Genomic DNA, 71189 nt, shown 5'->3' on the forward strand with positions numbered 1-71189 from the left:
GTGATGTGTACGTTTTAGATTGACTCGGACACAGACTCCTCTAAAGATGACCGAGATGTGCAAAAGGAACCAAAGTAACGTCTCACTGATAAAGAGGAAACTTTTGTCCTCCTTCACAACAGATGAAGACCAGAATGTAGGTGTCTTTGCGGGGTCTAGAGACAACATCTTTACACGCACATGAAGAACCCAGTAGTGTCCACATTTCAAGTGATAGGTCCACCGTGGTTTTGAGCATGCACAAGAAGTAAGGTTGCATTGGTTTGTTGTCATGGGGATGGCATGGTAGTGACGTGGTCACGCCATGCCCAGGTTACAACCTCAACATGAGGTACCATCCAGCATGGTATGATCTCAGTTCATAGTTGGCCTGAGAGGGTCATGTCACGCTGGGGACCGTGGCATGGTAGGATCATAGGTAAGTGGAGTAGGACAACTTGGTATAGGTGTATCGACCCTGGTGAGGATGCAACAGAGCGTTGTTACGGCCCCTGCACTGACACAAACAAAGCCCCCATCCAACTGGCAAACACATGTTGCTGTGCTGGTGCAACTGGCAGATTAGCTGCTCGCGATGTCCCTGACTACACCCCTCTGCCTCATGGTTGGCCTGGCTGTGCAAAGGCTGTGATTGCACTAAGTGGCTGCACCTGTGGGTGCAGCATAAAAGCCCGCTTAGTTCAACACTAAGGCCCTGTCCACACGTAGCCGGGGATCTGCCAAAACGTAGATATTTTTCTACGTTTTGGCCTGTCATCCACATGAAAACGGAGTTTTTTCACACGAAAACGGGTCTTTTTAAAAACTCCGGCCAAAGTGAAGATCTGCGTTTTCTCCGTTTTGGGTGTCTGCGTGTGGACAGACAAAACCGGAGTTTTAAGGTCCGCAACGTCACTTTCCACGACAAAAAAATGCTGACATCACGTGTGCGACCTGTGTTTACACTAGCCGACAGCATGGATGGCCTCAGAGCTGCGCTTGCTTTATCAATTGTCCAAGCGCTTTCTGCTTGTTTGTTTTTGCAAGTGGAATTACTGCTCCTTGCGGAAGACCACAGACGAAGGACGAGGTTAAGAACGGGGGAAGTACTGCCGCATACAGGTCTGGCATGTCCTTAACAACGTATTTATCCGGGTACGTGTGGACAGAGTTTGTTTTTAAACGAGGTGGTGTGGATGCAAGTTTTTGGAGGGGCCGATATTCGTTTTTTAAAAAACCTGGCTACGTGTGGACTAGGCAGCGGCGGCTGGCCAGTAGAGGGCGATAGGGCGCCGCCCTCCCAGTTTCCCCAGTGTTTTTTTTTATTTTTATTAAAAAAATAAATAAATAAAATTAACAATAATCACATATTCTAAGTTAATCGTGTGTTTTGTAACAAAAATAAATCTTATATATTGGTCTCTGCCGAGCGGTGGAGGCTGTGTGTTGTGTTTCAATCGCCCAAACAGGACGAGACCCGCTTTCCAATTGCTGACAAGAAAATCAAAGGGTAGGAATGGGAATGTATCCAATCAGCGTCGACGTTGTTTCAGAACGTTTCAGAAGCATGATGGGCGATAGAGCTACCGCCAAGGCTTTCGTTGGTGTTCGGTAGAACTCGGAGAGTCTCGTGACGCAGATGTAATGGACGCCAGTGAGCCTACAACCAGGATACTGGATCTCAGCAGCCACTGAATTCAGTTCGGTCTCTTCTCCAGTATCCGTTCGAGAGGAGAACTATGGTGGAAAAACTTAATGTCAAAGAGCTTGGACCAGATCAGCCCGACGTAAAGATAAGCCAGCAGGAGGAGGAGAGAGGTAAACTGTACACACGAGGCTTCTGGGAAGGCTTGGCTAGCTGGATGCAATCATGCTAATGTGTTATTTTGCTTTCCGTGTTTGTTATTCAAAACGACTGTGACAGGTGAGGCATGGGTTGAGTCAGGAGTTACGGACATGAAACATTTTTCTGAGAAGGTGAAGAAACATGAGTTATCCCGGGCGCACATGGACAACACGGTGAAGCTAGCTATGCTAGGCAGAGCTAACATTGCCATGCAGCTAGAGATGAGTACAGGCTTGCAGTGAAGAAACACAATGAAGAAGTGGATCAGAACCGGCACATTTTGTCCAAGAGAGAGATGTCAACACAGTGTATGAGCACAAGGATGACCTCCTCAGATGTTTCCAGATGATCAGAGACTCGGATGACTTTGATCCAATCACTGAGAGAGAGGCAGGAGGCTTTGTGAGAATGCTGGAGGAAGAAGATTTCGGCTTTCTGCTGGCATTGTGTCACAAGATCATGCCACATGTGGACATGCTGTTCAACCAGCTGCAGAAGAGGAACGTTGACTCTGTCTCCATCACAGGGGTCATCCAGAGCTTCACCAACAGCATGCAAAAGATCAGGTACATACTTGTTTATTTAATAATTATTGTGATGAAATTCTCCAGTATGTTAGTTTCACAAACAGTAATGTGGATGTGGACCATTTATGGTCGTGTTATTTTATGTGCAATTTAATGCAGGTTTTTTCAACCTTGGTCCGCAAGGCAGTGTGCCAATAGTCAGACACACGTGGATTAATCCCTTTGTCCAATAATGTAAGACAGGAAATAAAAGAGCTGTGCTTAATTCAGGAAATAGTGAAGTTGTGCACAAAGCTCAGAAAGCACAAGTTTGTTTAAAAAAAAAAAATAGCACAGCCCCACCAAAAATATTTTTCACCAGCCGCCACTGGGACTAGGCCTAAGAGAAGGAGATTGTGGAAATCACCTTTGAGGAGCTCCTGCATGTGTGCCATTTGTTGAGGCCTTTTGAAGGCAGATTTTTATAAATGTACTTTTTAAATGCGTTTGGACCTCCTCCCTATGTCCCTCGAACCGGGTCGTAATGAGCCTTAGTTTGGCAAAATAAAAAAGGCAGGAAAAACCCACTCGGTGAGCAGTTAGACAGTAGATCCATTGCAATTAAGCCTCGGTTCAGGAGAGATTAGTGATGCCATTGTGACAAGTGGACATGGATATGGAGATCGGTGTGGAGATAAAGTCTGTGCCTGTTTTCTTTCGTGAAAACATCTAAACCAAAAATGAGTTGCTTACAAAAGATTTGAAACCTTGAAGAAGTTCATGTGGACCAGGGGTTCTCAGTCCTGGAGGTCCGGTGTCCAGCACGTTTTTGTTGTTCCTTTGCTCCAACACACTCAATTCAGTGGTTAAAACACCTTTTCAGCAGCTCAGCGGGCTCTGCAGGAGTCTTTTAATCACCTGCTGATTAAAACCAGGTGTGTGAAGCAGGGAAACAACTAAAACATGCTGTACACTCACCCTCCAGGACCAGGACTGAGAACCCCTGATCTAGAAGTTCACAGCCAAACCCAAACACTGAAGAGTGACAACATTTCCCCGGACGGTGGGGCTCTGCAAACTCTCACAGTGGTCGTCATCAGCTCTAAACTCCTGTCAGATCCTCTCTCTCTCTCTCTCTCTCTCACACACACACACACACACACACGCACACACACAAACCTACACCAGCTCTTTATGACAGCTACTGCCTTGCTACCATTGTCCGTGTCATTTTACACACAGAAAAAGCTTTCAGCATGTCAGCATGACGGGAAATGAATTACACCCAAAATGCATCGACCCATTAGGTTGCTCCATACCAAACCCCCGTTATTCTACCATAAGTAACATCGTAATCATTCATTCCTTCCAGATACGAACAACAAATACTCTGAAATATCTCTTTTAACCAGGCACAAGGTGGTTTGTATCTAATAAACATGTTGGTTTAAAATGTTTCACAAACTCAAGAAGAAGAAGAAGAAGAAGAAGAAGAAGAAATCATTTCTATAGCGCCTCTCAAGATAAAAATCACGAGGCGCTTCACAAAACAAAAAATTTAAAAAAATATAAAAAAGCATTTAGAAAATGTTTAAAAATATATTAAAATGAGCAAAAATAGACAATTGTGATTAAAACAATGTTAAGAAAGAGAGAGAGTGAACAGGAAGGAGGGAAATCAGTGGATCCTGAGGAAGGTGGAATAGGTGGGGAGAGCAGAATAAAGAGAGAGCGGTGAAGAAGGTCATACAAAAGCCAGCTTGAACAAGTGAGTCTTCAGCTGCTTTTTAAAGGAGACCACTGAGTCCACTGATCTCAGGCTCAGGGGGAGAGTTCCAGAGTCTGGGGGCCACAGCAGCAGATGATCTGTCACCTTTGGTCTTCAGCCTGGTGCTGCACAACCAGTAGGCTTTGATCACTGGACCTCAGGGACCTGCTGGGGGTGTAGGGACTGAGAAGATCACCAATGTAAGATGGTGCTTGTCCATGTAAATGGTAAACGGTAAACGGCCTGTATTTGATATAGCGCCTTCTAGAGTCCTGGAACCCCCCAAGGCGCTTTACAACACAATCAGTCATTCACCCATTCACACACACATTCACACGCTGGTGGGGATGAGCTACAATGTAGCCACAGCTGCCCTGGGGCGCACTGACAGAGGCCCTATAGACCAGAACCAGGATCTTGAAATGAACCCTGGAGTTGACTGGCAGCCAGTGAAGCGGGAGGAGAAGCGGGGTGATGTTGCACAGTTTTGACATTTGACCACATTTAACTAAAGCATATGATTTACTTTCATGAGATGTTTCCTATAACTTGAACTCTTTCAGTTTTTCCAACCAGCTGCAACTTTACACACTATCAACAGCTGTTCCCAGCTTCCCTTTCTGGAACGGGTCTTCCTCAATAATTTCCCGTGACTTTAAAGTTTCCAGTTAGGAAATATTCCCAGTTTTTTTTCCGTAATGTCATCTGAGGTTAGCGTGGCTGACATTCCCAGTGATCTAACGACTGGGACGAGCACTTGAAGGGAAAGACAACAAATAAAGTCTTAGTGGGAATTCCTTTCTACTCCAACATCCCTCCCAGGTGCCTGCTTAGCATTGGTAGGAATGGAAAACTTGCCCTTGGCTTTATTTGTGTGTGTATATGTGTGAGGTTGTTCGAGTGTGTGTAAATGAGAGTGTGTGTGTGTGTGTGAGCAGCTCGGACAGGATGAGGATCTTTTTGTTACGTTTCATTGTTTTTCAGCATGTGCATGTCGCCGCTGCTGATCCGAAGCTCAGGCTCACCTTTCCTTCCTCGGCTGCTGGAAGTTTAACTATTTTTCCAACAGGAGAACAAATTAACAACATGTTTTAATACCACCCCCACCCCCGTGTTTTTTGCACTGCCACAACGAGGGGCCAAATCTCTGCAGCATTTCCAGCCCTGTGAGCTAATTTGACAGCTCACGGGGGTGACGCTGATTCCACTTCGCAGAGACAGGTACCCTAGGGCTAGCCAGCTGGATCGCAGCGGATGCTTACAGATTTGGCTTTAGCTTCATGCTGGGTGTCATCTGTCTCTTTGGTCTGGCGCGGGATAATTTTTGTGTGTGTTCATGTGTGTGTGAGCGTGTGTGTGTGTGTCTGCCCTGACATCATGTGCCTGAGCAGTTTGTGCCTGGCAGGCCTTGTCTGTCCAGGTTGGCCATCAAACACAGCCAGCATGGCCCTAATCTGACGAGGCACTGCTCCAAACATGCCACAGCAGCTCGTGAAGTGTGTGTGTGTGTGTGTGTGTGTGTGTGTGTGTGTGTGTGTGTGTGTGTGTGTGTGTGTGTGACCTCAGGGCAGACCCCTTTTCCTACTCCTTGCCTTTCTCCTCTGTCCCACGTCCAATATCGACGTGCACGCACACACACACACACACACACACACTAACACACACACAAACTGAAGAGAAACTTCAGAAACCATCATGTGGCACTTGGTCAATTCCTCCCCTTAACGTCACACTCTTAACTTCTCTCCTACACAAGTTGCTCCATGTTAGCGGATGAGTTTGGGTCTAATTCCAGCACACGAACGTGTTCTGTGAACGCTGCCTATTCCAGTGCTTTCTCCATCATTTGGTTGTGTCCACGTTGCAGGGTGGTCTGTTTCAACAGGTCTAAAGCCTCCTCCAGACGTTTGCCTTCAGTGAGCATCAACACAAGGAAATCCCAGAAGAGAAGATGGTGATGGACCCTGTTGGGACAGAAGGCTTTACAGTTCCTGTTATTTTTTTCAGTCGAGACCCAGAACAGTATCAAGAGCCGGCAAATGCCAATCATAGCTGACACAAATTTTCCAGTGTCAACCTGCAGCTGGAAGCAGAACAAGGAGTTTTGCAGGATGAATTAGGCTTGTGCTACATGAAAGCTCTCATTGACTCTGAATACCATGTGAGCAGAGCCGTGTCCAGGACTTTTAAAATGGGGTGGCCCATGTGGGGCACTTGTTTATTCATGGGTGGCACCAGTGGTTATGCTTATTTATTTATTTACACAAATCGTTTATTTATTTACTTTCTAGTGAATTTTTGAGTTTCACATTACACAATCACCATTTTTTTTCCCTCTTCATCTTCTACTTTTGTGGTGGTTAGCAAGTCGCTTCTTGTTGCATGACTGCCACCAACTGGAGTTGAGTGGGACTCTAAATACTATGTATGTGAATATGAAAAAATATTAATATTATTACTACATGCCTGGGCTAGAAAACAAGGTGAAAGGTGCATGCAACCACATACTATTTTGGAATTTACAACCCGAGCCTTTTGTCGACAATGTAAAGACAATTTAAACTGGAACTTAGTGGGGTGGCACCTGGGGTGGCCCATGGACGTAATTTTCACTTTAGAAGTGGGGGAGACACGGGGGGGGGGGGGGGGGGGGGGGCTTTACAGTATGCTCTAATGGGAAACAGGCTTCAACACTAATGGTTGTTTTCCGCTTGGTCCTAGAGCTCAACCAGTGTCAATTTAATATAGCGTAATATTGTTTATGGATGGTAAAAAGTGCAGGGGTCAAAGCTAGACTTTGGAAAAAGTGGGGTGGACATGTCCCCCCTGTCCCCCCCAAAAATTACGTCCATGGGGTGGCCAATCAGATTCTAAGGGTGGCATGTGCTACCCCAGGCCACTCCCTGGACACGCCCCTGATGTGAGTCGTTCTATGGGGGGCCTCTGGCGCTCTTGTTTCAGGAGGTAGAAGTTAGCTGGAGAAGTGAGGAGCAGAGAGAGCGGCAGGATTTCTCGTCTTTCTCTTTTTTATTCATGGTATTCTGACATCTCACCTCTGATCTGAGCAACTCTCCCACTGCCTCCATTTATTCTGTAACGTTTGTGATGTATCTCCACAAATAACACAAACTGAAGGAGTTCTGCTATGTTGTGGAGCTGCTAACAGCTAGTTTCCACTAGTCAAGACACATTCTGCAATCTCTGGTCGTGAGTCAAGATGGATGAGTCCATGAACGCTAATTTTCAGTGTGGCTTTTTCTGACCCGAGTGTTTTAACTTCTATTTTCAATTGGTGGCTAATGCAGGAAATGCGGGTAGAAGACTATTTTGACGTCCAGCCTGCATGTGAATCTCAGAGTGGCTGATCATATTTCAAAAATAACAAGTTCATTTAATCTGCTCTTTAATTTCCAGGCAATAATTCAAGAAACACCACAGTGTGTGTGAGAAATAATGACTGAATGATCAATTTTATTCAGTCAGTTATCTTAAGACATTGTGTACAATAACATGTCATACAAATAGATACAAATACCATTTCTCACTAACATATACATTCATTTGTACTGTATATGGTGTCTATTTGGTATCTCATGACTGAATAGGTTTAGGCAGAAGCAATAGCTTATATAATTGCCTAACCTACTTACAAAACAATTTTTCAATTTCCCGCAATGAACCAACAACCCAAATAAAAATAAAACACAAATCCGTCCATCAACATCAAATTAATACTCTTCAAAAATATTTTTACTGATAAGTTTTTTTAAGAACTGAAAGAGAAGTTGCTAATTTTAATTCTATTTTAGCCTCATTCCAAAATTTTACTCCCATTACAGAGATGCATCTCCTTTTCATGCCCTTTTTGGCTTTTTGTAGAACAAACATGCATACACCTCTTAAATCCTATTTACTTTCTCTCTTTGCAAAAAAAATTTGTATATTTTCTGGCAGAGCCATTAATTTGACTCTAAACATAAATTGCATTATTTTATAATAATATAGATCTATAATAATAATATAGATATAATCTAAACTCTTGTTTCAGTTCTCGGTCCTTGTGCTGCCCTCTCTCCTCACCCTGAGCTCTAAAGCATCCTTCTTCCTGCAGGCAGAGGTGAAGCCGAGAGGTGGCACTCAGATGAGCTTCCTGTTAGGTTCTCAGAGAGAGAAATGAGAAATAGAAAATTGGGAAGAGAAGGACAAAAGCAGGTAGGTGAGCTGCTGGGCAGCGGGTCCTCTCTCCTGCCAACCTTCCTCCTTCCTCATCTTCCCTCCAGCCTAAAAGTCTTGGCATCCAATGAGTCTCACCCCCTCTTCCCCCTCTCCTATCACCACCCCCCACCTGTTCAGAACCACCGTACAGTCAGTGGCGCTCAGCGTGTTGTGAACACACAGCAGCGGCCCTGCGGCCCCTCTTCCTGGACCTCAGTGTCAGGAGCCAAGCTGGGAAGGAGAGAGAGAGAGCAAACATGAGAAGGAGGGAAAGAGAACGGAGAGCAGCTAAATGCAGAATAATTATACCCAGTGGGTGATACGTGCGCCGTTGTTACAGGGGCTGCGTGGTTGGGACTGGGAGAGAGATCGTCATCGGGTCGAGCTTTGCACGGCCAGTGGGCACGTTTGGCGAGCCACACTCACGGTAGTTCTGCTGCACCGCTGATGGTGTTAGTGCTGCAGGTGATCCCGGATGCTGCAGAGGATGGAGTCACGGGGTGAAACGCCGCAGCTTCTCACATAGACATTTAAATCAAGATTCAGGAGTGATAGCATGCTAAAAGTCTGCACCTCAAAGTCTTAATTAATAATAAAATAATTACATTTTTAATTTAAAATGCTAATATTTCTCTTGAAAGAACAGATACCTCAAGTTTAATAACATTTTCAAAAATTGCATCTTTCTAATTTACTTTAACTAAAATTAGTCAAACGAACTCTTCATATATAAAGTATATTTATATTTTAATCTATTTTAAATACTTAATAATGTTTGTGCTATTTTCAGTCTTAAAATAAGTTTCTACTATTTATGTGATTTTACAGAATTACAAAATACACCAGTGAACACAATGAATTAGTTAATTATGTTGATTTTTAATTTTTTCTAAATTATTAACAGTTTTATGAAAATTCTATTAAAATACAAATTAAATCAATAAATTATCTTCTTGCAGAAACTGAACAAAATGAAATTGAGTTTTTGTCATAAAATTTCAAATAAAGAGCAGAACAAAAATAAAACCGCAACTGGAAATTACAACGCCGCCATAATAAATGCTGACATTTATTGCAGCTTTTAAGGTATTAAGGTAGCGCGACTCGGGTTGCGAATGACCACAGTCACCAATTCTTGTCTCAGAATTGTGTGTACTGAAACTCTAATTTCCCTCTGGGATTAATAAAGTATCTTTGAATTTGAATTTTAAAAGACTAGCTTAGAAAACAGCTTTTCCTTTTTCTGACAGCACTGGAGAACATCCCAGAGAGCCTGTTTGCAGCGTGCATGGGTGTCAAATAATAAAACAGAATTCACTTAATAGACTCCAGTAAAACGTGATCTGCCATCGTGCATCGAGCTCGTGCAAACTGCAGCATGCCTGCACATATGCAGAGGGACAGATTGGTCCTTGTTGGGGTTGATGTTGGCTTGGCTTTTGGAATTCTTTAATGCTGCAACTTTCACCTTTAAATGAGTCATTTTAATCTCCATCTTCCTCTCATTTTAAAAAGAAATGTAACCTTTTTGTTGTGTTTAATATACAGTTTTTATTGCAGGTATTCATTCAAAATCCTAAATCAATACTTTCTCTGTTAATTTCTTAAAGAGCAAGTTCACCGAGAAACCATTTTTACTTGTTATTTTTGAAATACGATCGATCGCTCTGAGTTTAACATGCATGCTGGTTGTGAAAATACCAAATTTCCTGCATTTACTGCCAAAATAAAATAGACAAGGAAACATTCGGATTAGAAAAAGCAACACAGATCTATGTCATACGGAAAATTAGCATTCCTGGATTCACCCATCTTGGCTAGCGACGGGGAAGCCTGTGTTGATTTTTGCATCCAGGAAAGTGCAGAGCATACCTCAGCTGGCAGAGGCTTACAGTTAGCATTAGCAAATCCACCACACTGCAAAACACCTCCAGGCTTGTGTTATTTATGGAGATAAAACATCAACGTTGCAAAGTAAGCTGAGTCAGTGGTAGAGTCACGCTTCTGTTAGCCAATAAGAGGTGAGATGTCCTTATATCAGGAAGTAAGACTCCAGGTTGTTGTTGAGTTTTGCAGCCAGGAGAGCGCCTGAGATCGACTCACACGACATTCATTTAAATCATAAACCACAGCAGATGTGCTGAAAACATTTGCACTTTAAACTTTAAATAAGTTTTTTATAATGCTCATTGTTTCAGGACTGATACTGTGCATGCTGCAACTGCTCTGATGCATTTAGATTTATGCTTAAAATGTAATAAACAAAAAGACTATGTGTAGATATTTATTAGATCGTTGTAAAATGCTTTCATCTGTATAATAAACAACGTCTTTGGCATAAAAATGATAATCAGCTGTGTTTAACTAGCCTCTCGAGCAGTCTCAGAGCTGAGTTGAATGTTTTTAATTTCACCCTGAAGAGTCATGAATACTGCGATGGACTGGCTCTCTGTCCCGGGTGTACCCCGCCTGGTTGCCCCCGCGACCCTACGTGGACAGCAATGGATGGATGGATGGATGGATGAATGGATGGATGGATGGAGTCATGAATAAACAGAACAACAGGATTCCTGTCAGAGAGGCCCTTGCTGGTTCTGACATGTCTTCTTGTCAGAGATCTTCTCATGTTCTTCAAACCAACCTGAGGCGGCGACGAACAACTCGTTTTCGTCCCTCGGGTCTTGATCAATCACTTAATCTCTTTAATAGGCCCCAATCAAAACTAATGGTGCATGTAATAAGTGTTTAACTAAACAAATGTGGACAGTGGTGGTGGTGATGGGGGGACTCATAATGATTCCCTCCTAACTGAGCATGACAGTTCAGATGAATTTGGGGCTTTCAAGCTAACTTTTGACAACTAATATGCATCGGTGGCCCCAGACAACGCCTCTTCTCACGCCGACTGTATAAATTTGCTCTTGCCGAAAGTGCAATGTTAATAAATACATTTATGCCAATATATTTGCATGTCATAAAACGCAATAGTAGTGTTTGCTAAACCAGATTAACAACACTTTATTTCCTTATTCTCACCTCCTGACTTTGAAAGCTGGTGGATTTAGTGCCATCTTGTGGTGACATCATTTTAAAACAAAGAAACAAGAAAATTATCATAAAAATGTATCTGATAGGATGCTTACTGGTGTTCTCATGTGGTAAACTCCTACAGTAACTCTTTACTGTTTGCCACCGGACTCATCAACAGAGCTTCTTCTGTCTTTTGCCTTGGGACCTGGCCAGTGCAAACGCACATTGGAATTATTTGCCCCCTTTTATTTTAACTTGTTTTATTAAGAACTGTTTGCACCAAAATGCTAAAACAAATTTCCTGCACCTAATTCGCTTGAGGAAAACCAAAGGAATGATCTTGTACCCTTGTTATGCCAGGAATCATTTAGAGATTAGACGCTGAAATAGAGGATAGAGACATTAGAAGTGCGCAGGAAAAATATTATATGAAGTGTAGTTTCTTAATAAAACAATAAGCAGTTTCATTTACATTGAGCTCGCTGCATACCTTCTGATTCACAATACTCGCAGAGCTCCATCAAAGAGCAACACTGCCATCTAACGGTAATACAAAAAAATTCAAGCAAGGTGGGCTGTAACATCTGGGTGAGCAAATGTTTTACAGTTTTACAGTCAGTGGTAGTTTTTTTATAGTTTCATAACGAAGCTAACGTCTCAATCATCGACAAAATAGAATAAGTGGTCAAAAAAATCGCCTAATGCGAACAACCAATCACGAAAAGAACCGTGACATTGAATGATACCCCCTTTTTAAAACAATTTTGGTTGTGTCCACTGTCACATGACCGGAAGTTTTAATAAATGTTTACAAGTCGAGTCAGCTGACTTCCGTTCTCCTGATTTCATGGTCTCATATTTTGGTGCTGCTGTTGACTTTTTTTCTCTCTCTACTATAAAAAACACATACATGAATTACGTTACGTCGTCTTAATCAGTTGTCAACCTTTTTTTCTTAGCCTTGTTTTAGCACAGTCTGATTTAGAGCCGTTAACAGCTAGCATGTTTAGCTAACAAGCTTCGCCACAACGGTGTATTTACATTAGCAGTAGCAACATTCATCAGAGTGTAATCATGGACAAGATTGTCAAAGGTGAGTGACATATTTTTATAATCTTACATCCTTTCTGGTTTGGTTTTTATGAGCTGAATTGTGTGTCCTGTAGATGTGGGTGATATCCAGTCCCGAATGTTCGACCACAGACCTGTCATCGGTGCAGAAATCCGATATTTTATCAGAGAGTTTGAGGTATTTCTGCTCCACAAAGTCCGATTAAAGCATCCGGGATGTCATTTTAGGTGTCTGTTTAAAGGCTCGGATGTGCAGCTCTTGTTGAATAGGGATTTGTTGACATCGGAGGGCTAATCTGTGTCAGAATCCAGCAGGATTAACAGAATAATTAAATGCTACTCCTCTACAATATGGAGGACGCATCCTGCCAAATGAATCAGTCAATGATAAAATACATTTTAAAATAATAATGAAATATATAAATATAGCACGAAATAAAAATGGAAATAATTTTTTAAATAAAAATAAATGTTGAAATAAATGATTAATCCGTTTATTTCCTAAAATGTTTATTCATTTACGTTTGATTTTATGTTGTGATGTTTTTATTTATATATCTTCTCATTTATTCAGTCACTTTGTCATTTATATATTTATTTAGACAGGATGAGTCATCCGTACTGCAGCAGGTCTCTTTGGAGGATGTTATGTAGGAGCAAGGATTATATTTTATATTGTTTGACTGTCATCAGTAACCAAGTTTAAGAAGAATATGTGGGGGGGGGGGGGGGGGGGGGGAGACATATTTTACTGAATAAAACTTGTGTTGCATATTAAACATATTCACCTTCATGGCAACCAACGTTTAGTAAAATAAACTGATACATTTCAACCAAATCATTGGTATCTAGTTCTAAGGATCTACCAGACAGTCAAGGACCTCTTGTAATAATTTAGATAAAAAGTAATTATTTCCACCATACACAGTTTTACAAATCTCTACACATTTTATTTTCTCTGCTGAGGAAAAATAAAGTGTTTGCTCTGTCCTTGTTTAGGAGAAACGGAGCTTCAGGGAGAGCCGACTGCTGGAGAACCTTAATAAAACGGTGCAGGAGGCTAATGAGCAAATGTTGCCCGCAGATGTGGAAGAAACAAACCGTCAGCTGGCCGACATCATGAAACGATGTGAGTCACTTCATTCATATTCACAAAAAATGCTGTTTTCTGTCATTTTCTAGCTTTAAAATGAACTCCAGCTATGAGGGCGTGTATGCCCTAATAAGCCACAAGTTTTCTGTCGTACCAAACTATGTTGTTAGAAACGCACAAAATATTACTGTTTATTTATAAATCTATAATATTTAGTACATTTTTGGACATACGTAGGACGCCATGTTTTCCGCGCGCAATGCACTCTGGGGGCAATGACGTATATTGGTTGCACTTGGAAGAATAACTATTGACGCTAGTGTTTGTTTACGCGCTCACCGTATTAATAATGAAGTAAAATGCCGCATTGTGCTGCTTTTGGATGTAATTAGTCAGAGGGCAACAAGGGGAGTGATGTGAGTTTACAGCTTTCCCTCTGGCAAGAAGAGGAGAAAGCAGTGGGAAAAGGCCTGTGGATGGACACAACTTCCTAAAGACCCTCGCCTGTGTTCCCAACATTTTTCTCCTGATGCGTTTGAGGCTTATAGTCGACCACAACTACTTAAAGAGCTCACCAGAGCGGCTGGATGGAAACTAAATGCTTTAGGGACCATTTTCCCACACAAGGAGCCTAAACGCCCTCTGAGAGACAAGAGACGCTGGACGCTCTCCTGAGCCGACAACCCGCTCCTGCACCTGCCGCTTCTGAACGTGAAGGTGTCTTGGTTGATCTATGACGCACACGACAGCTCTGGATGCTAAAATTCTCCTAAATCATTTATAATTGAATATGTTCGATCACACAATAGCTTACCGTTAACCTCTGCTGACAAAAAGTGAGCACTCTCCCCCTCGGTTACCATGGAGACACATTTGTCGCACACGCACCACCGGTTTTGTCCTGCTCTCGCTTCATCCCGCCCTTCTTGCTCTTCATGTTAACGCTCGTTTTGTGAAACATGGTCAGTGATGTCATCATTAATGTTTCGGTCTGGTTCAAAGTGAAAAGGCTGAACAGATGACATGTTGGTGTCGCTGAACAGTCGCTACAGGGTCCCAAAGCCTGCCGGTGCAACCGAGGTACAACCATATGACGTCACTACCCAGAGTGCATTGCGACGCTAACGACAATGGCGACCTACGAGTTAAACTATTTTTACAAATGTTATTAAAATGAAGACATTAAGAAGGTTTTTAACACCATTTTAATGTAACTGACACTAACATTTATCTTTTAGGAACCACAGAGTTTTGTAACATGGGTTCCTTCTAAGAGGGTTTATTAAAATAGATTTGCAAGCCTTAAAACATTGACGACCAAAAGCCTGAAGTTCTCGTCTGATCCACAGTAGATGCAGCTAATCACATGGCAGAAAGAGTCCAGCAGAGGGAGCTAGAGACTCAACAGGTAAAAATAATAAAATACTCAAAAACCTGTTTTATTTTGTGACGTCCTTCCGTGTTCTCACATTTCCAAAGGTTTAAACGTTTTACCAGCTAGTTCTCGTCGTCCTCTCTTCCCCTCAGAGCGCCCAGCTGCAGGCAAACATGGAGAAACTAAAGGAGGACTGGGCCGAGTTTCTGAAGGAGCAGCAAGAATTAAAGGAGGAGGTGGATGAGGAGCACGCTAAGGCTGTTGGAGAACTCAGCACTCGATTTAGTGAAAAGAAGAAGGAGTTGGCTAAGCTTTCAATCAGCTGATCAGTTTAATGTTTGTAAAGCTGCAGGTGATCTCATGTTCTCCCTATGCAAACAATAAAAATAGTTCTGTCAGCATTTTTAATACAGAAAGACTGGGAAAAAAACTGGAACAAGCTTTTTAAGTTATCTATGTTTAAAGTACGTGTGCATGAAGGCCTTTGGTAATAAACTGAAATTAGGTTTAATAAAGCTCATCTGTGCACATGTGCTGTTTTAAGGGCTCGATACACGGGAGGCGACGTCGCCTCCATTCATTTTCATTGAGACATGCGCGACAAAGTGATAATCGCGGGTCTCCCTCCTACTAAGCGAAACGCGAAAAACGTGCGTGTGAAAATTTGCGCTCGTGCACGTGTCGTGCACAAACGACCCAGCGACGCGATCCCAGAAAGTTGAATTTTTTTTTTTATTGAACTTTTTCATTTATAAACAACATGGCATAAATTCCTTTGTTTTACATTACCCAGGATCAGGTGCAAAAAAACAAAAAAGAGACTTTGCATAGAAAGCAAGAATATTTGTGAAGGAAACAAACAAACAAAAAAATAAAAGAAATATTAAATTAACAAAAGAGACAAAGAGCTAGGGCTTTGTTTTCAAATCATACTTTTCAAAAAGATTAAGGAGTTTCATTGCATGTTTACTTTTCATAAATTTAAGGGCTTTGGAGAAAGAAAGGCACTCGTTATGAAATGCATAGAATCTAGGCTTCACATTTCCATATCTACATATGTGAATGTAAAATTTAGCTACAATGATCATGTTATTTACCAGAAAGTCCCATTTAGTGTTATCTAATATGGCTCCGTAAATGACATCGTTCTCAGAAAAGGGTTCAATACATATCTTTGTGTATAGCCAGTCATGGATATCAGTCCAGAGCTTCAGAGTAAATGCATTGAAAAAATAAATGAACAGAGGTTTCTATATCATCACAAAATACACACTTATTTGTTTCAAAACCACGTCTCTGTCGTAAGAATTCCCCAGATGGGTATATGTCATTTGAAACTCTATAATGGATTTCTTTGGCTTTTGGAGTTATAGGAAATTTGAGATATTTAGAACGTAATGAGTATATAATATCTATCCGGTTCATGGGTCATCACACGCCCATCTTCATCAGTTAAATGAATTAGGGACCAAACGCCTTAGTCCATCCAGTCCTTCTTATATAATGACTTATTTTTAATTGTAATATATCTATTGTTCCAAATCGGTGTGTTGTGTGGAGTGAAATTATGATTGTATAAAAGTTTCCAATATAGAAGGACTTGTTGATGGAACCGGGATAATTTGATCGGAAGTTTTTTAATATTGAAATCGCATTTTAACAAAAGGTCAATGCCTCCAAACCTTTTGAAGATTTCCCAGAAAGTTGAAATATTTTCTACTTTTCATCGCTGTCACTCAGACGAGGACCAATCAACGGAGGTTTCATTCACTGACCAATGAGCGGACAGGATGCTCCGTACACCTCCGAGCAAACATGGAGAAGTTTTTTTTTTGTACAAATTAACAAATACATCGCTTATCTTACAAATCAACAAGATATGAATAAGTATAGGTGGTAATAGTACATCAAATGACCTTCCATATAAAGTGACAGAAAAAAAAAGAAAACGAAGCAAAAACAGAAGTACGCACATTATACAGTCTAGCTACATCAGTTGAAAAGCAGCATCAAAAATTCAAGTAAGATGTGAGCTTTATTTAATTTACACTTATGAAGCCTTCAATAGAAGGACTTCATTTTTAAAACCAGCAAAAATCGGAGTAATTTTTAAGAAGCAACATTTATGAATGAAAAGTTTTGCAACTATAAATAAGTTGTTAATCCCAAATTCTATGTTCTTATTTTCTGTTTGTAGGCCAAATCTAATGACTTGAAAGGTTAGAGAAGAGCAGTCAATATTTTTAGAGGTTAACCAGTACTGAAAATCATCCCAAAAAGATCTGGAACTGTCACGTGAATAAAAAAGGTGCTCTGCAGTCTCAATATCAGTGTTGCAAAAGGTGCATTTGTCCGTATCCATATTGAATTTCTTGTGAAGGAAGTCCTTGGACGGGTATATGGCATTTAAAATTTTAAAGTGATTTTCTTTTGCTTTTGGTGGAATTGGAAAAGAAAGATACTTACTCAAAAACCTAGAATTATAATCTTTAAACAAATATTTTCTTTTTAATTGAGAAGGAAAACGTTGTTTGGTTAGAATTGTTTCCTTTAAATTGACGATCATCAATAATTAAGGACGGTTCACGAATTATAGAGGAAGAACAGGTTAAACTGGCTTTAGCCATCTGAATCATTGCAGGGGGAATGGCTTTCACAACTTTAATGAATTTACTTTGAGTACATGATACGCCATAATTATCTATGAATTTATTATACGATAATACATTGCCATCATTGTCTACCAGGTGTAAAACGGTCCAAAGTCCATGATCCATCCAATCCTCATAAAAAATGGATTTTCTTTTTATCAATATACATCTGTTGTTCCAAATTGAATTTGTATGTGGAGGAAAATTATGCTTGTAAATAATTTTCCAGTACTGGAGAACCTGTTTGTGAAAATTAGATAATTTAATAGGTAATTTGGAAATTTCAAAGTCACACTTTCAGAGAAATTCAATGCCACCAAGCTTCTCGAAAATTATTTTAGGGAAATAAAACCAATTACTGTTTGAGTTATTTTCTCTTTGTAAGCAGCTGATTAGGATCTTTTTAGATTTCTGGGTAACATGCTCAAAATTTAGATTGTCTCTATTATTTGTATCCTTTGAGATTATAATACCCAAATATTTAATTTCAGTTTTAATAGCTATGTTAAGAGAGACACTGAGTTCACAATCATGAATATTTCATCATTCACATTTTCTGATATTCATTTACAAACCAGAGGCCTTTGTAAATAGTGACATTTCATTTAGTGCGAGAGGAACCTGTGACGTGTTCTTTAAAAATTGTGTAGTATCATCTGCTAATTGACTTATGATCAATGGGGCTCCCATCAAGTTCAGTGGTTGAATATTTAGATTGTGTTTCATGAAAATAGCTAAAAGTTCCGTTACAATAATGAAAAGTAACGGAGAAGCTGGACACCCCTGACGGAGAAGTTATTTTATTTATATATCAGAAGTAAGATTTCACATAACTCTAGCAGCACCTTGTGAAACATCATATCTACCGCTTTTTAAACTCTGAACCGCTTAAATAGCCTTAATTCCCTCCAACCTGACACAGCCAAACAAAACAACGGAAGTTTCCATTTCGCCATGGAACAGAACGCTTTGCTGCTGGCCGCTGCCGCGGGTCGCCTCCCGTGTGTCAGGTAATAAAACGACGAATTTGGCTGATCGCGGTCGTTTGTCGCCTCCTGTGTGTCGAGCCCATTATGGGACAGGAACCATCATAAGTGCAGCAACTGATGTAAATGATGAAATTCTGCTGGTAAAAGAAGAAGTGATGCAAGTTTCTGCTTTGTTGAAACTTGTCTGCATCAGATTTTGAAACATGCTGGTTTTTCATCTGGACTTTTGACACATTGGTTGTTTTTTTCTATGAAGGTAAGACAACTTCTTGTGCAAGTCACCATGATCTCCAAAATCATTGTTTTGATGTTGTAGATGATGTAACAAGAGGCCTAACCGTGTGACCTGAGGATGCAGGTTCTGTCCGACATAAACGACGTCCCTGAACACGAGTTATTTCTTCTTTACTTGAGCGTAGAGGTCCTCTGCCCTGTCGGCAGCCTGTGCCGAGTGGCTTTCTGGTTTAGAGACTGCAACCTGTGCGTACACCACCGTCTCCTGCTGTTCTCTGTCCTGCTCCGAGACGCTGCTCTGAGACGCTTTGGGTCTTCTCTTGAACATCACACGTTCATAATGGAGTTCTTCTGCTTTATTGGCTGTTGTTGGAGCAGAAACGTCCTCGTATATGTCACCCTGTGGATAACGGATGATTTTAGTGATCTGGTCTCAGATGTACAGATGAAAAGTGAAATGTTTACCCACCTGAGTTTGTCGTTTAGTTTGACGTTTGAACTTAAAGCAGCTGGAAGACATTAGAGAGCTGTCAGATTAAATCTACTGAGTTTCACCGCTCACATGAAAGCTGTAACTAGATCAGCGTTTTATCATCTTCATCAGATAACACCACCTCGGCTTGTATACATGTAGCCATTCTTTTTAATCCAGTCAATCCAGAGCATGCACCTGGTGACTACCCTCCACCGTTTTTAAATCTTAAATCCTGTGTATCCAGTCTGGGAGTGAAACTTGACTCTGATCTGTTAATGAGTTCACAAATTAACTCTACAGTCCGGTCCTGCTGTCTTCCAACTACGTCGCATCTCGCGCTTAAAGTCGATAGTCAAACGACCTCAGCTGGAGTCTGTTGTTCACGCCTTTGCAACTACACAAAATGCGGCGGCTAGGTTCCTGACAAACACCTCGAGATGCTGTCAGATTTCCGTCCTTGCAGGCTTGCGCTGGCTGCCTGTTAAATACTGCATCCAATTTAAGGTTTTGACCTTTGTCTACAACATTGTGAATGGTCAAGCCCCGGCTTATCTTTCAGGACTGATAAAGCCTTATGCTCCAACCAGGAACCTGAGATCTGCAGATCATTTGCTTTTGTGCGTCCTGAAAATGAGGTATAAATCTCGTGGAGATCTCGCGGGCCTTTGCGTTCACTGCTCCTAAACTCTGGAACGCTCTCCCCCTTAGTGTTGGACAGGCCCCAGAACTGGGCCGATTTAAGTCGGTACTGAAGGCCTTCTTCTATCATTTAGCTTTTATTCAATTACAGTGATCCCTCGTTTATCGCGGTAGATGCGTTCCAGACCTGGCCGCGATAGGTGAAAATCCGCGAAGTAGGGACACCATATTTACAGTATTTATTTAACAGGTACGTATTCAGTATTCAGACTTTTAAAACCCTCCCTTTACATAGTACTGTATTTTTACTTGGTTTTTTTTATAGTTTTATTACAAAAAGTGCATTTTATGATGAAATTGATGAAAAAAGCAGGAATTTCTTGATATTTCGCATAGAAAAATACCGCGAATCGGCGAATTTCCCGTGAATAAGGCCCAAAGAAAAAATCTGCGAAGTCGTGAATCCGCGATAAACGAACCGCGAAGTAGCGAGGCATCACTGTATCTAGTTTTTAGTGTTTTTACGTTTTGTTGTGGCTCTGTATTTTATTGTTGTATGTTTCTTTTACTATTTTTTAGATATTACCTCTTACCTCCTACAAGACTTTTATCTGTTTTTATCTTGGGGCTTGTCCTTTTTACTGTACAGCACTTTGGTCAGCTGTCATGCTGTTTTTAAATGTGCTATATAAATAAACATGGTATGGTATGGTATGGTATGGTATGGTATGGTATGGTATGGTATGGTATGTAGCCGGGTCTTGCTTCTCCAGCAGCTGCTCTTTTTTGCTCATGATAGTTGTTTTTATTCCGTTTTCCCAATTTGTGACATCACAAATGGAGACTTTTTGAAACGGCTCGTTTTCGGTTCATAAATCCTAAAACCAAAATGACAACGAGTGGATGGTCTGGCTGGTTTTTTTTTTACATGTGGAGTGTTTATAGAGGCAGCAGAGACCCACATGGCAGCACATAGAGATGCATGATGTCATATTTAATATCTGAGACTTACCACGCACAAACAACCAGGCAGATGACCACGAGGACAATGATTCCTGCTACAGCAGGCAGCCAGGTTAGAAATGAACCTCAGAAAAAGAAGAGCAGAACTAAAATAGCTGAAGCAGAAGTTTGATTGTTTTACATCAAAAGAAGAATTACAAACTTACTTCCAACACTAATTTTGACAGTTGATGATGTCTGATTCCCCAGATCGTTTGCAGCCACACAGTAAAACTCTCCTCCCTCTGTGACGTTGAAGCGGTGAACCTGCCCCTCAGACACGCTAACAGGTCCCTCTGAGCTGATCCTGAACCAGCTGAAGCCGCTGACGGGAGGCTTGGCTCTGCTGGAGCAGCTCAGTGTCACCCAGCTACCTAATGACACCGCACCTGATGGACTGATGGAAGCTGAGGTGTCTTTAGGAGCATCTGAGGAAAATGTGACTCACGTTAACTTTATTGATCAGAAATAGCTGAACCACGATGAGCAGACAGGATCACTCACAGAAAACTTTAAGAGTCGCATTTGCATCTGCTTTCCTGAGATCTGTTCCTCCGTTCACAGGATACGAGACAGAACACGTGAAGCTGTATCCATCATGCGTGTCTGACAGAGTGATGTTCTCCTGGATTTTAGTTGTCATGGTTCCATCTGCGTTTCCCTCTGTTTGTGTGTGAGAGTCTCTTCGGAGAGTCCAGGTGAGTTTAGGAGGTGAGTGCGGACACGGAGTCAAAGCCGAGCAGGTTATGGAGACAGACTCCTTCTCCTTCAGGTCCTTCAGTCCACCTGAGATGTTGATCCTGGGACTCCAGGCAGAATCTGGGATTTCATATCAGACAGAAACGAGTTCACAAGTCAAAGAAATCACCTGTCATCGCTTCCGTTCAGCTTTAGAAAATTAACTGGGGATCTGTTATTTCTCATTGATACATTTTTAATAAAGGACCAAAAATAAGGTATGTTGAGTTGTTTAGCCCTTGTGTTGTGTTAGAAAGCTGTTTACACCTAGCGGGTCCATTTGGACCCGTGATTTAAAAAATGCTTGAAAATGCTTAAAATCACCAGTCTTCTTCAAATGTTGTTTTTCAGCTAATTGCTGGCTTAGTATGTGTTCATATGAATGGAAGCAGTGTGTGAATAGTTTTTTAGTTGGCTCCACAGACACACTATTTTAAAATATACCACTTGTTTTTGATTGCAAAAACTGTTGAAATTCACTAAATATGTTTCTTTTTCTTATAGAATTAGTAATAATAAACTATAAATGTGTTATAAACAATTATTAGAGTACACCTACCCAAAAAATTATAATTTTTTATTATTATTTAAAAGTATTAACAACAGTGACATCTTTGGTGTTTTGGGTCAAAACGGACCCGCATGGATTAATGGTCGGATAAAGTCAACAAGTCATTTTTTTTCTCCATAAAACCAACTTTTATTTAACCATTAAATGAACAATAATAAACAACACTGTGTGTGTGGTTGTGCACGCACATGCACCTGCATTGACCATAAACTGAACATTGAAAATAATATGGTGTTAGCGCAGGAATGTTGTTCTGAATTAACCATAATCGGTGTGTGTGTGTGTGTGTGTGTGTGTGTGTGTGTGTGTGTGTGTGTGTGTGTGTGCGTGCGTGCGTGCGCGCGCGCGCGTGCGTGCGTGCGTGCGTGCGTGCGTGAGTGAGTGAGTGAGAGAGTGTGTGAGATGTTGGCCATAACTGTGCACACTGGGCCATAATAGATCATCAGAGTAACCCATAGCTTTTAAGTGATGCACACAACAGCCAGTTTTCTCTGCCGGGTCATTTTGGACCCGTAACACCACGGACGTAACTTTTATTTTTTTTAAACCTTTAGAATTTACTAAAATTGTGAAAATGGATTTTGCTGCATTTAGATAGGTGTGTCTGAGGATTAGATGAAGCCTCGTTCAAGGACAAAAAAGGAAAGTGTACTTTTTACAGTTAAACTTGAAAACGGGTCAATTTTGACCCTAACGCAACAGAAGGGTTAAAGCAGAAATATGTTCCCAGATGGTCTCTACTGGGAATGAAAGCCTGGGGGGGGGGGGGGGGGGGGGGGGGGGGCTCTGATACACTTGTTATAGGATCTGGTAGAAGGCCACAGCAGGGTTGGGAGTCTCACCTCCTGATAGTTGGACATCTCGCTTCTGATTGGATAACAGCAACACGGCTCTACCCCTGACTGTTTGCTCTGCAACGTTGGCATGGACATAATTTTCACTTTAGAAGTGGGGGGGACACGGGGTGGGGGTGGGGGTATCTTTACAGTATGTTCTAATCGGAAACAGGCTTCAACACAATCTGTTGTTTTCCGCTTGGTCCTAGAGCTCAACCAGTGTCAATTTAATGTAGCGTAATATTGTTTTTGGATGGTAAAAAGTGCAGGGGTCAAAACTTGACTTTGGAAAAAGTGGGGGGGACATGCCCCGCCCAACCCCCCCCCCCCCCCCCCCCCCCCCAATTACGTCCATGAACGTTGATGTTTAATCTCCACAGATAACACAAGCCTGAAGGAGTTCTGCAGTGTGGTGGAGTTGCTAACATTTAGCTTCTACTAGCAGAGACGTTCTCTGCTGTTCCCTGGACGCTAAACCATCAACAGCCTTCCCCTTCGTGAGTCAAGATGGGTGAGTCCACGAATGTGAAGCGACAGTGTGACGTAGATCTGTCAGGATTTTCTAAACCTAGAGTTCCCCTGTTTGTTTTCAATCAGAAGCTAATGCAGGAGATAGGTGTAGGAGACTATTTTCATGTTCGGCCTGCATGAAAAACTCAGAATAACTGATTATAATCAGAAATAATCATTTTTCAGGCTTCCACACCTTTAAGACCCTCACTCTCTTTCTGTGATTAGGGCTGCAGCGTCGGCTTTCCCCGGTCTTGAGCCAAGATGGGTGAGTTCATAAATGCTAATGATGTAGAACTAACTGACTCGAGCGTTTCCTTGTCTGTTTTCTCAGTGGCTAAATCAGGAAATAGGGCTTGAAGACTATTGTCACACTCTGCTTGCATGTCAAAATCAGAGCGACTGATCATACTTCAGAAGGAATTCTCTCAGCCAACTTGGTCTTTAAGGGCATTCTATCTTATTTTCTGTCAAAAGAATTAGCAAACAAATCCATTATTAGATTCAAGATTTCTAGACAAGCAACTTGTTCTTACATCACAGTCAGAAGAATAAAACAGATTATTAGAGATGTAGAAATAAAAGAGTGACTTCAGAGTGAAGAGCAGAGCAAAACTCACCTTTAACTGTCATACGAAGAGGACTATCACAGGCTGTTGCTCTGATTTGTTCTTCTTCAAGTCTGAAGAAGTAATCTCCTGAGATGCTCGTGGTTAGGTTATAAAACACGGTGGTGCAGTTTTGCTCAGTCAGGTTTCCAGTAACATTCACTAGTTTCTCTGCATTGCTACTGTCAAAAATGTTGTAATCGCCATTAATCCAGAATCCAGAGGGTTTGCTTTGGGAGGCAGGTGCATCTCTTAAGCTGCACGGGACTAACAAACACGATCCGCTGAGTGCTTCCATCTCCTGTGGTGTAGCAGTGCGGATGGCTGCTGTTACACTTCCACAACGAGCCCAAACACCTGTAAAACCAGACCAGTCAAATTCGTGGCTCAAGCTACAGCTGGGCTGGTAGAAATGATGAGAACAAATGTCTCACCTGGGAGAAAGAAGACACTCAGTACCAGCGTTGCCACGGCTGCAGACATCAGACAGCTCATCTTCACACTGGAAACAAGATGCAAACAACTGATGGAGCCGAGTCTTGGAATAAATCTAAATGTTAAACAGGAACTAACTGGGTTTATTTTATTTTCAGCTGTAAAACCACAGATGAGTAAAAACAAACCTTACCAAATGAGGTGCAGCTCTGTGAGAATCATAAAGACACAACTTTGTTATAAGTGTGATGTGATGTAAAAGACTCGACATACTCATTTTACCTTCTTGAAAAAGGGGCGTGAACCTTTAAAATGCACCGCCTGCCTGAGAGGATGTGTAGAAATGGTCAGGGAAATAACGTAATTGTTTACGTTATGTAAAACCTATTCAAGAGAAACTGTTTGTTATTTTGACATCAGATTAGTAAAAGATGTGTCCACAGCTGCTGGGGTGCACTGACAGAGGCAAGGCCCTCTAGATGAACAGTCTCCAAAATTCTTCTGCAGAATTTGGACAAACTTCCTCTTTTTGGTTTCATGTTGGTCTCAGGTTCAACACATGTTCCATGATCTCGTCAGCACTCAGGATCCTCACTTTTTATTTTTTAATCACAAACAGGGTGGACACACATGTCGGGACCTTTCTGTTGAAAATTATTTTTCCGTATTTGAGTCATGGATGAACAAATGCAAATCTAAAAACTAGGGCCGAGACTTTAACGCGTTCATTATGATTAATTAATTAGAAAAAAATTAGGTGTTAAAAAAATGTACGCATTTAATCACAGCTTGCCTTTCGAGCAAGGCGGAACCTTTGTCATTGCACGATTTCCTTGTAGACCGAATATCACTGACGCACACAACAATGCACAGCGCTAATGGCTACTAAAACGGAATAAAAGCAGAAAGAAGTTGCCTTGCTTGGACTGATGCAGGATTTAGGAAACACGTCCGCCTCTTTTCTTAACTTGGAAAAAAAAACTGCCAGACAACTACGGAGTCCGTGTCGCGAACATTTTTCAGAGATCGTCTCTGCTGCGGCTGCCCGGTGGCACCGGAACCTTTACAAAAGTTGCGGTTATCTATATTTTAACATTTACGTAACATCTGTGCAGCGCTGAAAGCACCAGACAGAATAATTCTGTGCCCTAACAGTAGTTTATGAAAGTAGTCAGACAAACGAGAGGCACCTGGCTGCCGCTGGGAGAACGCTCCTGTTCTCACTACTCTGTAAACAATCACAAACAACGTGTCTTAAAGTTGATAACAGAAGTTTAAGTTAAAACAGAAACACTCTAAAAATGTGATTAATTTAGATTAATTAATTAAAAAGCCTCTAATTTATCAGATTAATTTTTTTCATCGAGTCCCGGCCCTAATAAAAACACAACAATCTTTTATTTCTGAGTGGCGACTCTGTTTCCAACTTGTAATATATGAAGTTTGAAATACTTTCTTCATGTCTAACTCGATCAGTGATGAGGTTTGATTTAGCTCAAAACAAGCAGAAATTAAATCAATAAAAGCAGCTATTGGGCTGAACGATCAGGAGAAGACCCCGAGCCTCAGCTCTGCGTGTGACCGGTGCAGCCTTTCTCAAATGGGGGCACGCGGCGTACCCCTGGGGCTGGGGTACATAAAGAAACTCCAGGGGGTATGTGGGAAAATGTACATTCATTTACAAAATAGAATCCATGCAAAATCTTTTAAAAATAATTATTTAATACATATTTTAGGAAAATATAAGTAAAAGTTCATAAAATGGGTTTTATATTCCGTAGAAGTAGGCTAAATTCATTATCCCAAAATCCCAGGGTCCCCCCCCCCCATACCATAATGGTTAACTCAAACCTGTCGTATAACGCCTGGCATCGCCAGTCAGTCATTTGGATCAGCGTTCAACACGTGGTTGAAGTGCAGCAGCAATTGTTTGGAAAACACGGAGGGACAAGCGGTCAAGAAGGCCAAACCAGAGCCGGCAAAATTCCGGCTGTATCTTGAAGATTATGCTTCTATTGGATTTACTTCCATAAACTGCAACCCACCCAAGGCACTGTGCTTTTTCTGTGGGGAGAAATTAGCTAACAGTAGCATGAAGCCAGCACATCTGCAGTGTCATCTTAAGACAAAACATGGATGTCATGTTGGTAAGCCACCGGATTTTTTAAAGAGGAAACTGTCTGAATTCAGATCATCTCAAGACAAGATGCGGAAGGCCTCCACAACATCAGCCAAAGCCCTGGAGGCCTCTTATGAGGTATGTTGATGCTGATTGCATTTATGAGCACATACTATTCTGCAAAAGCTTGGAAGGGAAAACAACAGGAGCGGGCATATTTAATGTTGTCAATGCCGCTTTCTGAATATGGTTTGAGCTGGAAGTCCTGCAGCAGCATCTGTACGGACGCGGCAGCATCAATGACGGGCCGTGCGACAGGGCTGATAGCCAAATATTTACACATTTTAGGCACAAAGTACTGAAAATAAACATTGACAGGAAATGAATGGACAGATGTATTTTCTTTAATTTTACATTTTGAGTTTTTATAGAGGCAGCAGAGACCCACATGGCAGGACGCAAGGATGCAAAGGTGAGTTTTGAGGAAAATGTACCTTTTAAGTTACATTATTAATGACAACTGCCCAGTCATCAACAGAAAACACAATTTTCAATAGCGTTTTTTAAATATTTCAATCCCTTTACATTTGTTCCCTTTATCTGTACTTTTACCTTAAAAAAACTCAAGTACTGCTTCCACCGCCGCTCCCCAGGTGGTTCTGGTGCTGTTTGGTTCTGTGTGCATGCGTTCACATCTGATACACAGGAACATAATTACAGATCTCTTTAGGGTTTGAGTTTTGAACTAATCAAGCAGTTGTTACCTGCTTTAGGAATCAGCAACTATCACATGGAGTGATGTGTAAATATCACCCTCTAGCGGCTAATATTAACAATTACAAGAAACACAGCAAAATGAGCCCCACTATATTTAAATACATTTAAATAAATAAATCTCAGACTTGGGGGAAGCTGGTATTAAAGTCAGGAGTACTTCAGCACACCCAAAAGCAGACTAGAAACATCTATGAGGAGGCTAAAGACTCCTCTAATTGGCAAAAAATTATAGTTTAGTACCAACTTTGGCCACTGGAGGGCAGCAACTCCCCTTCATCTCTAAATGGTGTTGGAAATCAGAGTGTTTTTCTATTTTTTGTCAGCAGAGGGCGCAAAATCTCCATTCTTTCAAGGAAACAGTACATGTAGAGCAAGTGATTTTACGTAGTAAGTCTTGCAAAAGTCTTTTTAGACAAAGAACAAATAGTAAGCAGGGTCTGGTGGACGATACAAAAGGTGGAGAGCTTTGCAATCTGGATTAGGAAGCCCAAGAATAAGGTGTTCAAATGAACTGTAACTATTAATTGGTAAGGGATAGATTAATAGGTCTGAATGAAAAATGGTTGCTAATCCTCCTCCTCGCCCTGTACTTCGAGCAATATGATGATTAGAAGGAGTCGCCTTGTTTAAACTAACATAGTCCTCTTGCTGCAGCCAGGATTCTGTGAGAGAGAGCAAAGATCTGATTATCACAAATCAAGTCATTAACTAACAGTCTGTAGAAAATTAAACCTAATGTTCAATAAACTACATTTAATTTTTCTAGTTTTCTGTTCTGTCCAATTTGTCCTAATTTCTATGAGATTTCCATCATTTTCTCTATTAAGCCTGTTCACCTGCTGAATTATTGATTCACTAAAATAAAGGCAATAAAGTTTGTCTTCTACTAAACAGAATAGCTAAGAAATCACAATGTAGGCATAGAAACACTTCTTGGTGTGTGTGTGTGTGTGTGTGTGTGTCAGTGAGTCATGGTGGATGGCCTCTTCTACTGAGCCAGGATCCTCTGGAGGTTTCTTCCTGTTAAAAAAGGAGTTTTCCTCTCCCCTGTCGCTGCGTGCTTGCTTAGTAAGAGGATTGCTGTAAAGACTCTGACACTAGTCAGTGACTCGATGCAACCTTTTAAAGGAAACTTTTTACGAATTAACAAAGAACTGAACTCAATTGGGATATCTTGCCTTAAAACGACTGTTGTCGTAATTTGGTGCTGTATAAATTTACTGAACTGAATAGAAGAGTAGAGTAAATAGAAGAGAGTAGAATAGAAGATTATGTTGGTACATTTTGGTGCAACAACAGCAAAGTAGATTCACAAGAATCTGCAGTGAATACAAACTCCTGCATCCTAATGCACGAAGCAATGTTATCGCAGGTCCTTTCTCCCAGCCGCTCCCCGCTCTACGACCATCTCTGCTCCCAACAAAACCAGGAAGGTTTATTTTTCTGCATTTCGTGATTTGCATAGATCCGTTTACTTGCACTCATTCCTATCTCTTTAGCAGTTTTCCATTCTTGTTTCACTCCAAATATTCTGATACGAGTTTTTACCAAATATTTCTAAATGTATTAAATGTATTTCTATCTTCTAAATGTGTGTTATGAGTGAGAGTTCAAATATTTTGTAGAAAACTTGCTGAGCTTTATAATCTGTGTTCTTTTACATAGTTTTGCATCACATTTTTGCACTAATAAAAAACACAATCATCTCCTCTCATAATTTAATAGTAAAATGAAAAACCAGACATTAAAAAGTCTCAAAAGTGGCCTTACAAACCATTTTTTTATTGTGGATTCAGAGAAAAAAAAGGTTATTTCACATTACAGCTCATGTGGATTTTGATTGATTTATTCTATGTCCTAATATAATATTTACAGTTGTAATGGAAATAATTGTAAATCAGCATAGACAATAAAGATGATAATTAGGGCCGTGACTCGATTAAAAAATTAATCTAATTAATTACAGGCTTGTAATTAATTAATCTAAATTAATTGCATTTTTAGAGTGTTTGTTTTAACTTAAACTTCTGTTTTCAACTTTAAGACACGTTGTTTGTGATTGTTTACAGAGTAGTGAGAACAGGAGCGTTCTCCCAGCGGCAGCCAGGTGCCTCTCGTTTGTCTGACTACTTTCATAAACTACTGTTAGGGCAAAGAATTATTCTGTCTGGTGCTTTCAGCGCTGCACAGATGTTACGTAAATGTTAAAATATAGATAACCGCAACTTTTGTAAAGGTTCCGGTGCCACCGGGCAGCAGAGACGATCTCAGAAAAATGTCCGCGACACGGACTCCGTTGTTGTCTGGAAGTTTTTTTTTTTCCAAGTTAAGAAAAGAGGCGGACGTGTTTCCTAAATCCTGCATCAGTCCAAGCAAGGCAACTTCTTTCTGTTTTTATTCTGTTTTAGTAGCCATTAGCGCTGTGCATTGTTGTGTGCGTCAGTCATATTCGGTCTACAAATAAATCGTGCAATGACAAAGGTTCCGCCTTGCTCGAAATGCAAGCTGGGATTAAATGCGTTAATTCTTTTAAATGCGTCATTTTTTTTCTAATTAATTAATCCATTAACCCGTTAAAGTCTCAGCCCTAATAATAATGTAGAATGAGATTTTTACGCAGAGATTATTCACACATTTTAATTTACATCATTAAGTCATGAGTCAAAGTTAAAGCTGGGAGAACATCTGAGCAGCAGCATCAACATTTACAGGCTCCTTCGGTGGTTCTTTAACAACCTGAAGAAGAAAAAACATGTTAGTTGTGTGACTAAAGTCTAGATGAGTTTGCAATGAGTTTCCTTCCTCCTCCACCTGAGTTTGCTTCTTTGTTTCAGGAGCGACAGACTTGGAAACGCTCTTCACGTCTCGCTGGACTTTGCTGAACATCTTGTTTAAATGTTCTACTTTCTCGCTTTTCACCGCATTTATCTGTAAGGAAAAAAAATGATGTCAAAGTGAGTGAAAATGGACGCTAGGTGTAATGATATCACGGGGGATGTTTCATATTCATGCGGGGAAAAGGATCTTACGTTTCTTAGAGTGGTCGTGACGGGTTTAGTTTTGTTCTTGATCTTCAGATGCTTGTTTGCAACTTGAAAGACGTTCTTCTGCTTTTTCCCCTTCTGTTTGTTCTTCGCCATCTTACCTGAAGGAGGAAAAATAATAGATTTAGAAGATTTAAACTTGGGTAAACATTTATTTTGTTGATTGTTTTTACTGTTTTTGGCAAGTTTTTCACCATAAACCCAAACAAAACTTATTCCTGTGTAATAATAACATGAAATGGGATAAATAGGTAAACATGAATGTTGAGCCCAACTCTCCTTGAAATAGATTTTATTTAATTGGATAGATCACCATGGCAACAGGAAGTATAATTTGTGTTTTGGCTGCTGTAGATTAAAATAATCTAAATTAATCAGTTTTTATTTTGGAGCATAAAACAGTTGATTATAGGTTTTTACAGATAAACCATTTTAAAATGCTCTAAATATCCCGTTAAAACACTCAAGAGTCACCGTTTAACTCTGATGTCATCGTACATCCAGACTTATTTAAAAACATTTTGCAGCACTAAAATACAGATGTCTCAACGAATTGAATTAAACTTACAGAACAAAACATGTCATATCCTGACTTTATGCTGTCACACAGATGGGGAAACATAAATCAAGTAAAAAAAAAGTGTTTTCTTCAATAACAGAAGTTATGGTGGGCTGTAGAGAAACTCAAGACATGAATTTAGTTGTATTTAATCCATCTTTGGATGCTTTCTACGCGCCTGGTCTTTGTGTCTGGGTTTCATTTACAATCATTTGTCACTTTCTGTCTATTATTCTACTTTTATTTAAGAAACACGCCACGCGTTAATATTGTTTTCTTAGGAACAAGTTGTTGAGTTGTCCGCCTGCCAGGCTCCCACGATGTAAACAAACGCATCTACTAAATAGTTCCGTGACGTAGCAGTTTGTATTAAAAAGCTACTAAAAACCCCCAAAACAAGAAAACAGAATATACAGATCGTTTATTTAAATTACCTTTCTGTCTTCGGTCATGTGCCACAAACGTCCCCAGTTTGTTTCGTCATTTACATGCGACAACTGAGTGGGGGCGGTTCAACTTCCGGTTCCCTGAGCCGCATATCCGCCATCTTGCTCAGGGTGGCTGATTAGAACTACTGCGTTGTTTTGGGTGTTGATTCTGTAAAGGCAGGGTTTTGTGCAGCGTTCGGATAATAATCAATTATCTACATTTTTATCAAATATTTGCGCAATTGAAATTGGAAAAAAACTGGAGCTAAAGCACTCTTTAAACTTTACTTGAAGAGAAAATACCAGAAGAGAAAATGCTTGTAATTTTTTGGTATGTACCAATGAGATGATGGCTTTTATTTTGTGATTTGAAAACTTTCAATAAGGAAAATAAATCTATGTATTTTCTTAGTTAAAAACAAGTATAAACAAGTTTAATTAGAATACATATTATTAAAAGTATACACATCATATTACTTACTGTTGCTTATATGTGTATATTTAGGATTACACCGTTTTTAATGCGCGTGAAAGCTCTAATTTAGCCTACTGTTTGTAGTTAGAATGGATAAATGGAAAGATGAATGCAGTGAAAACTCACTGCGTTGCAGTTACACTTATCACCAGCAGGTGTCAGTATTGCACCATCCCAGCTCACCTCTGTTGCCAGCAGTGTCTTCATGCAGCAAACCTTATTATGGTATGCTGCAATGAGCAGTGGTGGCCGCTGGGTAACTATTAAATGTTTGAAGAGATGAGATTTGGGCACATACTCAACTGGATAATTTCTCGTTGTGTCTTTAAACGCCTTGTTTTTGACACCTTTAATGCAAATTTTATTATTTGACAATGATTTATTTCATCTTATCAAATGATGTTAAGGAATGTGATTATTTGGCTGAAATGCTATTGACAGCAGGACTTCATTCTGTTCTGTGTTTTGTTGTCTAACTAGAATGTTTCACCTCAGGACGCACCTCTAGGTTGCATCTCTTTTTTCTGTAATGCACCACATAGATTTATCATTTGCTGACATTCTGTGTTAATTGGTGCCTGGCCACCTCGCGCTGCCACCGTTTTGCGTCACATTATTACGTAATATCGAGGAAAAATCCGTTGGATGGACACCGAATGTGCGCGTATCTGCAGCGTCGCCAGCCAAAGGAGCGCGCGGATGCCCCCGTGGGTTGATCGTGAGCGTCTCTGCGCATCTGAACTCCTCCCGGTCAGTTAACGCGAACATCATGTGGCCGACACCAGCCTGACAGGCGCGAGGGGACCGTATATAAGCGCTGCGGCTGTCAGGTGGAGGACACTGACTGCTCTGCGCTTTGGGAGATTACAGCTCTGCACTGATCCTTAAACATGTCTCACGATTGGGGATACGCACCGAGTAACGGTGAGGCGCTCAAGGACACGAATCAGTGCAGATATTTTATGTCATTGTTCCTTCACATTTTGGGGCAGATTTTTACGCACAAACCCGCATACCCAAACGCGCTTTTAGACTGTTTTCATTGTGCGTAAACCATCTCACCTTATTGACTGATCTTTTATTATTATCATTATTATTAATTTCTATGCAGGACCCGCCAAATGGGCTCGCAGCTTCCCCATCGCAAACGGAGTCCGCCAGTCTCCCATCAACATCGTGCCAGCCGAAGCATCTTACAACGCGGCGCTGAAGCCCCTCCGCCTGCAGTACGACCCTTCCACCTGCCTCGACATCCTCAACAACGGGCATTCCATTCAAGTGACCTTCGCAGATGACACCGACAGCTCAAGTTAGTGTACAAATAATGCATGAATTTGGACTTTCACTCAGTGCCAACGGGGCTCGGTGTCTGTGATCCAATACTGGAGGGATGCTTTGAGATCTGCATGTTTAAGCTGCAGTAAACAAAAATAACGAAATGTATAGTTGTCGACAAGTAGGACTTAAAAACTTGCATTAAGAAACATGCAGGAACGTTGCAACCCTCATATAGATTTAAACGATATTTATTAAAGTAATATTAACAAAAATGCGTGTTTTATTTGGCTTTTGTTAGATTTAGCATCTCAGATACAACTATTCCCTTCTTTGAACTGTATTTTTAAAATAAACCCACAAACGGGGTTTATTGAAAAGGCAGCAGGAATTCTATTGAAAAGCAGAACACAAAGCTAATTGAATTGGTAATGCAACCCCATGGGGACCGTTTCCCATCACCAGTCTTTAAAGCTGCAGAGAGGTCAAAGAAACAAAAAATAGTTATTTGTACACTCCAGTTTAATGCAGAATCATTTGTTCCTTTATGTGAGTGGATTTAGCTTCTTTTTCCTTCAATCTCTGGTTACATTTTCCTGCAGGAATTAATTTCAATTCCACTGTTGCGTATTTAGGATCAGTTGTCCTCTAGCTGCTGTGGTTGCATAACCAACAAAATAAAGGATCGCAAAAGAAAGAAAAAGATTGCATGGGGGAGTTCTAGCTCTCCTCTGTTTGAGGTCATCTGCATGATATAGGCATGCGTCATGTGTATTAATATTGGAAAATGTGAATGTCCCTTTTTAAAATCACTTTTGATGTAAAATAATTCCTTTTATCAAAAGTATTTGACTATTCACTAACCATTAATAGCACAGAGGATTACCTGCTATTGTTGGAAACTAATTATAGATGATGCATTGGAAGGAAGATAAACAACCCTTGTTTCTGAGCTTATTCTGACCTGGTCTGACATAACAGGAACTTAGATGAAGTCATTCAAGGAAGTGTGCACCGTATTTTATTTATCTTGCTCTTTATGCTCAAGGTGACATTTCCTTTGCAGGATTTTTTTTTTTTTTTGCTGCACCACTGCCTGTCTGTGGCTGACTCATGCTGAGTGTCGGCACTGACTCAAGATGTTCTTGTCTTCCCTGCAGCTCTAAGAGATGGGCCGGTCACTGGGACCTACAGGCTTAAGCAGTTTCATTTTCACTGGGGGTCTGCAGATCACAAGGGGTCCGAGCATACGGTGGCTGGGACCAAATTCCCTGCTGAGGTAGGAGCAATCGGGATTAGGACATGGGGTTTGGGATTTAAGTGTAATAAAGAGAAAAATACAATATTATTTTATTGTCGTTGCTGCTATAGTGCTACGGTTTGTCAAGATTTCCAGGCTAGCTTTGATGCCAAAGTTGAACAAATTGTAAAACCAACCAAGACACAATCACTTTTGTGTTGAGGCAGCCATCTTTAATTGGACTGAGCCCAAAAATCCTAGATTCTAGGCTACATCCGGTGAAGAATTACTGCAAATTTGATTGAAACCTGTCTAATATTTCAAAAGATATTTTACTGAAGAACACACACTCTTTCATATATAACTGACACATTTCTAAACTATGGATCTTCTTCATGTTCAGCTCCACCTGGTGCACTGGAACACCAAGTATGCAAGCTTTAGTGAGGCTGCCAGTAAACCTGATGGGCTCGCTGTGGTCGGCGTCTTCCTGAAGGTGCGCAGTTATACTCGGGGTGGCATCAAAACATAAAAACACTCTCATCTAATTACGTTTTCATTTGTTTCAGATTGGCGCTAAAAATGCAAATCTGCAGAAGCTTCTGGATTCATTTGATGCGATCAAAACCAAAGTATGCTCCCATGTCAACAACATTCCTTTGTGCAGTTTGAGACTATTTAATAACATTTTAACGTTTATAAATTTTTATTTTCAGGGGAAGCAGACTTCTTTAGCTAACTTCGACCCTGCTACATTGCTACCTGCATGCCTTGACTACTGGACCTATGACGGCTCTCTGACCACACCCCCTTTGCTAGAGAGCGTTACCTGGATAGTCCTCAGAGATCCAATCAGTGTCAGCCCTGAGCAGGTACATACTCTACAGAACCCGTTCTTTCTAGCAGGCAATGGCCAAGTTCCCAGTGTCTAGAGTAGCTCCACACGCAAATTTTTATCACTGGTCTCGTTGGCTAACATCCCTGCTGAAGAAGCCTCTTGTCTCTAAAGGAAACACGTTACAGTCCTATGTCTTACTTTAAATGATAGGGAAGAGATGGCCATGCAAGAGAACGAGGCCAGACACGAGTAGGCGTTCATGCCGTTCCGAGTCAGCAGGAAATCTTCAACCCACACGTGCATCAAAGTAGTTAAGGCACTTTGCTGCAGTCATTATGAGACTCTGCAGCTTTCAGAGTTAACACATTATATCTGCACCTGTCTTCATGCATAGAACTACAACAGTATAGTGCATGTCAACAGACTGAAGCCGTAACTCTGCACGCTCAAATCTTTTTTATGGCTGTGAGGGAAAACTCAACAATTCGGAGGTGCAGAAGTAACCTTTGGACTTGGTTCCATATCCGGCAGAACCAGCAGTTACAGGCTAAGAAATGATTACCCAAATGATTATTCATCAATTATTTATGAGGGAGTTCAGCCGTCTGCTCAGTCACTGGGTCAAAACTTCAAAGAGAAGCTTAAAGAAGTTACGTTAAGACCAGGGCCGCCCGGATGTGCTTCAACTAGTGGCAACAAAATAATGAAACAAAAAAAAATAATAACGTTTCCACCGTTATGTTATCTGGTATCTGGTATCTGGTACATTCACCCTTTTCTGTTAGAAGGAAAATACACTCTTAAATAGCAGGTTCACTGAGAAACCGTTTCTTATTTGTTCTTTTTGAAAAACAATCGGTCACTCCGACTTTCACACGCAGGTTGAACTTGAAAATGGTCTTCTACCCCTTTTTCCTTCCTTAGCCATCGATAGAAATAAGACGGGGAGGCACTCGGGTCAGAAAATGCCACACAGATCTACGTCACGTTGAAAAATGAGCTTTCACGGACTCAACCATCTTGGCTTGTGACCGGGGAAGGCTGTGTTGATTTTTGCAGCCAGGAGAGAGCAGAGCGCATCTTGGCTAGTTGAAGCTAACTACTAGCATTAACAACTCTACAGCATGGCAGAACTCCTTCAGGCTTGTGTTATTTCTGGAGATAAAACATTAGAGAGCGAACAGAGGCAGCGGAAGAGTTGTCTTGCTGTTAGCCAATCGGATGCGGGATTTTCAGACATCATGAATGATAATGAGATTCCAAATCCTGACATTGTCTCCTCTTCTCGAGCTAACTTCTGCTTCCTGAACCAGGAGCACCAGAGCTTTTATTTTTTACACAGAAAACGACTCACAAGGCGTTCATTTATACTAGAGACCAGAGCAAATGTGTAGAAAAACCAGTGATTTGTGTTTCATGAGGGACCATCAGCGAGGCTCGCTCTGATGACAGTCCTCTCCTCTCGTTTCACAGATGGCTAAGTTCCGCAGCCTCCTCTTCTCTGCTGAGGGCGAGGCCAAATGCTGCATGGTGGACAACTACCGCCCTCCCCAGCCTCTCAAGAGTCGCCGTGTCCATGCTAACTTCCAGAAGTGACCCATCCCCCTCGTTTGACCTTTCTGCCCGCTTGCCCTCTCCTTCCCTTCCCCCTTGTATTCACCCCTCCTGCAGCAAAACAAAAAGCAATTCTCTCTTCTCCATTTTTTGTTGAAATTATGCCAACTGTTCAAAGCCATTTAATACAGGGCAGTTTAATGGTGCAGGGATTTTATCTTTTGTGTAAAATATATTAACTGCGGCTGCGCAGTGGCGCGGCGGTTAGAGCGAGCTGTTGCCTTGCAGCAAGAAGGTCCTGGGTTCTCTTCCCGGCCTGGGCTCTTTCTGCTTGGAGTCTGCATGTTCTCCCTGTGCATGCGTGGGTTCTCTCCGGGTACTCCGGCTTCCTCCCACAGTCCAAAAACATGACTGTTAGGTTGATTGGTCCGTCTAAATTGTCCTTAGGTGTGTGTGTGTGTGTGTGCATGACTGTTTGTCCTGTGTGTCTCTGTGTTGCCCTGCGATGGACTGGCTCTCTGTCCAGGGTGTACCCCACCTGACTGCCCATTGACCGCTGGAGATAGGCACCAGCCCCCTGCAACCCTACGTGGACAAAGCGGATTCAGACAATGGATGGATGGATATTAACCGCATAAAACATGTCATAATTTATTTTAAGGCAAATATTTAATCATGGCAGTGACATTTTCATACATCTTCATCTGGTCTCATGTTTTTACTTCACTGTGTCACCTGACAAGCAATAAAATAAGGATGAATGAGACCTAACAGGAAGTACAACCAGGATCGTTGTAGAATAACGGCTGAGGATTAAACTATATTCCCATCTGCGAGGGGTAGTAAGGTGCCAATAGTGGACACACAGGACCGTCCTGCTGCCAGTCTTTCTGTAATCTCTGACCGACTACCAGCCTCTGCACCGCAGCAGCTTAATGAAATGCCGCAGCCGCCTCCATTGCAAGTGATTGACTCGAAATCCCGCTTCAACACACATCCGCACAGCATTGCACGTGCAGACGTGGCGCCCCCAGGCTCTGACCCGATCATTGATCCAAACTGCACAACAAGGGCATCAGGACAGCCAGCACCATGACAGTGACTTACACCTCTTGTTTATGCAGTTTAATCTTTGTTATTATTATAGATTGCCTTTTAAAACATGAGAGCTAATCTGAATTATGTCTTCAGTGATTCCTAAATGATCCAAAAGCTCCCATTCCTTTCAGTTCCGGGTTGGATAGAAGTAGGGAATGAAATTAGATGAAATATGTAAATTATATTATGTTGGGTGCTGAAGCTTAAAAAAGCAAATTTCTATGGGCTAAAGCACGGAGCCAAGGGAGAAAGGACCTTAGCCATGCAAGAAAATAAACCTGCCTGTAGATTATAAGTATAGATATGACTATAAACAGATTACAGATTAAGAAAATGAATGAAGAATATTAAGCAATGCCTTTTGCAAATGAATATTAGGTCTGTTTTAGGAGTTTGTTGTAGTTCTATTTTGCAAGGTGGATATTTACTAGTGGAATAAATATATTTTATGATTAACTGCTGTTGTGTCTTTTGTGTCTGTTCTTGTTTTCCTTTTTTATTTAGGAATTGGCATGACAAAAATAAACAGATTCTCCTTTAAATTCTTAGATTTTTACCTGAAATCCAACCCGGAGCACAAATACGGGTCAGTAATCTACGCTTTGGTTATATTTCAAGCTACTGGCTAACACTGAGCAGCGCTCCATTCAAATTGCATGGAGCTCTATGAGACGGGGGATGGGCTCGACAAAGAAAAGAAATTCCTACATTGAATCTCAGTAGAGTGTACTGTCACTTTTACAGATTTCTAAATAATCATATATAATTCCTGAAAAGAGGAAAACTCCTGATTGTAGCTTTAAATTCATCAAAGGGACTTTACGGAGTTTAGAATTTTTATGCTCGCGGTTGCCCCCTCAGGCCAAAAGAGTAACGGCAGCTTCAATAGTAGGCTCGTGCACGAGGCGCGCATGCTGTACGTGCACACTCCTTAACGAAAATAACAGCTGAGACAGTCGTGTGTGTGTGTGTGTGTCTGTGTGTGTGTGTGTGTGTGTGTGTGTGTGTGTGTGTGTGTGTGTGTGTGTGTGTGTGTGTGTGTGTGTGTGTGTGTGTGTGTGTGTGTGTGTGTGTGTGTGTGTGTGTGTGTGTGTGTGTGGGTGGGTGGCCCGGAGGACAGAGGACAGGAGAACACGCAGCTAATTAAATAATTTGGTTCTGTACCTTTCTCTTCAGCACAGCCGACAAAGGTTTAAGATGGGTCAGTCCTCCTGCATGCTCAGATCATTCCCTTCCCTTGCTTGAAAAATTGTTCCAAAATGAAAGTTGAACCCACATCTTTTTTATCTGTGAATTCAATGCCGTTCGGCGAGTCTCAAATAAAAATTTGGGCATCTTACTGTAAAAAAATATATCATTAATGTAAAAAAGAAACTCTAAATAGACTATGTTCACATCCAGAATCAAACCTGGGTCTTCTGCGCGGGAGTTCGCCGTCTTACAAGGTGAGCTAAAGCGCCAGTGATGTCCTTTGTATCTGTAACATTTATATCCTTGATGACAGCTGAAACCGTTCAAAGAACGGTTCGGAGCGAAAATGGGTATTTTGTTGCTAATTTGCAGGAAATATCTAGAACAGGGGTGTCAAACTCATTTTAGCTCAGGGGCCACATTGAGGGAAATCTAGTTCCAAGTGGGCCGGACCAGTAAATTAAAAAAAAACTTCAGATTGTTTTCTTTGTTTGATTCAAGTTCTTGTGTGAGCCTTGAGCGCAGCTTTGTTTTATTTATACTCATTACAGAGGAAACTTGCTCACAAAGATACGTTTATTTTCACTCTACATTGTTAAGTATGAAAATAAAGTTTACACAACCATCTCGCGGGCCGGATTTAAACCGCTTGCGGGCCGGATTCGGCCCGCGGGCCGCATATTTGACACCCAAGAAAGTTTTACAGAAAGTAGCTAAGGGTCCTCAGAAATGTAGCTAGGTTCATCACTAGGCGTTAGGAACAGCGACAAAGTCATTGAGTTGGCACTGCCTTTCTCTCTGCTGCTAAAGCTACTGATAGCAAACGCTACGGGCGATGCCTGAGCGTGAACGTGCATGAAGCAGCCTGCTCGACCCGAGCATCTCTCTTTTTCTGTGATTTTACAGAAAAACAAGCAATCACAGTTAAAATGCCAGGGCTCATTCTACAGGACCAGGGCATTGCAGGAGAATGTATGAAGAAGAAAATTATTATTGCCATACTTGTTTTGGCTGTCAAACTTCCATAATGTCCCTTTTAAGTCTTTCAAGAAGATGTGAACCAACATGTGGTCTACCAAGCAACCGACCACCCAGTTAAAGGGTTGAGAATGGTTTTGTTTCTTTCATTTGATCACTGGAATCTCTAAAGTTCAAAACTAACTGGTCATTCGCGCTTTTATCTTGTTTGCTTATGCATACATACCTCAGTTACAACTCGTTGGACCGTCTCCAACAAGTGCTACTGCAACACTTTCCTCTCAGAGCTGTCACGTCACACCTTTTATGATCCCTCTGCATTGCCTCTTTGCTCAAAGGGTCCAAATGGAAACCGTGCAAATCCTAAAATCTGTAACGGTTGCACTGAAGTCACATTCAGACAACACTGGAGTGAGTGCAAACAGAAATAAGAGCTATGATCCAATATCATGATGCAAACACGAGCAAGGGTCACTCACATGAAGGCAGAAGTTTAAATACTAAGCAGGAGGATGGTGAAAGCTAGTGGATTGGAGTTCAGAAAACAGCAGAGCTGTGGAGATCTGTCGTGGGCGAGGAAGGAATATTCCAGGAACATAAACTTGGATGTGAGTTTGGAGGCTGAAGGCTGTCATGGCAGGGGAACTGAGCCTGAGCTCAGGCAGTGCTGCACACAGGTGTGACAGGAGGACAATCAGACATGCCTCAGGTGGGCTGAAGCTGATTGGAGATGAGGATGTGCAGGATGAATGTCAGGGGAGCTGAGGGAACATAAAAAATCAGCAGATCGTGACAAAATCTTCACCACAGTAGGAAAATGCATCCTTGTTTTTTGTTTGCTCGTGAAACCAGAGTCTCAACTCGTCCCTGCAGCTGCAGTACACATTTAAAACTGTTAAAAAAGTCCTTCCACCATTCCTCTGTGGTTTTGTCTTTCATCTATGTGGGGACTACTGTGTTGGCTTACAGGAGATTTAATTAAGCCAATGGTATTTCACACTCTAGAAGCACAAGCGCTACTTGACTTCCCGCCTCTCTTGCAAACGCTCAACAAGAAGACGAGCTCCTGGAAGTTTCTGTGCCAGGAGTTTTTTCTGCTTCCCAACAGGGTGCCTAATTCACACCCTGCTCAGAATAGAGCTGGACTTTAGGCTCCTGTTGGACCCTCGATACAACGTGTCCTCCTAAAATATCAATGCTATCAGGAGCTATTGGCCTCCGTAGGGTCTCTCCAATCAATAATCAATATGGTACAGAACAAAGAAAGGCTGTGAGATGCGTTTGCTCAGAGCCATGTGTGATTTGTCGTGGTGCTATGTGAACAGTTCATGAACACTGACATCAGGGAGAGTCCATAGTGTCCCAAACTGGTGGTTCCTGGGTTACCAGTTTTATCTGTGAAGGAAATTTGATCAAAACAAAACACGTGGAACGAGCAACTGTCTAGTTTGTTGTTAAAAGGAACATTTTATTATCAGAGGCGGTTTGTCAACCGTCTAAAATCGTATCTTCCGTTTACCTGGAAGCGGATCTTCCAGCTTTGCCCCCGCCGCGAGTCACCCGTGTAAAAACTTGTAGGTGCACACCTGGGATTGGCTCTCCCAAGTCAACTCGGTTATTAGTCACCCGCCTAATCACTTTTATTTTTTAACCTGGAACTGGCTCTCCCATCTTTGCTCTGGCCCCTCATCACCCGTCTTTTGTTAGTATACCTGGAACTGGTTCAGCTTTGCTCTGGGCACACGTCACCCACTTAAAAAACTGGTTTTCCGAGTACCTGGAATCGACTGCCAACTCGGCTCTGCATTTTCGTCACTCGCCTAAAACTGTTTGTTTGCGTGGAATCGGCTCTCTCAGCTCGGACCTGGCACTCCTGCTGCACCTGTCCAACAGTCCCAAGACTAGGAAAACAAAATTAATTTGAGGCAACAGCCGTTATTTTTGAATCAGAATTCTCATCAGTCTCCCCGTGTGTCCCATAAGAGGCCATAAATCTAAAAAAGTAATGGAGTAGGGTTTGCCGACATGACTTACCTCCATCACACAATCAATCACTCTGAGTTTCACACGCACGCTGAATGTGAAAAGCTTCTTGAACCCCACCCCCTAACCATTAGTCACCTAAATGAAACAGACAGGAATATAATAAAGTCAGAAAAGACTTCCAACAAATTTTATGTTTTCTAACACTACAGCAGTATGCTCAGGGATGAATATTTAAGTGTTTGCAACAGAATTATTCAAATTCATGTTGATTTAATTATAAGTAAACCTTTTATTGCTGCTGATGTCACATTTTTTCATGCACCAGGCAGCCACATTGGACAACATTATACCATTTGATAAAAACTACATTTGATCCACAAGTTCTTGAGAGCAACTAATAAAGACCAGACACACACCTTAGTGCGTGCACCATCCAGAGTCGATGCCATTGTAACATTTACAGTCTGTTCCAGCAAACGTCAGTGAAAGCACACTGGGAGTGCCGATTCTGGTTTGACGGCAGTTTGTCATAATTTGGCGCACAGCGTGTGAAACATTCCCCCAACAGGCCTCAGATCAGTGCAACTCATAGCATCTGTTACGTCTAGAGCCTCAAAGTGCTCACTTGTCGTTTTTACGATTAGAGGTTGAGAATGTGCCTCAGCTGTTCTGAGAAAATACCTGAGTGTGAACTTCTGTGGGATTAACAGCTGAAGCATGGACGTAATTTTGGGGGGGACAGGGGGGACATGTCCCCCCCACTCTTTCCAAAGTCAAGTTTTGACCCCTGCACTTTTTACCATCCAAAAACAATATTACGCTATATCCCACCCACCACCCACCCCCACCCCCCGTGTCCCCTCCCACTTCTAAAGTGAAAATTACGTCCTTGAGCTGAAGTCTGACCTCAAGACAGTTTGCAGTCCCGCTTCTTTTATGAAACAAATGATTGGTCATTTGAAATTTAACTAAATATCTTTAGAGGAATTACTAAAACACAATTAAGCAAATCCCTAAAAATATTGAACTGTTTCAAATTTCACAGGGCAGGGGAAGGGCTTTGCACACAAAAAAGACGTGGTGGCTACATCCTATCACAGTACAGTGATACAGTAAAAGTGCTTCTTCATAATATGTTTATGGTGTTCATATAGCAGAGAATGGAGTACGCGGGTAAAAGCCAAAGATACATGGAGAGAACACACTAACTCCACAGAGAAAAACTGCTGTCGGGCATTGGACCTACAACCTTTTGCTGTGAGGCACCAGCATGAAAACATTATCGAGGCGGATTAATCAAAAACAGATTTAAAAACAAAACACCAGATTCTATAAATCTCAGAAAGATTATTCCAATAATCATTGTATTGTTTTAATGTGGGCAGGACCTCAGGGACCTGCTGGAGATTACGGAAAGTTCACTAATCTAACCTGATGCTCTCCATGTCAGAGCAAAAACACACTCAACACCCAACCTGGAGCCAGTGTAAATGAGCCCTCTTAAATCAGGGTCAGGCTCATGGTGCAACACACGGCTCTGTTGTGACGACTCATGAACGCTCCACTGACACCGACACACCCGGCTCAGCAGCTGACTAGGAACTAATCATTCCTGTCACAGCAGATAAGGAGGGGTGTGCGCTCTGAGTCGGGACTCACTCTGCCTGTTGGTTCACCTATGAACTATAAGACCTAAAAGGTGTTCGTCTGCAGCTTTGACTTAAGAGTAAACCTGAGGACATGCAGATTTAGAACAGGGCAGCCAACTTTTGAACATTTCAGAGTGAGACGGGGTCATGGGGTTGAGAGTGGACAATTCTTACGTTGTATGTGTATGTGTGAGCATGAGGGAGGGAGTGTGTGACTGTGTTTGTGTATGACTGTATATGTCAGGTGGGGCCTTTGACTCCTCCCTTCTCCTGGGACTTCTTTTGATGCTATACAGTACATCTTCGCCTCCCCTCCCCCTGCCATACCTGGTGTGGAGTGCAGTGCCTTGGTCTGCCTGAGTGTTCCTGGCTCCCGGGTCCGGGGGCTTTAAGATTTTTGGCGTCTGCTCGATTAATCCCAGTGGCTGCCTGGTGGGATCTAAGTCCCTGGGCTCTGCTGGGTCCCCGGTGGGGCTGGTCGCCCCTGGGTCCCGGGCTCGGCCGGCTGGGGGGTGGGAGGCTGCAAGTGGGCCTGTGGGCTTGCCGCCGATTTCTCCCGGGACTCTGCCGGTGTCGGCACAGGATCTGCTCGGGTGCAGGATTGGCTCGGGGTCCTTCGACTGCCAATGACGTCAAAGTAGTTGATTGGCTGAACATGAACCTTACGGGAGTTACGTAATCACGTTACGTTGTTATCACGTTATGTTGGTCCAGGCAAATCTTTCTGTTGGAAAGATGGACAACTTTTACAAAGAAATCCATCATTACTTCTTTGAAAATACACTTTTAGCACAGAGCTGCATGTATATTAGGGCTGAACGATTAACTGCATGTGCAATTAAATTGCGATGTGACAAAAGGAGATTTTCTAATCGCAAAGGCTGCAATTTGGCAGCGAGTGGTTAGCGCAATGCTAACATACATGGAAAAACCCATAGAAATGCTAATGCTAATATCACTGATTACATTATTACAAATTATGAATTAGAAACGTGCCAAATGATTACATTTGGAGTATAATAGAAAGTTAAACTACCATCATTCAAATAAGTACAGACAGGTATTTTAGTAAAGCCAGAAAACTTTTAACTCCAGAGTTTTGGCTAGCAGCTATGAGCGTAACTGAACTACGCATGGACAAGACGTCAAAAACTCTAAACACAAAATACTTCAATAAACGGGACACACTTCTTTCCTGCAAATTCAATTTCACAGGTGTTGCTAATACCTATGATCCTTCTAGGGATGTGCTCAAAGAGGAGTTCAACATTATGAATACAATATAGTGTTTTATTTTACAAATACCATTATAAACACAAACTTACATCGTAAGAAACATTATTTTAATAACGAAACTGCTAAATTATTTCCAACAGTATAGATGTGTAGTGTATTTTGTCCAAGTGGGTTTGCCGTACTTTGACGTCATCGACAGTTGAAGGACCCCAAGCTGATCTTGCACCCGAGCAGATCCTGTACCGACACCGGCTGCTGGGGGTGGCCCCCCGGGGCAATCCTCTTAGCCTCTCGAGGGGGGCAGGGGCTTTTCTGGTTACAATCTCCTTGGGGTTCCTGTGCTCTGGGGCAGCTCCTGGATCTCTGAGACTTGGAGCTCCTTCCATCTCCTTCTCATATTTGGGGGGCAGATCTGTGGCCCCTCACACTCTCTATTGGACGCTCCTATAGAGAAACCTTACATAAACAAGCGTGTGTACACACACAGGTGCTCTTATGGTGCTCTCATATGTGTGGACTTGGGCATTTTCAACACATGTCTTAAGGCTGTGGTTGGCACTAAATGCACTGTGATTTATTATCATGATTGTTCAGTAAAACAATGTTTTTACATTTCTTCATCAGGTTGATGCAGTGATAGTTTGCTCCTGTTGTATTGTTGTGTGTCCCTTTTCTGCAGGTCTAGAAACAGACTCTTGTTCATCATTGATTGTTTATTTTCGTGGACCCCCATCCCCAGCCACCACCACCTTTTGTCTCTTCCTTTCTCTTTCACCTCTGTCTCCGTGTCTGGTCGAAATTACAAAGCATTCAAAAACAAAAACAATAAAGTTTTAAGTATCAGACGTGACATTAGAAGCAGATGCTTTGATGCTCCACCTGAGAGTAAAGCTGTAAGACCAGTCACCAGCATTCAGACATCAATTCTGTTTGCTTCACAGCCAGACAGGACACGGGAAAAATAATGAGACTTTTTGTGCTCTACATTTTATTTATTTATTTCTACTCTGTACAGAAGAGGATTAGAGCCACTGACAAGAAAAAAAAGAAAAGAAGAGAATTCTTACTTTTTTCTCAGAATTCTGACTTTGAATCTTGGAAATCTAACTTTTAGTCTCAGAATTCTGACACGGAATTCTGACACGGAATTCTGGGACAAAAGTTAGAATTCTCTCTCTTTTCTTTTTTTTTTCTTTTCAGTGGCCCTAATCCTCTTCCGTACCTCTGACTTTACAGAGGGAACTGACCTTTGCTTAATACAAATTTTCTTTTTGTGAGGAAAATTGAAAAGCGAAAATTGGAAAAGATTTTGAACAGCTGACAAAGTCCTATTAGGAAATAGGATACAATATTAATATTGGTCTCAGGTCTAGTTGAGTACCTCAGCAAGCCGAGTAAAGATGGGAATCTGAGATCCCAGCTGGTGACAGCTGGAGGCAGCGCTGAAGGTTATGAAGTAAAAAGGCTTTGCACAGTCTGGTGCTTCCCCTGGGGGGTTGATAAATTAATGAAATGAGTTATTGGCAAAGCAGCGTGAGGCCTGTTGATGACGTCTTGAGTTTTTGCAGCAAGAAGGCTGGAAATGTGTGAAGCGTTTGATTGAGTACACGAAAGTGCAAGAATGCGTATGTTAAAAAGAGCCGAGTGAAGTTGTCTGTGTGCAGTGCTGACGTGTGTGTGTGTGTGTGTGTGTGTGTGTGTGTGTGTGTGTGTGTGTGTGTGTGTGTGTGTGTGTGTGTGTGTGTGTGTGTGTGTGTGTGTGTGTGTGTGTGTGTGTGTGTGTGTGTGTGTGCGTGCGTGTATGACTGAGTGGAGGATCCGATGTGAAGAGAAAAATAAAACTGAGAATACTAGTAAAAAGCTTTTAAAGTGTGTAACTCATATCTGTAATATTTTAAAGTTACACAAAATAACACAATGACTCATTAAAATCTAATTCTCTAATCCAGTTCTGATCAGTCTTTGAACAGAAAACCACAAGTTAAAAAGGGTTTATAGTGATTATATATATACGGGGGGGGACCTTGGCGGTCTGATCCTCGGCTACAGAAGCTGGCTCTTGGCACATGGAATGTCACCTCTCTGGTGGGGAAGGAGCCTGAGTTGGTGTGTGAGGTTGAGAGGTTCCGACTAAATATAGTCGGACTCAGCACATGGCTCTGGCTCTGGAACCAGTTTCCTTGAGAGGGGTTGGACTTTCTACCACTCTGGAGTTGCTCCCACTGGGAGGCACCAAGCAGGGGTGGGCATACTAGTTGCCCCCCCCCCCCCCCCCCCCCCCATCTTGGTGCCTGTACGTTGGGGTTTACCCCAGTGAATGAGAGGGTAGCCTCCCTCCGCCTACATGTGGGGGGACGGGTTCTGACTGTGGTCTGTGCTTATGCACCAAACTACAGTTCAGACTACCCCCCCTTTTTGGAAACCTTGGAGGGGGTGCTGGAAAGCGCTCCTTCCGGTGACTCCGTCGTTCTGCTGGGGGACTTTAACGCTCACGTGGGCAACAACGGTGAGACATGGAGAGGTGTGGTTGGGAGGAACGGCCCCCGATATGAATTCGAGTGGTGTTTTGTTATTGGACTTCTGTGCCAGTCATGGATTGTCCATAATGAACACCATGTTCAGACATAAAGGTGTCCATATGTGCTCTTGGCACCAGGATACCTTAGGCAGCAGCTCGATGATCAACTTTGTTGTTGTTTTGTCTGACCTGCGGCCGCATGTCTTGGACACTCGGGTGAAGAGAGGGGCGGAGCTGTCAACTGACCACAAAAAAGCTCCTCTGTGGCAAGGCTCCAGGGGTGGATGAGATCCGCCCAGAGTTCATTAAGGCTCTGGATGTTGTGGGGCTGTGTTGGCTGACGCGGCTCTGCAATATCGTGTTGACATCGGGGGCAGTCCCACTGGACTGGCAGACCGGGGTGATGGTCCCCTTATTTAAAAAGGGGGACCGCAGGGTGTGTTCCAACTACAGGGGGATCACACTCCTGAGCCTTCCTGGTAAGATCTATCCAGGGGTTCTGGAGAGGAGGGTCCGTCGGATTGTTGAATCTCAGATTCAGGAGGAGCAATGTGGTTTTCGTCCTGGCCGTGGAACACTGGACCAGCTCTATACCCTTAAGGGGATCCTGGAGGGTGCGTGGGAATTTGTCCAACCAGTCTACATGTGTTTTGTGGATTTGGAGAAGGCGTTTGACCAGGCCCCCCCCCCGGGGGGGGGGGGGGGGGGGCTGTGGGGGGTACTCCGGGAGAATGGGGTACCAGGCCCTCTGATATGGGCTGTTAGGTCCCTGTATGACCGGTGTCAGAGCTTGGGCCGCATTGCCGGCAGTAAGTCGGGCTCGTTCCCAGTGAGAGTTGGACTCCCCCAAGGCTGCCCTTTGTCACCGATTCTGTTCATAACCTTTATGGACAGGATTTCTAGGCGCAGCCAAGGTGTGGAGGGCATCCGTTTTGGTGGCCTGAGGATCAGGTCTCTGCATTTTGCAGATGATGTGGTCCTGTTGGCTTCATCAGAACGTGATCTTCAGCTTTCGCTGGAGCGGTTCGCAGTTGATTGTGAAGCAGCTGGGATGAGAATCAGCTCCTCTAAATCTGAGACCATGGTCTTGATTCAGAAAAGGGTAGGATGCCTTCTCCGGGTCAGGGATGAGGTCCTGCTCCAAGTGGAGGAGTTTAAGTATCTCTGGGTCTTGTTCACGAGTGAGGGAAAACTGGAGTGTGAGATCGATAGGCAGATTGGTGCTGCATCTGCAGTGATGCGGGCGTTGTACCGGTCTGTCGTGGTGAAGAGAGAGCTGAGTCAGAAGGCGAAGCTCTCAATTTACCGGTCTATCTACGTTCCTACCCTCACCTATGGTCATGAGCTTTGGGAAGTGACCGAAAGAACGAGATCGCGGATACAAGCGGCCGAAATGAGTTTTCTTCGCAGAGTGGCTGGGCTCTTCCTTAGAGATAGGGTGAGGAGCTCGGTCATCCAGGAGGGGCTTAGAGTAAGTTCGCTGCTCCTTCATATCGAGAGGAGCCAGTTGAGGTGGCTCGGGCATCTGGTCAGCATGCCTCCTGGACGCCTCCCTGGTGAGGTTTTCCGGGCACGTTCAACCGGGACGAGGCTTAAAGGTAGACCCAGGACACGTTGGAGGAACTGTGTCTCTCACCTGGCCAGGGAATGCCTTGGGATTTCTCCGGAGGAGCTGGCCGAAGTGGCTGTGGAGAGGGAAGTCTGGGCCTCTCCCCTTAGGCTACTGCCCCTGCGACCCGACCCTGGATAAGCAGATGAAAATGGATGGATGGATGTTGGCGTCTAAGTTTACACTTGTACAGATAATTTTAGTTACCAGCATTGCTCTGTTCTAATAAAATGTAGAATTTTTATTGTATGTATTGTATGTATTCACCGTCCCCTCCCCCCTGCTTCTGAAAAGCATTTTACACTGATAACAGAGAGACTAACGGTGATAAATCAGAGGTGGACCCGGCCCGCTTCTGCCTTTTAGCTGAAAAATGACCTTATCTAGGTCACCTACAGAACCTCCTCCTGTTCTGCTGATAAGAATGAAATCAAATGAGAACTTTGCTGCAACTAGAGCTCCAGGTCTGCTCCTGCTTTTCCTTTCTGGCTTTTCTCAAACGTCCAGTGAGCAAAATGCTCGAGTCGTTTTTGCTTCAACAATAAAAACAGTCAAGCCTCTTCTTTCCACTTCCTCCTTCTCTTTTTTCTAATCACTGTTATCCACTGGTCCTTCCACCTGCTTCCCAACACAGAGCCAAATGAATCAAGGCCTGAGCCTGATTTCTCTTCATGCTCCCGTGCTCTCTCGATGGTATGTGGGTTAGCGTTACCTGCCGGAGTAATGTTCCCTCTTGGAGGACGGCGGGTCACAATTCTCACGTTACAAGATGCTTGTGAGGATGAAAGAGGGCTGTGTTGTGACTGCGGTTCAGCATCCTTTGTTAAAAAAGTGTTTTTACACTCAACAGGTCGGGTTGTGATTTCAGTCATCAACCCATTCACACTGATGATGAGCTACAATGTAGCCACAGCTGCTTTGGGGTGCACTGATGAAAGCGAGACTGCTGAACCCTGGCAGCATGGGTTCGTCCGACCACCACCAGCAGGCAAGGCAGGTTAAGTGTCTTTCCCAAGGACACAACAGCAGCATTCTCTCATGGGAACTGGGATCGAACATGCAATCTACCCCCTGAGCTACTGCTGTCCTAATGGGTCTTTTACGAGTACATACCCACGTTTAGGTACTCAGTTAGTTCCTGAAATGACCCAGAAAACAGTCCTTTCTCAGGCTCAGACTTCCCTCTTTCCTATTCACTCTCTCTCTCTCTTTCTTAACATTTTTTCTTTTAAATCGCAATTGCTTATTTTTGCTCATTTTAAATATATTTTTAAACATTTTCTAAATGCTTTTTTTAATATTTTTACATTTTTTTTTTATTTTTTGTTTTTGTGAAGCGCCTCGTGATTTTTTTCTTGAGAGGCGCTATAGAAATGATATTTTCTTCTTCTTCCTTTCAGAAAGGTCCGCTGGAATTGACACACAAACATGCAGTAAAATTACACGGAAGTTACGGAGGTAGAAAACGGGCAGAGCAGTTTTATTCTTCGTCCTTTAAGACCTGCAGCTCACTCTGTTACAAGTACAACACAACAAACAACAAAGGGGAGAAACCTCAAAGTCTAAATGTGTCTCAAAATATTTCTAATGCACTCTTTGGAACAAAAGACACGTCCAGCGCTGTTTATAAAACTCCATCCATTCTGTCAGCATCAGTCTGAGCCAGCATCATAACAACAGCTGGTTTATCTTCCGTCTGACGCACCATTTAAAGGAAACAACGTCATCAGACTAAAGTGCGGCAGAGTGAAAGATCACATCTTTGATAGCAGAACGCAGCTTAAATAACCTCCATCAGGAAATGAGTGTTGAAACGAAGTGATGATGTGACAAAGTGTAACAGTGCTGGCTCGATGTTTAAAACCTCTAAAGTCAAGCTGAGGAGAATTTCATAAAAGGCCGTGTTAAATATTGTTCAAATATTGGTATCCATCCAAAATTGTTGTTTTATTTGAATTGTAGTATTGACTGTGCAATTTCATTGTTATTTGTTTTATCTCTTCGTGCCGTTCAGCACTTTGGGCTACAGATATTTTAAAGCTTCTTCACTGAATTCATTAGCGTCAACTGAACTTACCTTTCACTCTATTAAAAACGAGGTTCTGTTTGCTTCGGACATGAAGGTGCAAGCAAAAAGAAGCTCGTTTAATATCTAAAAAGAGGACATAATGAACCATTTATGTTACACCCCTCTGTGGGCTCAGCTAGGAAGGTGAGGAGGGGGCAACATAAAAAGGACGAGTTTAACGTAAGGTCACCCTAAAGGGGGAGGAAAAGGCTTGACAAAGCAATACCAACTCAAAGTGTCCTTGTCTTTTCAAAGGTTTATTAAAAAGAAAAGAAAAACCAAAAAAAAGGGGACAAAACCCTTACCTAGAAATTAACCAAGCTAAGATTAATTAACTGAAGATGTCCAAACACTATAAATCCTAAAATAACTTTCCTTTGTTTAAAAGGGGACTGAAAATTCAAAAGGGCAAAAACACCACCGAGTAACAAACAAAGGGTACTGAGAGACAAACCAAACTAAAATTACTGAAGTAGCTGAAATTGTTAAAACACCAAAAATCCTAAATAGCTCTTCTACATTAAAAAAAGGGAAACCGAGAGTCCAACAGGGCACAACCCCAACTGGTATTTAACCAAGGTAAGTCCAAAAGACGAACCAAACCAATATGACCAATTAACTTAAATTGTCCAAACTTCAAAAATCCTACCCACTCTCTCTCACTAGAAGTAAGAAAAGGGTGGCTTGCCAACTCCGGGTCGGGAGAGAGGTCCTACCTCAAGTGGAGGAGTTTAAGTATCTCGGGGTCTTGTTCACGAGTGAGGGTAGGAGGGATCGGGAGATCGACAGGCGGATTGGTTCGGCGTCTGCAGTGATGCGGACGCTGAGCCGATCTGTCGTGGTGAAGAGGGAGCTGAGCCAGAAAGCCAGGCTCTCGATTTACCGGTCGATCTACGTCCCAATCCTCACCTATGGTCATGAGCTTTGGGTAATGACCGAAAGAACGAGATCGTGGATGCAAGCGGCCGAAATGAGTTTCCTCCGTAGGGTGGCCGGGCTCAGCCTTAGAGATAGGGTGAGGAGCTCGGACATTCGGGAGGGACTCGGAGTAGAACTGCTGCTCCTCCTGATCAAAAGGAGTCAGTTGAGGTGGTTTGGGCATCTGGTCAGGATGCCTCCTGGACGCCTCCCTGGGGAGGTGTTTTGGGCATGTCCTGCCGGCAGGAGGCTCCCGGGTCGACCCAGGACACGTTGGAGAGGTTACATCTCCAATCTGGTCCGGGAACGCCTTGGGGTCTTGCCGGAGGAGCTGGAGGAGGTGGGGACGGTCTGGAGCTCCCAAGTTGGGATGCTGCCCCCGCGACCCGGACCCGGATAAGCGGAGGAAGACGACGACGACGACGACATAATGAACATTGTAAAGGATTTACCTTTCACTCGTTAGCTTTTGCTTCATGATGGTTCATGTTACTGTACTGGTGTTTCATGTTTTTATTGTTGGTTGCTCGCATATTGTTTCATACCGTGTTCAGTGGTTTGGAACACCTTCATAGGTGTGGACAATGGTGCATGAAAAAACTTGTTTGGTTGGTTGGTTGGTTGGTTGGTTGGTTGGTTGATTGGTTGGTCGGTTTATTGGTTGGTCGGTTTATTGGTTGGTTGGTTGGTTAGTTGGTTTATTGGTTGGTTGGTTGGTTGGTTGGTTGGTTTAAATGTACTAAATGAATTAACATTAACTTGATTTGGCCTCAAATGTCAGATTAAAGTGCATTTCATAAGATGCGTGTTAATTAGAGTTTTTTAATGTATATCCATCAAAACTATAAAATTCTCACATCTTGAAGTAACTGGTTCCTTCAGCTGTTTTTTATTTTTCCATTTGAATGTGTTTAACTATAATCTGGAGGTACGTCTTGATTAGAACATACATTTTATGAAAGGAAATCGAAGAGTTCATTTGCAAAAGCAGATAAAGACATTTTTCATACAAACTCTCTTTTGATTAATATAACCTGCAATTAATAGTAAAAGAGGCATTTTGAGAAAATGTATGCATAATTAGTCATCTGTTTTTGCAAATTAACCCTTCAGATGTTTGATATGTTAAAGTTTTTGAAAAAACCGTGACTAAAAGTGGCCATAACGAGGCTGTACTGTGGCCTGGTGAGATGACAGGAAGTGCAGGAGACAGACAAGAACAATTATAAATCCCACAAGACCAACAATCAATAATTCATAACTGACTTGACCAGGCTGTACCTCGCCGCTCACCCAGTTACCCCTGAGATGGGCATGACACGTGATGTTTTCATGGCTATTTATTGAATATTGAGCTCTTATAAAGGGCGTTTGATGCTGTATGGTCATTCTGGTTTTGGGTGCAGATTAAAAGCTGAGCCACAGATATTTCTAAATGACAAACAACCGGAAGCCTCTGATGATCACATTTCATCTTTAAAGCAACAGTATTACTTAAGAGATGCTGTAGAAATCCAAAGGCTGTTAATGAAGCAACGTTCTTGGCGCTTTGAGAGAATGTAGTAACGCGTGCAATCTGCGGAACATTGCAGAAGTTTTTTCTTGCACAACTTTTAATTTACAGTCTGGACTGCACTGCTGCTGTTAAAGTTTAAATTAAACTCATAAGGAACACACATCCACGCCTCTTCTCTGAGGCCCTGAAATCCTCCTCATTTGGTCTCAGATAAATGCATAAATGTTAATATTTTACAGGCCTATCTTGGTGCTCACGACCAAAACAAAGTTAATCAGTAAAACCAATCCGAACCAAATAAAACCCGTCTAAATAAAGAAGCTGTACATCCTACAGGTTTATCATTTCTGCTTAGAAATAAAATGTCTGCTTCAGAATTCTGATCATTTATGTTCATTTCAAGTTTTACTGGAAGGAAAAAAAGCACATTTAATCATTTTTTATACATGTTTTTGCATATAAATACTGTTTATTTTTAACAATCTCAACAAAATTGTTTGCAAAAGCTAAGAACCTGAGTTTTTGATGATTAGATCGATAACATCACTTCTTTTTATAATTTTATAAGCTTGGCATATGTTGTGTTAATCCTGATTATTAAAAATCCAGTTTTAGACGAGAAGATGCTCTATAGAGATGATCTGGTGAGTCTAGGTCCAGATTCTGTCTCCTCAGATGCAGTTCCTGGTAATTCTCAGTAGATTATCGAGCGTTTTAATGAGCAAACACTTCTGTTTAGAAACTAAAATAAAGGGATTATTGTTGGAGCGCCACAGGATCCACAAAGGATCTCATTCATGTCCCTTTTGGCTCAATGATCATGTTTGATCAAAAGGCTTCATCCTCTGGTATAATAAGACTCATTCGGATGACAGACTGAAACAGGTTTTTGATTCTAGATCTATAGAACAACAAGGTGTTCAGACTAATGAGGAAAAGTCTCATGTTTGAATTATTGACTGAAATAAAATGAGAGTACATTTTTAGATCTTTTCTTCTGCTTATCCAAAGTCAGGTATGAGGTAAAAGATCCCAGCGGGAAACAGCTGAGGTGGAGCAGTGGCTCTAATTTGAGTTTTTCTAGATAACGAGATTCCTGAGTTAATCTCCCAAGTTTAAGGAGATTATTGTAGATCATGTTTTATTGGTGTCATAATCTAAATCTGGTGAGGACTGGACCCAATGTATGAAGAGTTTTCCCTTAAAGGATCATTCCTGGACTGCCATCTTAGCAGATAAGGAAAACTCATGGAATATTAGAACCTTTACCATTGATTGCTCTACCAATTTTAGAAATATTTTGTATCTCTCCACCTTTGAGTCTGCACTTCCATCTAAGTAAAAACTATTACCACCCATGACAACCCAACTTGTATCTGAGTGTGATTATTTTGTGTTTTCGGCACCAACAACCTCCAAAAGACATTTACAGATATTAGAAAAACAGTTCCATCTAGTCCAGCTTATAAATAAGAGTAACATGCAACCTCATCGCCAGAAGTTAAGCTGGGCTGTGAGTCAATCCACAAAGATCCCTCTGCAGCCCTCGGTTCTCCAAACACTGGGACGGCTTCAGCCGGGTCGCGTTGCCGAGGGTTGTGTAACTGCAGAGCTGTTAGCTTCCTCTGTGCCGCTCTGATGATGTGCCCGGATCTCCATGCAGATAATGATGATTGTGGTTAATTAACAGTCTGCGATACAAAGAGGCATCAGGAAGCTGATTGAGCTGCCATGACCGGGGGAATGTTGACCTGATTTCACTGTTTTATCAGTTTCCTTTAGTTTAGGCACCAACTGCATGGAGCTCCTTCTCATCAGTGACAGAAACAGAGATTCACTTTAGTTAATCACATGTTTTAGTCTCATGTTTTGTTCTGTAATATTTAGCTTGATGCCTGACTTTTCTCTGACCTGCGCCTCTGTTGTCACAATAATTACGAGCGGTTTATCTGGTGGCTTGTGAACAGATACGGGCCTGTGTGTCTGCAAAGCAAACACTAAATACGTCGTTCATTTGAAGTACAAACACAGTGAGGGAAAGGACGAGGTGATTGCTATCAAGGTCTGGGACTAAGTACGAGCTATGGCGGTTATGCAGCCTGACTCATTCTGAAGATCTTTAAGGTGTTTTATTCAACTTTGGCTGACTTTCCACTCACTGGCTGATTTCAGAAAGTTAGCTGTTTAGAACATTTTACTCTGATCTATGAACAATTTGGACGTACTAAAAGCAGGGAGCTCATTGGGCGAGAGGCAGGTGACATTAGGTGGTTTTGGAGAGAGGTTAGGACCCAAGATGCAGAACCAGATAAACGAGGCAGGAGATGGAAGAAATGTAAAAATCCTTTATTAAGGAGTAAATCCAGAGAATGCAGGGCGCCAAAAAACAAAATCCAAAAATCCTGTTAACTAAACCTAGAGAATCCAAAAACACAAGAGACCTAGAGATACTAAAAGCAAGAGAGGAGGACAGGACGGGATGGGACAAGACGAGGTTGACCCAAAACAATGAACCAACCACACACTGAGGCCTAGTCCACACGTAGCCGGGGTTTTTTTTTAAAACGAATATCCGCCCCTCCAAAAACTTGCATCCACACCACCTCGTTTAAAAAAAAACTCTGTCCACACGTACCCGGATAAATACGTTGTTACGGACATGCCAGACCTGTAGGTGGCAGTACTTCCCCCGTTCTTAACCTCGCCCTTCGTCTGTGGTCTTCCGCAAGGAGCAGTAATTCCACTTGCAAAAACAAACGAGCAAAAAGCGCTTGGTCAATTGATAAAGCGAGCGCAGCTCTGAGGGCATCCATGCTGTCGGCTAGTGTAAACACAGGTCGCACACGTGATGTCAGCATTTTTCTGTCGCGGAAAGTGACGTTGCGGACCTTAAAACTCTGGTTTTGTCTGTCCACACGCAGACACCCAAAACGGAGAAAACGCAGATCTTCACTTTAGCCGGAGTTTTTAAAAAGATCCGTTTTCGTGTGAAAAAACGCCGTTTTCGTGTGGATGACAGGCCAAAACGTAGAAAAATATCTACGTTTTGGCAGATCCCCGGCTACGTGTGGACAGGGCCTGAGACGCAGACAGGGTTATATACACTGGGGCAGGATGAGAGGGAGATGAGCTGCAGGTGTGTGGGGAGAGAAGCCTAGTGAAAACAATTAACCAATCAGGGAGAGGAAAATAACATGACCTAAGAATAAAGACAAAACCTAAAGACAAGAGCAAGATAAATAACTAATGATATAAGGAGGAAGGAGAACTAAAGAACCGGTGGGAACACACTAAAAGAGACTAATAAATGAAAAGCTGAACCTATAGGAAAAAACTACAGAAAGAAAAACTACAGAGGTTTGACTAAGTGAGACCACGGGAGCGACGGACCTGGGGGGATACCTGGGGAGGGGGAAAACCTAGAGGGGTTGCAGACATTGACGTAATTTTGGGGGGGGGGGGGGGGGGGGGGGGGAGACAGGGGGGACATGTCCCCTCCACTTTTTCCAAAGTCAAGTTTTGACCCCCCCACTTCTAAAGTGAAAATTACGTCCATGGTTGCAGATCAGGGGACACATGAGGAAGATGCAGACAAGGACACATGAGGACGCAAGGAGACACATAAGGAGAACCTAGAGAGGGATGGAGAACACAAGGAGACACACGAGGGCGACGCAGACACAGACCATGACAGCCGGTGACACCCTGGACATACAACCACACTCAGGAATTTAGAGCATCTATCAATCCAGACACGCGTGTTTCTGGCCTCAAATCAGAGCATCCAGAGTAAGCCCATCCATGAATGGGGAGAACATGCTAACTCCTCACAGAAAGTTTGCAGCTGGAATTTGAACCTGCGACCTCAGACAACAGTGCAACTGCACCACCATGCAGCCTGTTGCTTGGTGCTTTTTTCAGATAAAAGTCTAAAACATGATTTTTCAAAAAGGGCACCACAATGTTCACCTAAACTAGACAGAAAATGAAAGTTTCCAGAATTTAAGCTGCATTGTTTCGGCTGATTCAAGCAGCGTCCACTAAAAGGACTGCAACTACATGTTGATGTGTGTGTGAAAGATTAAAGGAAGTCCTTTGAGTTTCACTATGTAAACTGAAATTCAATAAAATGACTTGTTTCCACAGTTTTTATTTTGTTATTTGCTTTTTCTCAACATTTTAACTTTTTTCTGGGATAATATTTAGATTTTTCCTTGACGTTTCATTCTCTCCCTGTCTTCGTTTATTTATCTTTCCTTCTCAGTGGCTTTACAGCCAAAGCACCATCACAAGGGACCTCATCTGTTTTCTCTAAATACTAATTTCCAAACATTTTGATTTAATAGCCTAATTTTTTTTTATAATTCCATCGTAGCAGAATAAATCCAGTTAAATTTAAAACAACAAAAAGAGCAGGCGAGGTTTATTTTTTCTCAGCAACGGAACAGAATTTTTTTAAATAAATAAGGGTCAACTGCTTCTTACAGCCAACGAGCTGAATGAGTGTTTGGTGAGATAATATTTTGGGTCACAGCAAAACCCTGCAGACATGCGCGGCTCACACCGATTACGTTCCTCTGCTGGGGATTTTGCTTGAATGAACAAAGGTCTGCATTTGTTTTTATTCGGTTAATTTAGTTCTGATTTTCACCTGAGGATTAGTTAAAAGTTTAATCCCTTTCAGCACACGCACAGTTCTTTCTGTAATCGTAAAAAAAACCTGTAGAAACAAGCTGAGTCACCATTTGTCTCATACTCTGCTGTGTCACGGTTGTTCCGTCTGTCCCTGGAAAGCAGATCTTGTAATCTTAATATGATGCACACTGACATTAATCCAAAGCTTCTCAAACACTGACGGTGGCCAATATGCAGCCGACGTATTTAATGAGATTTTAATTTTCAATTTCCTGAACAAAGTGTTTCACACATAGGGCTATAATAAGCCTTGCCTTTGTTCAGCACGTTGACTGCTTATGAAATACGCAGCCATCGCTATAATAAGCTGGATTTCCCAGGTGGAAGAGCAGCTCAGAACTGGGTGTTATCTGTTCTGGAAATACAGACGAGTCATTTGTTTGTATGTCACTGGCGAGACAAATTCAAAATTTTCACTCCGAATTGCATCATGAAGTGTCCGTATTTTTCTTTAATTGTGCTTCCAGTGTGCAGGAAATTAATTATTTAGCTAAGATCATGGTTGCATGAGAACTTCGTTGTTTGCATGCTCCACTTGAAGAGATGGGTTCAATGTGCAGGATGTCGTGACCTCCAGTGGTGAAGCTGCAGATTGCAACAAAAAACATTTTTTTCTTCCAGAAAAGTTGCTAAAACAAGCCTTGTTATCGTATTTGATGACAGTGACTACAGTCAGTCAAAACTGCTTCTCCTTAGAAGGATCATGGGTTGCTGGTGCATATCTCCTGCAGTGATTGGGTGAGAGGTGGGGGACACCCCGGACAGTTCTTCAGTGCATCACAGGGACACAAACAAGCCAGTTGCACACACACACACACACACACACACACACACACACACACACACACACAGAGAGAGAGAGAGAGAGAGAGAGAGAGAGACCTAGACAAATTGTTCTCTCCAATTAAGCTAACATGCATTATTTTTTATTTTTTTATTTTTTTGTCAGTCAAAGGGAACACACACGCAAGGACAACATGCCAACTCCACACAGAAAGGCTGCAGCTGGGATTCAACCTTGCAACCTTATCTAATCTGAGTAGTTGCATGCACACAATTTCCAGATGTTCATGGACATACTCATAAGATCAACAGCTGTTGATACATGGAAACAACTGGAAATAAGTCATATCTAAAACTTCCAGCTTGTGTTTACAATTAACTTGCAAGGCACACCAGTAATTAAATGAAAGCAGCAGATTTTGTCTTAAAAAAGTTAAATATGAGGCATTTCATCTTGAATTAACTTTTTCATTTTCACATAATTTTTCATCCAGAGTCTAATTTATCCGTAAAATCTTTCGGCTTGTCTATGTTTGAGAATTATGCTATGTTATTGATCCTAACATATTAATTAAAATAAAGTTGTGGGTTATTAACAGGCTGCAATACAAAAACAAAGCTACAGTGATTACTGCTTCATTAGTCTGGACGCCAAATCAGCTGACATGTTGTCATGTTAGCATCAGGATGATGCTGACCGTGACAGAAGTGTGTGTGCGCGTGCGTGCGTGCGTGCGTGTGTGTGTGTGTGTGTATTTCCTGAGTCATCTTTACATGCAGATTGAAGCTTAAATGAGTTTTCCACTTCAAAGATAATTAGTGCATCTTGTTTCAACAATGGGGACAAATTCCCTCCTGATCCGTGTCATCAATCTAAAGTTTTGCCACATCACATATCAGTCTGATGAAGTCACTCCATAAAGTAAAATTTTAGTATTATTTGTGTTTAGTAGTAATTTATTACATAACTTAACAAAACAGGGGAATAAAAAGAAACATGGGGAAGATAACGGGTTTATTGAGACAATGTGGTGGACTGGCGATTCGGTTTTAACAAGAAACAGAAGCTCTTTAGGCAAGTGTTGTGATTGCATCTCAGCTACTACAACACCCAATTTTAGTTCAATATCTAGAAAGTTGACTGTGTTGTTATTGTAATAGAATAGAATAGAATAGAATAGAATAGAATAGAATAGAATAGAATAGAATAGAATAGAATAGAAGTTTGTCACTGAACCTGCACCAGTACGAGATGCACCTTCAGTACAGCCATTTCCTTTTTTTTTTTTTCCATGTCCTGTCTGGCTGTGAAGCAAACATAATTAATGTCTGGATGCTGGTGACAAGCCTTCACTCTCAGGTGGAGCATCAAAGCTGCTTCTTTAATGTCACGCCTGATACTTAAAACTTTATTGTTATTGTTTTGGATGCTTTTTAATTCCAACCAGACACAGAGACAAAAGTGAAAGAGAAAGGAAGAGACAAAAGGAAAAGGGGGGGAGGTTCTACTGAAATAAACAGTCAGTGACTAAGTTTACATGCAGCCAATATCCGGGTTATGATCGGGTTAAGGTCGGGATTCGGGTTTCTGACTTGACCAGAATAACCCGTTTACAAGCATAAATAGAAAGAGTTACCTCTAACTTGCATAACCCGATTTAAATGCGGACGTTGGGGTAGCGTCAGGACGTATGGACTACGTCCAGATGCAATATGCGTCATTTCCGGTTCTTCTTGTTCCGGTATCCGTGAAAACAACAACATGTTTCCCAGTTCGGAAGAGACAGCAACCGCGTTTGTTTGCGCTTTAGTGCTGGTATTGACCCACCAGCAGCTCTTACTGTGACTCACCATGTTGCTCCCAACTTGTTGTTTACTTCCGGTGTTCTGGCGCATACAAGACATCTCGCTACTCAAAAGACCAAGATTCCTTGCGAACAGAGCATGCGCAGAACACACGCTTTGATGGGGATATCCCGGTATGCGTTTACACGACCAAACATTCGGGTTAGAAAAGGGTTACCCCAGGTGTAGTAGCCGGGTTTTTAAAAGCCCGGTTATGAGCATATCTGGGTTTTTGGCGGTGTTTACATGGACCTGCGGAACCGGGTTATTGTGAATATTCGGGCTTTAAAAGGGTTACTGGCTGCATGTAAACGCAGTGAGTGATGAACAAGGGTCTGCTTCTAGACCTGCAGAAAGAGAAAAACAAACAAAAAAAAACACACGAGGAAATATAAAATCAACATTGTTTTGCTGAACAATCACGATAATAAATCACAGTGCATTGAGTGCCAACCACAGCCATAACCCTCCCACTATCCAAATGGGTGTGACCCCGCGAGGAAAGTTGACCATTGAGCAGGGTTGATGGTTTATCCCTTGAGGTCCATGTGGCAGGGGTGAGGTGGTGCTCACCTCTGCCACATGGACCCAAGGGATAAACCATCAACCCTGCTCAATGGTCAGCTTTCCTCGCGGGGTCACACCCATTTGGACAGTGGGAGGGTTAAGTCCTGTGTTGAAAATGCCCAAGTCCGTACTCATGAGAGCACCATGTGAGCACCTGTGCGCATACACACGCTTGTATATGTAAGGCTTCCCTATAGGAGCGTTCAATATCGAGCGTGAGGGGCCACATATATGCCCCCAAAGATGTGTAGAAGACGGAGGAGCTACAGTACAGCCACTTCCAGATCAGACAACAATGAAAGGAATACATATACAGGAAGTGCTTAACTGTGGGCATGCCACCATATGCTCCCATTTTGCAAATGAGGAAAAAGGGGGTTATTTGAATGTGGGGAGCAATGAGGGAGAAAAAAAACATGCACCCCTACTCTGCTCCATGTGGGGTGTAGAGATGGCTTGCAGGAACAAAACACCTCAAAACACTAAAGCACAAACTCAGACAGTACCAATATGAGTCCAGTGGTGGGTGGGTGGGGGGGCTGGGGGGGGGGGGGGGGGGGGGGGCTGGCATCCATCCCCCTTGCAGCCGAGACAGCACGTAGCATCCAGTGTGCACACTTACATCCCCACTGCTCAGATGTGCGGAGGAGATTCGAGGAATGGAGAGTGCATTAAGGCCTTGAAAGTTCTGTGGTCTCACCCAGATCACCTGATAGATAGCTCTGAATTTGGGAGACTCCAAAAATGTGTTGATCACTTTGTACATGCTTCACCAATCACCACACACACACACACACACACACACACACTCACACACAGAGAGAGAGAGAGAGAGAGAGAGAGAGAGAGAGAGAGAGAGAGAGAGAGAGAGAGTGGAGAAAATGTGTCTCTGTGGATAAACCGTCTGTCATGTGTCCTCTCCAGTAAGCTGGAGGCTGACTATATGAAGCACGTTCATTTTAACACACAGATTAGATCCAGCTCCAGTCCATCGTTCTACAAGCTCAACCCGTTCATTTGGCTTCCTTTACCAGTTTTATGCTCATAAACTGCTCCAGAGACTTGTGTTCTGCACATTTAGGAGCTCATCAAAAACATGTTGAAGCTCCAAATAAGATATTCATACATTTATAGAAGGGTTATTAATAATTCTGAATGTTTTGGTGGAAAGGAAGAGTGGATTTAAATACATGAAGACAAATTTGGGTCAAGCAAACACTGGATTTTATCTCTTAACCCTTTAACTGGCAGGTCAACCCACCAAGAGGATTTTAATCCCTATTTATTTCTAAACATGCACAGAAATCCAAAACTGTTAAAAATATAGACATTTTTGAATACAAATATTAATGATATAACATTAAGTTATCATTACCTCAATAATAGGTTAATAACAATACAAACACTAAAAAGAAATAAATGAATGTAAAAATAAATTATTTTATTATCTTTTTATGTTTATATTTCTTCATTTATTTATTGTCAATTTTGGCAGCATCAGTCCTCCATAGAGCCGAGGGTGACCATCTGTTTGACAATCGTGTAAAAGTAACCCAGAAGCTAAAAGAGCATTTTGCTGCCGTTTCCTACAAAAGTCTCCAACAAAATCCCAGAAGACAGCAGGAACCGGCTCTCGTTTGGCACCCAGGTCCAAGAATTTCATCAGTAACACAAAGGGGAGATGGCAAGTGTACTACTAGAAATAACAGCTGCTAGGGATTCTCTCCACACCAAATATGGTGAGACTCCTCTAAATAAAACAATTTTGAAACTTGCAGGCTGTTTAAGGTGCATTCTTGCAAAAATGACTTGAAGCACAAAAGAAGCCTGCAGCAGAGTTCTGATAGTCTTGTTTCAAGTGAGGACATGAAAATGCACTGTGGAGCTTTTCACATCTGATGCATGTTCACCTTAATGCAAATATCTAAATTTAATAAATTAACTGAGTTTTGAAGAAAATGGAGCTTCCAGTTAAAATTTTAAATTTGAATTTTATTTAACCAGTTAGATTTTATCCATCCATCCATCCATCCATCTTCATCCGCTTATCTGGAGTCGGGTCGCGGGGGCAGTAGCCCGAGCTTCTCACCCTATCTCTAAGGGAGAGTCCAGCCACTCTTCGGAGAAAACTCATTTCGGCTGCTTGTATCCGTGATCTCGTTCTTTCGGTTGTAACGATGGGTAGTTTACATCTTACTTATGAACCATAAAATGTGAGATTCCATAGAAATATGAAATATCCAGCTGATGGATCCTTGAATATTTTAACCAGAAGATCAGAACTTTTTATTGCAGGGATTAAGCGGCACTTTGTATTAACTCCAAGGAAGGAGAGAGAGTCAGGTTTATAATAGTTAAGAAATTTATTTCTACACAACTTAAACAAGACTAACTTTAACACTCGGTGTACTGGTGGACTAAGGTGGAGTAAGACGTGAGATGACGGTGTGTGTGTGGAATGTGGCTATCAGAACCAGCGGATCCGGAGAAGCATTTAGTTCTGAGTGGGAGTGAATGTTTCGCTCTAAACTTTAGTTGGAGATTTATAACACACATGAAATGCCATCTGTCGGTCTACGTAACCCAGAGGAATCCTCCGATCAGATCCAGAATATCGAGGTCCTCTTGGACCCTCCTTGGAACCGATGCCGATATAAAGCAGCAGTGCCGACCAATCTAGTCTTGGAATGCTTCCAGGTCACGACAGGTTATCATTGGCGTCAGCGAGACCCTGAAGGGGTCGTGAGGTTCAGCTTTTATTCTGAAGGAACCGTTGCGGTCAGGTGTAACTTGCAACAGGTTTTATCCAGCTTGTCTGAGGTTCTTTTGGATGAAGAGGAAGTCCGGATGGCCGGTCCAAGACTTCTCTAGAACACTTTGAACTAAAGAAAAGGTGGCGTGGAATAGTTTTTATAATTGTCATATTTTGGTTTACTGGCGAATCAGAATTTGACATGCAAAAGAGGGTTTATACAAACACCACAGATAACCACGCCTAGCCAGAAACGAAGGTTCTGATTGGATCAGACAAAAGGAAATGTGTCGTGTGACTTTAGCATTACTCTGTGACATCAGTGTCTAGTGCAAATGTCCAGGATTATAATAACTTGTAAAATACTACTGATCACAGGATTATAATATCAAGTACTAACATCGTCATTTCACATATTGATTGAACATTGGGCTCACATTATTATTGGCAATAACAAACGTTGTTTAATTATGTATTTATCAAGAGAGTTCTTCGTCTTTGTCTTGAGCTGTAACAGAGGTGATGCAGTTCAGATGAGCAGAGTGCATGAAAGACCTTGGCCACTATCTCATGTAGATTAGGCCTGTCTCAGAGACTTTATGTCTCTGCTCGAGCAGATGCAGCAGATCATGACCTTTAGGTCAAAAACAGGACATTCATGACGCTACACTACCTGAACCTCATGACCATAGGTGAGGGTAGGAACGTAGATCGAGCGGTAAATCGAGAGCTTCGCCTTCTGACTCAGCTCTCTCTTCACCATAACAGACCGGTACAACGCCCGCATCACTGCAGATGCAGCACCAATCCGCCTATCGATCTCACGCTCCAGTTTTCCTTCACCCGTGAACAAGACCCCGAGATACTTAAACTCCTCCACTTGGGGCAGGACCTCATCCCTGACCCGGAGAAGGCATTCTACCCTTTTCCAAATCAAGACCATGGTCTCAGATTTAGATTTTAATTTTTACTTAAAAGCCTTCGTATTTTTATTAACAAAAAACATACTAAAAGGGCTCAACATAGACCATGAAAGACTAATAGAGTTCTTATGTCTTCAGACCTGATTTTTCCTGCAGAACCCTAACTCGGGGACCTGAACAGAATATCAACACTTTTTATTTAACTGGTTCTTTGTGGAAACCCAAAGAATCCCTGTTTGAATCTGGTCCTTCATTCAGATGCAAATGAACTTCCTGTCTGACTTGGATGCATTTTCTTTAGTGGGTTCTGCTTTTCCTTTTGAGTTCTGCAGCTTATTTTGTTTTCAGTGACCAGAAACAAGCTCCATGTCTCCTTTTACTGTGAGCAACTTCTCCCCTCTTTAATGGTCAAATAGCTCCTACACCTTCAGGTGTACACTGGATTAGCCTTGCACGTTAAAGAGCAAGTTACCCCCAAATCTAGTCTTTTTACTGAAAAGCTGCGTGCATGAGTGTCTCATAGTGCTGTATACACATGGAGCCAGTATTTTGGCATTTTAGGGCAACTCACAAAAAACACAAAACGATACGACTGAGGACCGTTCACCTGCTCAAAACAATCTTCCTCCTTTTCGTTTCTGCCTTCTGGTGAAGGAGGAAGAGAGAAATCCTGCTGCTGCTTCTGACCCCCGTTTGGACAGTGGACCCAGGGCATCAGATCTGTTCGTTTCCCCAGCGGGTCTGCCCCTCGTAGCACTCATGTTCAGGAAAACTTATCTGTGTCAGGAACAGATGAATCAGAATCAAACAGATGAATCAGAATCAAGGATTCAGCCAATACATAGAATGATGCTGATAACGAACATTTATTTAAAGCGTTTAAATAAACAGGAGTGATATAAAGACAGTTAAATGTGACTTGAATTGACATAACTTTGACTGGACTTATATTTCTCCATCAGCTCGAGTGTGGAGTCACACACACACATTGATGAAGATGTTTTCCCTTCGGACATCTCCTTCACCTGGGGAGCGTTGTGAGGCAAATCCCCACCAGAACAACAGAGGGCGTGACGCTTTTCTGGGGTATCCTGCCACCATTACAGTCATGTATGAGATCCATGAAAGTGTATTTACCATTGTGTTTACATTGTTTTAATGCATTTCAGAGACTTTTGCATGAACAAATTTGTCGCTCATTCTCCTCCACCTCTGCGATCAGCACCTCTAAACCCACGTTTATTGTCATTCCCGTGCATGAATAAAATGCTTGCACCATATCTTTGTACACTTTCAGTCACGGGTGAATAAACATATCTTTCTATTTTTTGAGGGGGCAAGGACGGTGCTGTTGACGACTTTAAAGGAAGTGATGTTCTGACCAATCACAAGCTTGCACTCTCCATCACTTTCGATGGATAGTTAAAAAGTCTGCAAGCCCGCGGAGAGCTCTGTCACGATGCATAATGGTGTTGCGTGTCTCCGTGCCCATGCAGACAGAGTAAGTATAAATCAGGCTTCACTTGACTTGACTGAGACTTGCTGCATCTGCCATGGTTTGCAACAAGTTTGTTTATTATCCTGCACTCAGACTCTGGCCGCATGGAGTTTAGATCATGGGTAACACAGATGGAAACAATCAAGCCATCCCAGGGGAGCACAGTTGATTGATTGATTAGGTAGGTGCAGAGAAATCAGGAAAACAGACCAGAAACTCGAATCATTGCAGTCTGGTCCTACAAACGGAGAGCTGGTCCGAGTGACTCCAGGATGCATGCCAATTTCGCTTGAGGGATTGAACAAGTCCACAATTGTTTTGAGCAATTTTAAAACGTCCAAAGCACGGTGCCCGTCTATCAAAGTAATGGCTTACTGAGCCGTACTGGTCAATTAATTTTTTCACCTCATCAAAGTCCCAGCATTTGATATCTTGTACGAGTTGGGTGTGGTTTGCCACTTGACATTCATGCACTTACCATAAGCACATGTTCCCTTACATGTGATTCAAGACAGATGTCCTCCAAAGAGAACAAAGCTGCAAAGATGCAGTTTGGAAGAAGAACGAATTCACTTCGAGGCAGCTGTGGCGGCTCCAGAAATGTTTTTCTGCAGGTGCTATGAAGGAGCTAGTCTTTTTCTTGAGGGTGCTATGAAGGAAGTGGTCATGTGTACCTATTGTTCTCTAAAACACCTTCAACACTAGCAGATACACATGCGTGCTCAAAACCTCAACAACACCTGAAACAATCATTAATATACATCATAAACATATGAACAATCGCTGACTTTTACATGAAATCATAAACACATACAGCCACACAGAAAACCATCTATAGTGTTGCAAGGTTAGCTAACGTTGGTGTTAGCATTTCCAGCGGCAAAACCCTCGACTGCTGCGGCGGTTGAGGGTTGATTCTCTCCATCCAGATCCGTAGGTTTTTGTGGGTCTGAGATCACTTCCAACGATTCATTCGTTTCTGACTGCACCTGTGGAAATTTGGGTAACAAAAACCGATCCATTTTACCACTAGCTCTACCTTTCACTCGTTCGCAGGTGGAAAATGAGGTCAAAGGTTAACATCAATTTCCTGTTTTGGTTTAAGTTTTTACTATCTACATGATATTTACTGATTCTTTTTGTTTTGTATGTTAAATATTATCACATCCACACGTTAAATTAACATTAAATTGTAAAAAAAAATCTAATATTTACTTGGGGGTGCTATGGGGGTGCAATGACTAATCCAGGGGTAGCTACAGCGCCCCCTAGCCCCCCCCTGGCGTCGTCACTGCTTCGAGCTGTGGGTAATGATGTCCACCAAAGAGGCTCGGTCACCGTAGATCACTGAAAGCAGATCTGGCTTTTTGTCCGTGCTCTGATTCCATTGTGGCATCATCGGTCTGTTAGTGTGGTGGAACCTTGTAGCAAGGAGCAGCATCTCAGTGTGGTCTGGGTGAGTTATGGTAGGGCAGGGCTCTGGGTGTGCTGCTGGATCGTAGTGGGAATGAGTAAATAAATAAAGGTTTCTTAAATCTTCTGCAATCTTGGCCTGCATCCAGCATAAGATTCAGCATTTTGTTCTATTCGTATTTGCAGTTTGTAATCACTAAAGTGTTTATTCTGGTGCAGATGTATTTTATTTATTTATTTATTTATTTATTTTTGGTTCTTTCAGGGTCTGTGAAGGACCAATTTGTTCTGGTGTTGGAACACAGTCGTAGCTCAATGAAAACAACACTCTGGAGTCTGATTAGCTTCTAAAACAACCCCAGCAGCAACCCTCTCAGGTTCAATCAGCTTTTACAATTAAACTTTACCGGCAGCTTTCCTCTGTGCTGACTTGTCTTAATTAGATCACCAGCAGATCATCGATTCTATGAAAATATTTGTCTCTTTTTCTTATTTCAGCACAAATGTATTTTCAGAGTCCAATCCTGAAAAGAGATAATGCAAGTAATTAAATTGTATATCTTTTTCTTTTACAGCGATGCATTTAGGTGCTGAAACAGACAGGTGAACAAGGTAATCTCGCGGCAGTGTTCAGGCTGTGAGCAGTTTTTTTAAATGGGTTTTAATCAGTCCGGAAATCTAGTTTACATATACAAAGTGGGATTATGTGAAAGCCAAACAGAAATAATCAAATTTGTGTCCTGAAGGAGTTTGAATAGATGGAATTTACCTTACAGATGAAGCCTCACAAAGGATTAGAATCCCTTTAGAGGTTTCACGTTACAAGTGCGAGCTTTAGTTTTCTGTGTTGGTGGACATGCACTGAACAGCTGATCAAACAGGAAAAGGAATGCCCTATTTCCATATTCAGAGTTTGACATTTCAGGACACAATTAAAAGGATTTTGAATTAAATAATTATATCCTTGACTGGAGAAAATAACAAACACTCACCACCGTGCCATTCATTCAGAAACAGAAATGAAGGCAAAGTGGAAAAACTGCACGTGAATCTATGAGGGAAAGTTGACTAACTTTGGTCTATGTGATTCGCTGGAGCGTACAGACTTGTGTTACCACAATGCCAAATAGGAGCAACATCAGCAAACTGAGTCAGGGAGCAGATCTACAACAAAAAAGAGTCAGGGTGTTGCAGAGGTCAAAGTCCAGACCTCAATCTGACCTGCACAAAGCTGAATGACCTCAATCAAATTTGGAAAGAAGTGGGCTAAACATATCATCATACTGAACACAAATATTTCCTGAAACAGCTTCTGATGGTGGCTCTTCATCCTGCTGATTCATGGGGTGCATGGACGTAATTTTGGGGGGGAGACAGGGGGGACATGTCCCCCCCACTTTTTCCCAAGTCAAGTTTTGACCCCTGTACTTTTTACCATCCAAAAACAATATTACACTATATTAAATCGACACTGGTTGAGCTCTAGGACCAAGCGGAAAGCAACCGTTTGTGTTGAAGCCTGTAAAGCCCCCCCCCCCCCCCCCCCCCACACACACACACACACACACACTTCTAAAGTGAAAATTACGTCCATGATGGGGTGGACCAGGTTTATACCAAGGATAATGTGTGATCCATCTGAATCATCTGGACTTGTGCATTTTTGGACAGTCTGAGCAGTCTGTTGAGGACAGGAAGAGGGCAGAGGAGGTTAAACTGCTTTGATTTTGTAAGAGCAAGCTGCGTGGTTGTATTTGCCCCACTTCAAAGGTATCTGCTTTGAGTCCAGATCTCTTGTGTTATTAGGGGCCTGTTGCATGAGTATCTGTTTGTGTGCGCAACAACAATTTTGCCTTTTCCCAGGAAATGCGACGGACGCACTTTGCGTTGCTTTTATCAACACACGGACTTGTGCAATTTGTGTAGGCAAAATGACTTGCCATCGCTGAAATTGCTGAGCGTGAGATGAAATTCATTATACTGAGAACTGCATGCAGACAGAGGTGGAAATTTCAGGCACAATTAGCCATGAAGCATCCTGGTGGTCCTTGTTGTGTGACCGAGGTGGAAAAGAAGTTCTTGTCTATGTAAATCAATGGAAATGCGTGACACCATATCTCCTCCTCTCATGCAAAGTTGGATAAAGCCAGCACAGTCTTGGTTGTTATTTTGATCTTCTTTTGAGAATTAAGCAGTTTACTTCCTCTTTGATGGCAGTTTGCATGAATTCTAGCATGTTATGAAGAATGAGCAGATGAGTTGCAGTTTGTTGCAAAGCCATGCCATGAAAATGGTCTTTATCCCCAAATGTCCCACTGGATTTATGAGGAAGGGTTCAGGGGAACCCTAGAAAGTCCAGCAAGCACCAGGGAAGTCTCACTTGTGAGTGTATCTGTACACTTAGTGAGGAGGAGACTAAAACCCTAGTTTATACGTCTCCGTGAGCTTGGGTAAAGAATCGAGCACACACATTGACAGAAATGATTTCCTTTCAGACTTTTCCGTTGCCTGTGGAGTGTTCCCTTAATGCGTAATGCTTTTATGGGGGTGGTGGGGTGGGGGGGTCTTGCCATTATTTGTCATGAGCCGGGGTGAGTACTCTGCCATCTTCTCACCATCTGTGAGTTTTTGCCAACAGGAGAGGGAGCGCAGCTGATCCTCATCAGCCTGATCAGCGGGACGGCTTTAAAAGGAGGACGGTTATCCAGATACGACGCTGGATGATTAACTACAGCCTGGTAGTGTCTAGCTCCTAGCTCCTAGCTCCTAGCTCCTAGCTCCTAGCTCCTAGCTCATAGTAACTTTGAAACCTCGTCTTGTCTTGTAACTTTTGGAACTCGTTTTAATCTGAACTCGTTCTGCTTCGATACCTACCTTCAGACTCGCTTCTCCTCCGGATTCGCTCCCGTCTTGGAGACTTCTGGATACTCACCGGTTCGCTGCCTGGATACCAACTCCGGTCTGCCGTCCCGCTCTCCACCGTGCTCATGCTCCCTCTCCGTTACCGCATCCTCGTCCTCCTCATCCGTCTACCCTACCGTCTGGAAATCTACAATTCGCCTCTGG

The 71189-nt window shown here is 42.2% G+C and overlaps 4 protein-coding genes across 5 annotated transcripts; 2 read left to right on the top strand and 2 right to left on the bottom strand.

Moving 5' to 3' along the window:
- The first annotated feature begins 12141 nt into the window (after positions 1 to 12141).
- On the top strand, positions 12142 to 15399 carry bloc1s5 (biogenesis of lysosomal organelles complex-1, subunit 5, muted). The gene is made up of 5 exons (XM_015955433.3): positions 12142 to 12437; positions 12511 to 12593; positions 13415 to 13544; positions 14858 to 14916; positions 15036 to 15399. Exons 1-5 carry the CDS (start codon positions 12419 to 12421, stop codon positions 15207 to 15209), a joined length of 465 nt encoding a protein of 154 aa, XP_015810919.3. The 5' UTR covers positions 12142 to 12418; the 3' UTR covers positions 15210 to 15399.
- Positions 15400 to 15622: 223 nt separating this feature from the next.
- Positions 15623 to 24825, bottom strand: LOC107383030 (sialic acid-binding Ig-like lectin 13). The gene is made up of 8 exons (XM_070553383.1): positions 24765 to 24825; positions 24571 to 24638; positions 24149 to 24493; positions 21378 to 21692; positions 21041 to 21301; positions 20884 to 20959; positions 19227 to 19266; positions 15623 to 19157 (listed from the first exon to the last, which is right to left on the bottom strand). Exons 1-8 carry the CDS (start codon positions 24791 to 24793, stop codon positions 18918 to 18920), a joined length of 1374 nt encoding a protein of 457 aa, XP_070409484.1. The 5' UTR covers positions 24794 to 24825; the 3' UTR covers positions 15623 to 18917.
- Positions 24826 to 30088: 5263 nt separating this feature from the next.
- rbis (ribosomal biogenesis factor) lies at positions 30089 to 40508 on the bottom strand. 2 transcript variants are annotated; one of them, XM_054751068.2, is made up of 4 exons: positions 40374 to 40508; positions 30497 to 30612; positions 30279 to 30395; positions 30089 to 30203 (listed from the first exon to the last, which is right to left on the bottom strand). In XM_054751068.2, exons 2-4 carry the CDS (start codon positions 30605 to 30607, stop codon positions 30135 to 30137), a joined length of 297 nt encoding a protein of 98 aa, XP_054607043.1. In that variant the 5' UTR covers positions 30608 to 30612; positions 40374 to 40508; the 3' UTR covers positions 30089 to 30134. The 2 variants fall into 2 exon arrangements, with proteins under 2 accessions (XP_054607043.1, XP_015810921.1); XM_015955435.3 differs by lacking the exon at positions 40374 to 40508 and adding an exon at positions 31505 to 31593.
- LOC107383032 (carbonic anhydrase 1) lies at positions 32728 to 37345 on the top strand. The gene is made up of 7 exons (XM_015955436.3): positions 32728 to 32897; positions 33085 to 33282; positions 34409 to 34527; positions 34892 to 34984; positions 35058 to 35120; positions 35205 to 35360; positions 36800 to 37345. The coding sequence occupies exons 1-7, from the start codon at positions 32864 to 32866 to the stop codon at positions 36920 to 36922; spliced, it is 786 nt and encodes a 261-aa protein (XP_015810922.3). The 5' UTR covers positions 32728 to 32863; the 3' UTR covers positions 36923 to 37345.
- Positions 40509 to 71189: the final 30681 nt, after the last annotated feature.

This window comes from Nothobranchius furzeri, chromosome 7 (genome assembly GCF_043380555.1).
Source record: "Nothobranchius furzeri strain GRZ-AD chromosome 7, NfurGRZ-RIMD1, whole genome shotgun sequence".
NCBI classification, from domain to species: domain Eukaryota; kingdom Metazoa; phylum Chordata; class Actinopteri; order Cyprinodontiformes; family Nothobranchiidae; genus Nothobranchius; species Nothobranchius furzeri.

Bases quoted from the DNA above. Each gene is read 5' to 3' on its own strand.
- LOC107383032 (XM_015955436.3), top strand. From the start codon at position 32,864: ATGTCTCACGATTGGGGATACGCACCGAGTAACG. The intron at 34,528-34,891 runs GTAGGAGCAATC...CTTCATGTTCAG, and splicing joins GGACCAAATTCCCTGCTGAG to CTCCACCTGGTGCACTGGAA. The intron at 35,361-36,799 runs GTACATACTCTA...CTCGTTTCACAG, and splicing joins TCAGTGTCAGCCCTGAGCAG to ATGGCTAAGTTCCGCAGCCT.
- bloc1s5 (XM_015955433.3), top strand. The intron at 12,594-13,414 runs GTATTTCTGCTC...GTCCTTGTTTAG, and splicing joins ATTTTATCAGAGAGTTTGAG to GAGAAACGGAGCTTCAGGGA. The intron at 14,917-15,035 runs GTAAAAATAATA...TCTTCCCCTCAG, and splicing joins GGGAGCTAGAGACTCAACAG to AGCGCCCAGCTGCAGGCAAA.
- rbis (XM_054751068.2), bottom strand. From the start codon at position 30,607: ATGGCGAAGAACAAACAGAAGGGGAAAAAGCAGAAGAACGTCTTTCAA. The intron at 30,396-30,496 runs GTAAGATCCTTT...TTTTCCTTACAG, and splicing joins TCACGACCACTCTAAGAAAC to ATAAATGCGGTGAAAAGCGA. The intron at 30,204-30,278 runs GTGGAGGAGGAA...TTTCTTCTTCAG, and splicing joins AAACAAAGAAGCAAACTCAG to GTTGTTAAAGAACCACCGAA.
- LOC107383030 (XM_070553383.1), bottom strand. From the start codon at position 24,793: ATGATTCTCACAGAGCTGCACCTCATTTG. The intron at 20,960-21,040 runs GTAAGTTTGTAA...TCTTTTTCTGAG, and splicing joins TGTCAAAATTAGTGTTGGAA to GTTCATTTCTAACCTGGCTG. The intron at 19,267-20,883 runs GTAAGTCTCAGA...AATGTCTTCCAG, and splicing joins TGCCTGGTTGTTTGTGCGTG to CTGCTTTAAGTTCAAACGTC.